General features: G+C 36.6%; 2 protein-coding genes and 1 long non-coding RNA gene across 3 annotated transcripts; 1 reads left to right on the plus strand and 2 right to left on the minus strand.

The window, feature by feature from the left end:
• Positions 1-20845: 20845 nt before the first annotated feature.
• Positions 20846-21612, minus strand: LOC122584459. The gene is made up of 2 exons (XR_006321496.1): positions 21470-21612; positions 20846-21127 (listed from the first exon to the last, which is right to left on the minus strand). It is a non-coding gene; the product is annotated as an uncharacterized LOC122584459 (long non-coding RNA).
• A 16655-nt stretch (positions 21613-38267) lies between these two features.
• Positions 38268-41553, plus strand: LOC122584455. Its single transcript, XM_043756617.1, has 5 exons — positions 38268-38436; positions 38936-39141; positions 39193-39981; positions 40314-40806; positions 41021-41553. Exons 1-5 carry the CDS (start codon positions 38268-38270, stop codon positions 41551-41553), a joined length of 2190 nt encoding a protein of 729 aa, XP_043612552.1.
• Positions 41554-54552: 12999 nt separating this feature from the next.
• On the minus strand, positions 54553-61646 carry LOC122584456. Its single transcript, XM_043756618.1, has 6 exons — positions 61230-61646; positions 60909-61133; positions 60138-60443; positions 59602-59927; positions 54763-54913; positions 54553-54708 (listed from the first exon to the last, which is right to left on the minus strand). The coding sequence occupies exons 1-6, from the start codon at positions 61644-61646 to the stop codon at positions 54553-54555; spliced, it is 1581 nt and encodes a 526-aa protein (XP_043612553.1).
• Between the last annotated feature and the right edge of the window lie 10443 nt (positions 61647-72089).

Here is a 72089-nt window from a genome sequence, read left to right on the forward strand (position 1 = left end):
AAAGAATCCACCACCAAGATTCATAAAGGTCAAGCCACCGGAATCAAAGATAAAGGAGACACTCCAACCTACCACTATGTTTGATAAAGGTCTAGCCACCACAAACACAGATAAAAGAATCGAAGATTTAGGATCTCACCACTATATTTGATAAAGGACGAACCACCACAAATTTAGATAAAGGGATCACTACAAACCACCAAGATCAAAGATCTCTAAAGGTAAATGAAGATTTTGGATAAGAAATAGAGGCTACTCTATTAATTTCATTCAACAACATAATCTGCCTTTACAAAGAAAAATACAACCCCTATTTATAGCCACATAAACTATTTCCTATGAGTTATCGAAATAATAATAAAATAATCTAAAAGATGTCATGTGCAAAGGACAACCACTAATTTATTAGCCAATGGAAAATGGACAGACAAAGCTTCTAGAAAGATTTCTTTTGTAAGAGGACCCACAAGCCATTAGAAATGACATGGCTACTCATTCTTCCTTGTCTTCTTCTTCGACAACTGTTATTCTTCCTTTATTTGGGTCCCACAATCATGCGACAAACACAAACTTTATTAGGCAACTGGAAAGTGACATCTGGACTTCCACTGGAGACTTTTAAATCTGGAGCAGTCATCAGTAGACTTGACTGGGGTTGGTCACTCGAGTGTTTCAGTGGAGAACGTTACTGGTGGACTTCTGGAAAGCTTTACTGGAGGATCACTACTGGTAACATCTGGAGCAATATGCCACTGGAGAAAGGGTCACTACTGGCGACTGGACTGATTCAAAAAATACTTGTCTAAAATGGGCGACAACTGGCAGAATCAACATTGCTTGTTCTTGTGGCATTATCTGGCCAGTTCTCCCCATTTCACTTAATTTCTTCAGTTTAGTTGGATTTCCCAGTTCACTTGTTTTCTCCAGTTCAGTGGACCTGGACATTTCTGCATCAACTACTATACTTTTCTGCAAACTACTTGACTCTTTTTGTAGACTACTTGACTCACTGTGGACTACTTTTGGCATACAAGACGACCAAATAAGACAAAACTTAGTTCTTAACAAATGTAGGGGACTCCAAGAGCTTTCCAGAAGTGTAAGGTTTTGACTCTTGAAGATCTCTAATTAACAAGGTATGACGTTTTCAAAACAGGCCTGCACAACTTGCCCGAAATCTGACTACTATTGAAAATCAACATTTTTCGCCCATCTCCGAGCAAAATCTGTTAGTGCATGTATCTCGGTGACAAAAGCATTTTAGATGTGTTACATATATTTTCATATATATCCAACTGATGCGTAAATCACGCAAAAACTCAAACACAACGGAAATTAAACAAAATGGAATTAGATAATTTTTTTTGGTATATTCTGGATTTTATGAAATAAACAACAAAACAAGACAATAAATAAAATGATAGATAAAAGAATCCACCACCAAGATTCGTAAAGGCCAAGCCACTGGAACCAAGGATAAAGGAAACACTCCAACCCACCACTATGTTTGATAAAGGTCTAGCCACCACAAACACAGATAAAGGAATCAAAGACTTTGGATCTCACCACTATAATTGATAAAGGACGAACCACCACAATTATAGATAAAGGGATCACTCCAAACCACCAAGATCAAAGATCTATAAAGGTAAATGAAGATTTTGGATAAGAAATTGAGGCTGCTCTATTAATTTTATTCAACAACATAATCTGTCTCTTACAAGGAAAATGAGCCCCTATTTATAGATAACTACCTGCCTAGGAATCATCGAAATTAAAGTAATAAGGAAATAAAATAAATAAAAGACTGGCACATGGTGGGGATATCCACTAACAAAATGGACCAATAGGAAGAACACATACAAAGCTTCTAGAAATATTCCATTTGTAAGAGGGCCCACAAAACGTTAGAAATAACATGGGCACTCATTCCTTTGTTGTCATCTTCTTCGGACAGCTGTCATCCTTCCTTTATTGGACCCCACAAGCACAGTCAGAACACTATATTAAGGTCACTGAAAAATCTAAAATCTCGACTTCCACTAGAGACGTATATCTGGAGCATCTATCTGGAGACTGGAACTGGTCACTGGAGAGCTTTAGTGGATTGGAGCACTTCAGTAGAGACTTTCTCTGATGGATTTCTGAGGGTGGTATTTGGAGTTCTTGCCACTGGAGAAGTGTTACAACTGGAGACTGAGCTTGTTAAGTGAACACTTGTCTGAAATGGGCTATCGCTGGCAGAATTAACATGGCTTGCTCGGATGGCATCAAGGCCTCAGAATTCTGTACCAGCTCATAAATGGACTTCAGTTCAGAATTTAACTTCATTTTAGAATCTTCTTTTTCCTCAGAAATTTTGGTCACTTCAGTTGTTTTGCTCCGCTCACTGACAAGGGCCACTTCAGCAAGTCTGGATATTTCTGCATCACCAAGTCTTGTAATTTATCTTGTAATTACCGTTTGTCAATAATCTTACCTTGGCATATATTGTTGATCATGTTGGGATCCGTTTATGTTTATGTGTTTGTTTATTATTTGTATTTTGCAGGTTCTAGACATAACATGTAAAGAGTCATTAAGTTAATATTGTTTTTGCGTTTTACAGCAGTTGAAAAATTAACTTAATGTACTTCCGAAGGGAAGGTAAAATAATTGTGTTTCTGCGTATTAATAGCAGGAGAAACATTATCTTAAATATATATACTTTCAATAGGTAATATTGACGACGTTGTTGCTGCGTACTTACAGCAGCTGGAAAACGTTATCATAGCTAATGTTGTTTCTGCGTATATTTATAGCAGTAGAAACATTGGCTGAGTTAATGTCGGTTCTGCGTCTTGACAGCAGTAAAGACATTAACTCAAAGTGTAATGTGGTTCTGCGTCTTGACAGCAGTAAAGACATTAACTCAAATATTCTTAAGTGTTATTTAAGTGTTCTCGGGAACTGGCAATTAGTTGCATGTGGAGAGAATACTCAAAAGATCATTTGACGGTTCTTGGGAACGAGCAAAAGTTTGCTTGTGGAAAGATCACTCAAATGGTCATTTGAGAGTTTATGAGGAACAAGTAAAAGTATGCTTGTTCATAAGAACTCTCAAATGGTTTGAGAGTTTCTGTGGAAACAAGCAAAAGTATGCTTGTACACAAGAATTCTCAAACTAGGCCAAAACCCTAATGGGCTTGAAATGAGAACACTCAAACCCAATGGATTTGAGAGTTTTTGTCACTTGCCTATAAATGGAGGGTGTGTGTATGCGTGTTTCAACTAGAGTGTAGAGAGACAAACGAGCAAAACTTAGAGAGAGAAAACCAAGAAACACACACGGTTTGATCTTGTGGGTTCTCGGCTCACGCACGAACCGCAAACACACACCCGATTTGGCCGGCTTGTAGACTTAGGTTGCCACGTTGGTTGGTAAAGTTTGTCCAGAGAGCCTTTTCACTATATAACCAAATACAGGTGTTTATATTCACACAATATATATATATATATATATATATATCATAAAAGGTAGATATAGTAACTGTGGGTTATCTCGAGGGATTCCGCACCTCGACATATCCTTAAGTTAATCTCGGTTCAGTAAGACCCGGGGGACTTACAACTGGTATCAGAGCCACAGGTTTATCAACAACCTAGGTTCGAGATTGATCACGGTTTGGATATCCCGCTTTTGCGTGTTCTTAGGTGGAGAAGAGTTGTTGGGCGCGTTTTGGAATAAAGTTTCAAACTTCCTTGGGAATTGGGAATTGGGTTGGGTTAAGTTGTTTGCTTGTTGTTTGTTTTTCATCTACTGTTTATGCTATTAATCATTAATGTATGATGAACACATTTCACATATTCATCATAAGGGGGAGAAATGATTATATGATTGATAGATAGAGTTCAAGGATATAGGTAGAATTTGATTGGTAGAATTTGTTCGAGGATGATTGTTGTGTTTGGATGTTCAAAGGATTGTTAGTTTAGGTGAAGAGAGTGATATTTATTGTGCTAAGTTGAGAGATTGTTTTGAGATTGTATAATGATTGATAAGAAAGGAAAAGTTTGAAATTGATTGGTTTGGATAGTTAAGATCGTTCATAGTTTGAGGGGGAGCATGAGTAAAGTCATAAATTGTTAAATATTCTCCGAAATGATTGTTTGTTCGAGAGGGAACAAGAAATTTGAAGATAATTTGTTTAGTTGATAAGTTGCTCCAAGATAGTTGATTGTTTGAGGGGGAGCAAGTGTTAATTGATCAAAGGATCAAATGCTACAAGATGATTGGTGATTCAGAGACAAGTTAGACCAAGAAATGAAGCTTCAAAGCCAAAACCAAGCTTCCGTCATGCCAAGATAATTCAATGATAACTTAGCTTCCGCATTCAAAATATTTCAAAGGATTCAAAATGAAAACCAAGCTTCCGCATGCTACTCACTTCTCCAAGCAACATTAAGTTGAAATCAACATTCGAAAGTTCAAGTTGTGAAAGCTCAAAAGCTACAAAGATTTCAAAGATACTTCCAAAGTATTTTAAGTTGCAAGAGAAAATCAAGATTTAGAGAGTCATCGTCAAATCAATATATTTGTTGAGAATATTCAAAGTCAAAGTTGATACAAGACGTTGAAGACAATGAGAAAGCTTCAAAGTCCAATCAACATTGAAGATTTTCAACATATGGGCTCATCATATTTATTTAAAGACCGAAGACGATGCAACATTTACAATTCAACACCAAGGGGGAGATTTTTAAAAATATAAATGTGGTGTTAAATTGTAAATTTCCATTAGTGGAAGGAGTATTAGTGATTATAGTGAGATTAGTATAAATACTCCTTCCTTAGTTATTTTGTAATAAGCTTAAGTCATAATCCCATAGTTCCTTCTCTCTAAGTTACTTTCTCTCTCTAACTTCTCCTTTAACCTCCCATCACCCACACACACTAAAACACACATTCCACCATTAAATCTACAATTAAGCTCAAGATTATTCTTTACAAAAAGAACTTTGGTTAGCATTAAAAAATCATTGTGAAAGGGATGTAACACTTAAAAAGAATCGTCGAGACCTTCTAAAGCATGAGTAAAATGTATTTAATGGGTTAAGAAGTAAAAACTTAGATCAACTAATTACAAGGTACTATCATTTGTTAGCAGAATTGCAAGCATTTGAAGTTACTTACTCCGAGGAAGAAAAACTTGAGAAATTTTTGAGTTCCTTGCTGGAAAAGTGGAGCAATTATATTACCACTTTGCTGGAAAAAGCAGATTTCTCTGATATGTCTTTGACTTGGATAGTTGCTAAGTTTAAGGGACAAGAAATGAAACTAAAAAGGAGGGAAGCAGGATATAATAATGCTCAGATTCCCGAGCTTTATTACGATAGACCTATGATCAATGTAAGTCCAGGTTCCCTTGAAGGAAGCACAAGGGCATTCCTGAGTGAAGATGTTGACTTACAAAAGGTCTCATTTGACTCCGAAGGGAACATATGTCTTGTTTCAAGTCAGAGCGACAATGTAGGCAATCTTGGATATCCTACCTCCACTGCTAGTTCCACCGTGCCTATAAGTGTCAAATATGCGGAAAGTCACTTATCCGTTCTTACGTCATTTGTGACATCATATGAACAGTTTATCCAAGGAAAGGTTCAAGATCCGAGTCTTATAGAGGAAGACTACGAGTAGATTGATCCTTTGGACTTAGAAGAGATGGATCTACAATGGCAAATGGCGATGCTAACTCTTCGAGCTAAACGGTTCTTATCAAGAACAGGGCGAAAGGTCGTGGGTTCCTAGTTTGGCTTCGATAAGTCAAAGGTAAAGTGTTTCAATTGTGAGGGATTTGGACACTTTTCTAGGGAATGCCAGAGACCTAGAAATGCTGATAAGGCTAGTGTCACTTATCAAGATTTCTCTAATGGTGGGATGGCACAGAAAGCTTCCAACACATGGCAATAAATTAACTATCAGACTATACACGATGAAGGTTCAAAAGGTTTGATGGTTCATCATCTAAGAGAAAACAATGATCGGACTCTTGTGTCTAATGCCTTTTTCGCTGAGACAAGTAGTGTGGGGTCTTTTGTTAATAGCACTGATAGTGAGGTTGCAGAGTGTGTCAACAAAGTCAAGGTAAAGACATCAAAGGTCTCAGAAGACATAGACATCGATGGTCTAGTTAACCTCATGGCAAAGATGAATATTCCTGATGAACAACAAGATCTATTAAAAAAGGCCGTAAGTATATGGTGTGTTGATAGTGGTTGTTCAAGACATATGACATGAGATAAATCATTACTGTCAAACTTTATTGAGATATTGGGAGCTTTTATGTAAGCTTTGCTGGTCCCAAAGGTGGCTCAGTTACAGGAGTGGGTGATGTCACCAATGGGAAAATTAAGCTTGAAAAGGTGAATTATGTTGAGCAGTTAAGTCACAACTTAATGAGTGTGTCTCAAATTTGTGATAAAGGGAATCCTGTTCACTTCACCAAAGAGGAAACACTTATCCTAAAACCTGGATATGTAGTTCCTGAAGAGTGGATTCTGTTGAGGGCTCCAAGGAAAAGAGATATATATGCAATGGCATTGGGTATCTAATCCTGAGATTGAGACTACATGTCTTTTGTCTCAAGCCTTAGAGTCAAACTCTTTGCTTTGACATAAAAAAATGGCACATCTTCATTTTTGAAAAATGAATTTCATCACCAAAAATGGTTTGGTGGAAGGTGTTCCATTGAAGAGATATGGCAATGAGGATAAGTGTGTTCCATGCAAAAAGGGCAAACAACACAAGATCAATCACAAGTCCAAGTCTCGAAATTCTACTGCCAGTTCTTTTGAACTTCTTCACATGGACTTATTTGGTCCAGTGAGTGTGAGGAGTATCAGAGGAATGTATTACTGTTTAGTTGTCACGGATGATTTCTTAAGATTCTCATGTGTGTTCTTTCTTACATCTAAGGATGAGACATATCAAATACTTAGTGCATTTTTTTTTGCAAAAGTGGAAAATGTCTACAACACCAGAATTAAGAAAATTCGTAGTGACAATGGGACAGAGTTTAAGAATAGGATGATGGAGTTTTATTGCCTCAGCAAGGGCATTGAACAACAATTTAGTGCTCTGTATTAACCTCAGCAAAATGGACTTGCGGAAAGGAAGAATAGAACAGTAATTGAAGCTGGAAGAACAATGTTTCCCACCTTATTCTGGGGTGAAGCTGTAAACACTGCTTCTTATGTACTCAATAGGGTTCTCACGATAACACGGTTTAACAAAACGTGTTATGAGCTGCTACACAATAGAAAACCAAACTTTAGTCACTTACAACCATTTGGTGTACCATGTACTTTTTTTTGAAGGTTCAGCCAAACTTAGCAAAGTTTGATGAAAAAGTATTTAAGGGGTATTTTCTTGGATATGTTCCAGGAACACCAAATCGCCGTGTTTATAACAAAATAAATGGTAAAGTTGACATTGAATACAATGATGAGATTACTAGTTGCTCACCCGGCATACATTCAGGTCCTGAGAAAATATTTAATTATGAAGACATTTTCAACTCTCTTAATCCATCTATGATAGAGTTGCATCATTTAGATGATATTGTAGTGGTCTGAGATGATGCTATCTTTGCATCACCATCTTATGGAGGACGTATATCTAATGCAATCTCTGAGGATAGAGAAGACAACAGGACTCTGAACAAGAAGTTATCTCAAGAAGATCAGATGAACCAATGGGTTCAGATACTGTGGTTGAGAATACTTCTGAACATGTTGTGACAGAAAAACATCCCCCAGATCGTATTGAGGAAGAGATTTCCACCAATTTGGACGGAAATCTTGATGTTGATTGTGTCACACAAAAACACAATACGAAGGCTCATTCCATAGCAGTCTTCAGGAAAGCACAAGTCTTTTTGCTAGCATCAAGTATACAGGTATACTGGAAAACATGTACGTACAGTTGCTTTATCTCTCAAGTGGAACCCAAAAATGTGCAAATGGCACTAAAAGAGCCATCTTGGGTGGATGCAATGCAAGAAGAATTGGATCAATTCAGAAAACTAAAGGTATGGGAATTGGTAGATGTGCATGCTGATATCAACCCTTTTGGAACAAGATGGGTGTTCAGATGTAAAAGGGATGATAAAGGGATTGTGACTAGGAACAAGGCTCAGCTAGTTGTTCAAGGATTTGCACAACAAGATGGATTGGAATACACCGAAGTATTTGCACCATTTGCTAGAATAGAAGCAATCAGGCTTTTTCTGGCATTTGCATCCTTTAAAGTTTTCAAAGTATACCAATTGGATGTAAAAAGTGAATTCCTTTACGATAAGGTACAGGAGTTGGTCTATGTGTCTCAGGCTCCTAGGTTTACTAATCCTGACTATCCTGATATAGCATATAAATTAGATAAGGCTCTATATGGTCTCCATCAAGCATCCAGAGCATGGTACAATACATTATCCACACATTTAGTGGAAAATGGATTCGTAAGAGGTCAGATTGATAGCACATTGTTCACAAAATGGAAAGATGTTGATTTCTTACTAGTACAAGTTTACGTAGATGACATTATTTTTGGTGCATCTAACGAAAACATGTGTGAAGAGTTTAAAGAAATCATGAAAAGCAAATTTGAAATGAGCACAATGGATGAAATGAAATTCTTTCTTGGTCTGCAAGTTGAGCAAAGAAAGGAAGGTATTTTTATTCATCAAACCAAACATGTCTATGACATACTTAATAAATTTGGTATGGATGATGCTTCACCCATAGGAACTCCAATACAAGTAAATCACTTGTTGGGAGTTGTAAACAGTTTAGATCAGGATGTTGATCTAACATTATACAGGTCAATGTTAGGATCTCTAATGTATCTTACTTCATCTAGACCAGATATTATATTTGCTGTTTGCTTATGTGCTCGATTTCAATCCTGTCCGAAAGAGTGACACTTGAAAGGAGTATAAAGGATTCTCCGTTATCTCGAAGGACAACCATCACTTGGTTTGTGGTATCCTAGTGGAGGAGAATTTGATCCGTACGCTTATACAGACTCTGATTATGGTGGATGTAATTTTGATAGAATATCAACTTCGGGAGGATGTCAATTTTTAGGAGATAGATTGGTGTCATGGCAATGCAAGAAGCAGACATCTGTAGCAACAACTGCGTGACTACGGTATGAATTTCTCTAATACTCCTATTAAAATTGATAATAAATCTGCTATTTCCATTACCAATAATCCTGTTACGCATAGTAAAACGAAGCATATCGATATTAGATATCATTTTATTCGTGACTCTGCTGAAAAGAAATTGATCCATCTTGAAAAGGTCTTGCCTGATGATAACCTAGCTGATTTTTACACTAAGGCTTTTGATCGTTCACGTTTTGAATTGCTAGTCCAGTTGACTGGAATGAGAAACCCTTAGGGTCCGTTTGGTTGTGGAAAACAACCCTTGTTTTCCATTTTTGTTTTCCAAAAAAACATGAAAAATAGAAAACGCGTTCTAATCATAGTTTTCTAAGAATATTTTTTCCTTGTTTTCTGTTTTCTATTTTCATTTCCCATTTCCCTCTCCCTTCCTCTCACATCCCTAACATATTTTCTAGTTTTCTAATTAGAACGCGTTTTCAAAATTTTCATTTGTTTTCTAGAAAATAAAAACCCGTCTCATTTTCTAGAAAATTAAAAATAGAAAACCAAAAGACATTTTCTACAACCAAACGGAGCCTTAGTCACTATCTCTCTAGAACCTTATTTTTAGTTTTGTTTATTTTATTTATTCAGAAAATGTAACAAAAAAAAGTATAATAAAATGGTTCTATTGCAAGAGAGACTGTGTTATTTAGGGTATTTGGTTTCCAGGGGGAGATAGCTGTGTTCTATGTGAACACTAAATAAATGTGTATCGTGATAAAGGTGTAGTGTAAGAAAAGACAAATTTGAGTGTGTTTAGTACAGCTCAAATTAGGTCTTGTAATTAGATTGCTCGAAAGATTAAGTGAAATACTTAAAGTTTCTGTCAAAATGGATCAAGCGGAGTCACTAAGTTGATGTACTTGACAGATATTTTGATTTGCAATTTACTTTAAATAATTGAGTCCAAGATACTTAATGTGTGAGATAACATGATAAAGGCTTTGATTCTAATCTTAATTGGGAGAATCAGTCACGAATTATCAGTTATATATCGGTTTAAGTATTTGCAAATTCAATTATTTACCAATGAGATGAATACATGTGTTGTATAAATCTCATGAGTTTGCTGATGTGGTCGCAGAATCACTTATCTTAAATGGATGTGTGTCAACCGTTAAGATTAAGGGTCTCAAAAGTGTAAGAAAATTGGGTCTATCTAGTCCGGAATGGAGAAAACTCAAGCTTAAAATGGAAGCAGCATATACTTGCACGTCAACAACTCAGCAAAATTCAAACGGAGACGAAGATATAGATGGAGAGATTGTTTATCGTGTTATTCAATCTTGTATCTTTATTTTTGTTGTATTTGAATTTATGAAACAACATTGATTGTGTTCAATGTTTGTTAATGTCAAAAACTTAACAATTTTTCTTTGTAATTCATTAGTTAGTGACATATTGGGTCTCAGTTTAATGATCGTACATTGTGAGTTGCTTAAGTTGTAACATTTATCGAGAATTTCTTTAATGAGAAAAGTACAATAAATTATAATGCAAAACGAAACGCCCGGAAAATTTTCTTTATTACTTGAAACGCCTGGAAATTTTTCTTTATTTATTTCTGAATTTGAAAAAAAATTATTTAAGCTTTTAACAATTTTCAAAAAGTTCAAACTATAATGACTATGTCACTGCTTGCGACATAATGCAACTTAAACTTGACAACCAACAAACTAGATTCAACCAAACTTTACAAGACTCGATTTGTTTCTATTTTCAAAAACGACAATATACACGTGACATTTATCTGAAACTTTATAACTTTCGTAAAAGGGCGAACATGGATATGAAAAAAGGATTCAAGAATGTCCATTACCCATCCATCGAGCCACACCGTTAGCTATATGAGATATTCTTTCCATGCTTCGTGTTAGAGCCACTTTATATACCTAAAAAGATAATATATAAAACGGTAAGCACAACTACTTAGTGAGTAAATGGGATCTATATCGTAAAATGAATTCATTTTCTAATATCTATTCTGGTACATAATCTGAAAGGCATTCAGATATGTATTGGGTGCTACTACTTACACACCGGCAACTATTCATTTACACACCGCTCATACGACCTGTTTTATGTAGTACTCCCCGTTTTAGTGATGAAAACGGCATGTATGAAGTAAAACGGGGTAAAAACAATGTGTAAATAACTCTGCATTTTTAAACTGACATAGAGAATGACACGTCATAATCAACAAAATGGTGCATACGATTTAAAACGGGGAGTTTTATATAAAAACAAGAGATAAATAATTTTTTATATATAAATGAGTCAAATATATAATGTTCCCCTCTATTTTCAAGAAATTATCACTTACTACCCCCTCTTTGTTAAAATTTTGTATTATCCATCCTTGATATACTAAAAGTATAACACAACCGTCACCCCTTTTAACTCCGTTTAATTCTCCATCAGTAGGTGTCTTGTATTACCCATATGTTGTAAAACGGGATATTTTAATTAGTTGAAAACCTTATAATAATTTTTTATAACAAAAGTTATAATAACATTGTATAAGCTAATAATACGGTGAAATCAAAATTTAGTTTTTCCCCTCTAATCGTCTTAATAATGTACGAAATCGTTGATATGAGCGTGTAGATGATACAAAGTTTATTATAAGTTTTTTCTAAAAAATTTTAATAATTGTAAAGTAATTGATATGTTAACATAAAAATCTCTTTGTATTAACTGATACGTTTATTATAAGTTTTTTTAAAAAATTTAATAATTGTAAAGTACTTGATAGGTTAACATAAAAAACTCTTTCTAATCTCACGGTATAAGGTATTCATCTTCTGATATGTTTTTTTTTGGGGGGGTAAAAAGTGAATTTTATTATAACCGAAAAACAATAAAGTACAAGTAATGCGATTGAAGTGTCGCACTAATTCACAACTTATGACAGGCCATAAGTGTGTCAAACAAGCCATATATGGCACATCTAATAACCGCTATCCTGCATAACAAACCATAGGACACACTCACAAATAATTACAACAACTAAACAATAATTGAAGCTGGAATTTGCCAATCAACGAGCAGATGCGCATCCTTAGCACTCCTTTTGAATCTGAGCGAAAGAAGTTTAAGTCGAATAGTATCCATAATAATAGCAACCAACTGGTTAACACTCCTCTTCCTGTCAGTGAATAACCTAGCATTCCTTTCCTGCCATATGAAGTAAGCAGTGGCTGCAAGTAATAATCTTCCAAGAACACTCTTGATAGAACTTGATTTAGAGAGACTGAGAGAGGTAAGAGCCAATCCACAATATCCCTCCATTTAGCACCAACCCCATGCATACCAGCAAGAGATTTAAACTGTGACCAGACCTGAAACGAAAAGAAACATTCGAAAAATAGATGATCATGGGAATCAGGCCCATGATTACATAACGAGCAACACATAAGATTCAAATTCGTGGCACCACCTACTTCCCATGGTCGCAATCTGTCCTGAGTCTTTAACTTTCCCTTAAGGATAAGCCACATATGAAACAAGTGTGGTGGAATACATTGGGAGTACCACACAAGTTTAACCCAAGGAACACAAGTTTCAGCAACACGGATAGTATCCCAAACAACTCTAGTCGAGAACACTTCTTCTTTCCCATTTCTATTCATCCAAACCAGTTCATCTTTTTTATCACCAATTAGATTAGGAGGCTGAACATTTATAAGTACGGGAAACAAGTCATACCAAGCAATCGGCCATCTCCAAACACCATTCGAAATAACATCTTTAATCGTGGACTGTAAAGAAAAACCATTTCGAGCTATCTCTCTAGTAGTGATAAGACGACTCAATGGACTTTTAGGATGCCACATATCATACCAAACCGAAGTCATTTCCCCCAAACCAATTTTAGATATAAAATGAGGGCGGACAATGTTTCTAAGTTGAAGCAATTTCCGCCAACCCCAACTCATAGCAGCTTGTGGTTTTACTTCCCAAAAACTTGTACCCTTTAGATTATAAGAATACACCTACTCAACCCAAAGTGTATTTTTCTTACATAAAATGCACCAAATATGAGAGGCCATTAGAGAGATATTAACATCAGAAATATTCCTAATTCCCAACCCACCCTCACACTTAGGAAGGCATACTTTCTGCCATGAAATACGAGCCCTTCCATCAACTAATCGCCCCTGATTCCATAAAAAACCCCGCAACTTCTTTTCAAGTTCACGTACAATTCGTGCAGGAAGAATAAACACAGACGCCAAATAAATATACATAGAAGATAACCTGACCGAATAAGTTGGATCCGACCCGCAATCGACAAAGTCTTATTTTTCCAATTATCGATACGTTTATCAAGTCTTTAAACCAAAATCATACAATCTCTATAGACAAGACGAGTTGAGATAAGAGGGATACCCAAATACTTGATAGGCAACTGACCTTCATCAAATGGCATAATACCCATAATGGCATTCCTTACATGAGTCGTCACGTTGCAAAAGAAGACAGTACTCTTAGCAATACTAGGTACAAGGCCAGAAACGTCTTTGAAGACAGACAAAGCTTCTAAAATAACCCGGGCTGAATCAACATCACCTCGAGAAAAAAGAAATAGATCATCAGCAAAACAAAGGTTCACAAGTCTTTGCTTTTCACATTTATTATGATATCGAAAGTTCAAAGAATTTTGAACAAGTTGTTGCAGCTTGAGCGTAAGAACTTCCATAACAAATGTGAACAAATAAGGAGAAATAGGGTCCTCCTGCTAACCTCCTGCTCACGTAAAAATACATTTGTAGGATCTTTATCAATGGCAGATTGTATATCATCAAGGTCCTGACGGCATACAATAACTTTAGTATGTAAATTACCTTGGTTAAACAGCAACTTACGGAATGGTTTTTTTAGAGACTGCAACCTTTTTACTAGACGAAACATATTATGTCCCATATTATTTGCAAACTTGAATGGTTTAGGCTGAGTACGAGTAATCGATGGTAGCTTCAAAACACATGGGGAGTGATCTGAAACTCGATAAGGAAGGAAAATAGCATGAGCAACCGGAAAGTCAGAAATAAATTGCACATTACCAAGCACCTGATTAATTTTCTTCAATATCCCCACACCCTTTTTAGGTTTCTGTGTCCATGTATAACGACAACCAGAGCAATTCACGTCGAACACTTCAATGGAATCCAAACATTCTTTAAATTCACGCATACTGATAGTAATAGAAGACGAGCCAAACACCTTATCTTCCAAAAACAATGTTGAATTAATGTCTCCAAGTAAAGCCCATGGCCTATCTCAAACAAACAGTTTATGTTTTTCAAGATCAGACCACAGCAACCTACGGTTTTTATAGTGATTATCTGCATATATAAATGAACAAAACAAGGATTTATTATCAGATTTGAACAAAACTTGAACGTGAACAACCTGATCAGATTGCGAAAGCAACATAACATCAACCACATCAGTGTTCCACCCAAGAATTATCCTTGCACCCTTTGAGCAAACATTCCCATTAGACAACCAATCCCACTTGTTACAAACTTTATTACACACATCAAAAACATTTGACATATCCACATGCGTCTCCATAATAGCACATATATTAAGCTGATATTCTTGAATAATGACACGAACCTCTTGTTGTTTCACGGGACGGTTCAAGCCCCTTATATTCCAAGAGGCTATGCTACCCATTTAAACCATCTACATCAGGAGTGCTTGCCCCTGTTTTAGAACCCAACGAATGTTTATCAAATGCCATAAAGTTTGAAGTTTCATTATATATCTCAATAACTTCATCACCCTTAGAATCAATTTCAACTTTATAATCATTATTTGCACTTGTTCCATTTGTTACTTAGTTCAGCAGTGTTATCCAATTCACTTAAAACATCAAACGGATTACTAGATGATATCGGGTCAGAAGTTGAATTAGCCTGCTCTTTACCTGGTACCTTCCCTTGGTTTCGACTTGTGGACGCCTCTGCATAGGTTGCATAAGTCTTCACTGTTGGCTTATTGACCGGCCTATATTCAAATTTCTTCTTTTGATTATTCAAGCTAACGCCACCTTTGTTAGTACCCTTGTTCCTAGTCTTTACTTCAGTAAACCCATCACTGTCCACCACCACTTTTACTTTATTTTGCCGAATACTTTTTGGACAATTATTAGATAAATGCCCAAATACACAACAATGGGCACACCTTGGTGGTTTCCACTCATACTCAATCCGCATAGTCTCCCTAGTATAACCATCACCGTCAACATTTGGAATCTCAATCAATAGTTCACTCCTAAAATCAGAATCAACGGATACTTCAATTAAAGCACGAGCATAACTACTTCTACCTCAAGAATCAGCACACATATCCGTCGTATAGCTATCAAGCATCTTTGGAGTTCCTAGTTTAGAAGCAATCATGCTAAGACCAACATCCGTATAAGCCGCAATAGGAACATTGTGAATCTTGATCCAAACTTTAATCTCCTTAATATCCTTCTTCTGAAGACTCACATTAGGTGACCATACATTCAGAAAAATTGGAACATTACGAATCATTCATGGTCCCCCCTCAAGAACATCAAGCATACCCTTTCTTTCCGAGAATATAAAGAAGAAAAAACCATTCGTATTCATCATTACTTTCTGCAATCCAAACTTTGACCAATTATTCTTCACAAAATACTCGACAACTGGATAGGCTAATCGATCTCCTAAGAAATATCCGAATAAAGTGTTTGCAAACCTATCCTGAACTATTCAAACAGATTCTTTGGGTAACACAATGTCAACACCTTTTTTCTCAATCATATCATCAATTTTCCTGAAATTAACAACCTTTTTCCCCGACCCTTGTTTTAATTTAGCAGCATATGATGGAACCTTACCTATCATATCGTCATTTACTAACATGTCACATCATTAGGAACGCCATGAGCAGGTTCTTTTCCATTGTTTTTAGCACAGCTAGTGACCGGAACCTCATCCTGTACTGTAGTATTTTGATCGATTGCATTGAACACATCACCCTCATTCATCATGCATGTATCATCAGGAAAAGTTTGAGCCGCTGTACTCGACTCCACAGTAGTCTCATTACGATCATTAGGGTCAACATTTGTATTACCAGAATTCAACCTCGAATCAATTTTACCATCATCTACAGCCGTATCACTAGCACCATTATTATCACCCGTAACAAAACCCTCAGGATTAGGGTTTCTGTTTGACACCGGCACATTATTAGGTGGTGAAGGAGGACTTGAACAGCTTTTCAAATCCCCTACATCATCAACCACTGGTACACCATCAGATTTTGCATTACTAGATTTTGGGCTATCAGCCTTTTTAGGGTTTCCACCCTTTTTCTTTTTTCCCGACATGGTGGAACCAAAATTTGCCTGCTGGTCACAGTTTCCAGCCTTTAAACGATTAATACGCTCAGCAATCTCTTGAAAATTACAAGAACTATCTCTCTTCATACATATAAAAAACCATGCAACCGAAAACCCTAAGAACTCCAACGATCAACAAAACGGAAAAACCAAAAGAACGTAAAACCATAATACTAGCAAAACCCTAACCCATAATGATTCATCAATCAGATAGAGTAATAGGTATATCTAGGTATATTCCCGCAGGACCGATTAACCCACAACTCTATCTAATCGAAAGAAACCAAAATGAGAAAAAGGCCGGCGAAAGAAAATGGAAAAAGGAAAACCCTACAATCTGATTAAAACCCGACTACACACAGAGAATAAAGAAGAACAAGGTGCTCTAATTCGCTTTAGCATGTAAGTTTAGATCGAATCAGAAAAGCGGGGAAGAAAGGGGAGCAAATCGCCATTACTAGAGAGAGAGAATTAGGGTTTCTTTTTCTTACTGCTACTAGTTAAGCACCACCTCCTGATATGTTTGATATTATGAATGTATACCTTAAATGAATTTTGTCGCATTTCGCATTTTCACCTATGGGAAATAACTTGTTAACACAATTATTTTCCAAACAAAAAAACAAAACCATAAATAATAAACTAAACACAGATTAAACTGGCCATTAAAACATAATTTATTACATAATACACACATCATTATAGTTTCTAGCCATTAATACATAAAATATTACATAATACACACATCGTCATAGTTCCTAGCCATTAAAACATAAAATATTATATAATACACACATCGTCATAGTTCCTAAAAGGTACGCATAACACATCATAATATATCACAATAATAGTCCTAAAAAGTACGCATAACATCAAATACATCGAAGTCCATCATCAGGACTCTTTGGTGGGTAGTAAAATAGGGACTCAGTGGAGTAGTAGGCTCAAAACCCGCAGGGGAAACAACGGGCTCAAAACCTGGTGGAGCATAGGGATTCGGTCGATCACACAAGTAGAAGACTGAGGTGGAACAATATGACTAGGACTCGGAGGTGGAGCATCATAAGCAGGCTCAAAACCTGGTAGAGCATAGGGAGTTGGTGGATCACTATGAGTGGGACTACTCACACAAATATAAGACTGAGGTAGAACAATATGACCAGGACTCGGAGGTGGAGCAATAACAGTCGCAGGTGGAGCATCATAAGCAAAATAAAAGATTAAATGGAGTACTAGGAGTAGGAGTAAAACTCGATGGCGGAGGAGTAATACCTGATGGTGGAGCAACAGAAGCAGGCATATCTGGGGGAGGAGTGGGACCAGCAGTATGTGATGGAAGAGTAGTAGCAATTCTTACCGTATTAATTAATACAGGTAGTAAATATGTAAATATTTAAGGGAAATGATAAATCCTCCTAACCAAATAGCCTAATAATTCTACTAATACATTAAGAATGTGTTTTCACACACCCAACTTGGGTGAAAAACCCACACTCACTTTACGTATATACGTATGAAAATAATAGATAAGTAGTAAATACGTATTTAGTATGCAACTTGCCTGGTTGACATCTGGTGGATACGGTTGTTCGTCGCCAAAGAGATTGTCATACAACCACATTTTTAGGTGTGAGAAAATACAAGTACTTAATAGATGTGTATGAAACCAGAAGGTGATATATATAAGCTTAATTTGTATGATTCTCTCATCATTCACTAATAGTCCAACATGATAATGGTGGAAATAAAAAAATGCTCAACATTACATAAAAAAAACTGTTTTGTACGTTTTTAAGTGTGAGAAAAAATCCAAGTATCGAATAGATGTGTATGATAGCAAAAGTTGAGTTATATAGAAATTTGTGTGATTCTCTCTCATTACCAGCTTTATTGTCAATCATTATTATAATGATTGAAATTAAAAATGTTATCAAATGTGTGAAGGCCCACTAACTTATTTACATACAACATCCCTTTTTATGTAAGACGAGCACATACAACCTATTTGGCCCATCAAATATTAATCGATGTGGATCTTTTGAATTTACATACAAATATCCATATATACATACACACGACTCACTAGCTTTATTGCCAATCATTATAACGATTGAAATTAAAAATGTTATCAACTGTGTGAAGGCACACTAACTTATGTACATAAAACACCTCGTTTTATGTAAGGCGAGCACATACAACCCATTTGGCTCATGAGATATCAAACAATGTGGATCTTTTGAATTTACATACATATATCCATATATACATACACACGACTCACTAGCTTTATTGTCAATCATTATAATAATTGAAATTAAAAATGCTATCAAATGTGTGAAGGCCCACTAACTTATGTACATAAAACACCCTGTTTTATGTAAGACGAGCACATACAATCCATTTTGCGCATGAGATATCAAATGATATGAATCTTTTAAAATTACATACATATATCCATATATACACATACGACTCACATGAGATATGAAACGAGTATGTAGGACCAATAGGCTCATTCGATTGAAAGACGAGCACATATAATCCATTTGACCTGTTTATACAATTGATGAACATAATTTGGTCCACTAGGCCCATTCCATTAAAATACAAGCACATATAATACATTTGACCCGTTTATACAATTGATGAACATAATTTGGCCCACTAGGCCTATTCGATTAAAATACGAGGACATATAATCCATTTGACCCGTTTATAAAATTGATGAACATAATTTGGCCCACTAGGCCCATTCGATTAAAATACGAGCACATATAATCCATTTGATCCGTTTATACAATTGATGAACATAATTTGGCCCACTAGGCCCTATCGAGTGAAAAACGAGCACATACAACCCATTTGGCCCATGAGATATCAAACGATATGGATGTTTTGAATTTAAATACATATATCCATATATACATACACACGACTCACATGAGATATGAAACGAGTATGTAGGCCCAATAGACCCATTCGATTGAAAAACGAGCACATACAATCCATTTGACCCGTTTATACAAATGATGAACATAATTTGGCCCACTAGGCTCATTCGAGTGAAAGACGAGCACATACAACCCATTTAACCCATGAGATATCAAACGAGTGTGAATGCCCAATAGGTCCATTCGAGTAAAAGACGTGCATATACAACCTATTTGACCCATTTATATAAATGTTGAACATAATTTGACCCATAAGGCCCAATAGGCCCTTTTGAGAAGCATATTGACCCGTGGCATATCAAACTTATATGATTTTATTTTATTAAGAAATGTTACTTTTTATGTCGTTTTATATAATATGGACTAGCAGCCATCAATACCCCCGTTTTTAAATATACGGATAATTATGGGACACCTATTGATTTGCTTTTTATGTCATTTATCTAACACAGACCGTATTATATTAGCCGGGTAAAATACTCTCCGTTTTATAGTATATGGATAATTATGGGACACATATTGATGGAGTTAACATTGATAAGTAATTGATATTATAAAATATTAAGAAAAAGTGATCATAAGTGATAAATTGTTAAAACACATGGACACTTTTTGTTTTCTACTCTTTTTTATAAAAAAAATATAAAATATCCACCGTTTTAAATATGTGATGGTTAATATATTTAATATATTTGAAACTGGGGTGTCATATGTCAGTGCAAAAATGCAGAGTTATTTACACAACGTTTTTTTCCCCTTTTTACATTATACGGGGCGTTCAACACTAAAACGGGGAGTTCTCTATGAAACGGGCGTTTAAACAGTGTGTAGATGAACAGTAGACGATGTGTAAATATATCTTCCCTATGTATTCTGAGCATAGTCTTGTTCAGACACATATTCCAAGATATAAGGAATTCCTTTTCTAATAATTCTATAAAGGGATTAGTTTCCTGGAATGTTAGTTATCTTTGACCGAATATTTATAGTTGGAAAAAACTAAAGTTGTGTGTATTGTATGTAAGCAACTTGAAAAAATGTTTATTATATGTAAGAAAACATATGTGGCTACCATATACATGTGCTACTTGTCAGATTTTAATTAGTTGAAACGAAATTCTTACATACAATAAACATTATTTCGAGTTGTTTACATACAATATACATAACTTTAGTTATTTCCTACTATAGACATTCGTTCAAAGTTTCTTACATTCCAAGAAACTAATCCCTTCTATAAATGTACTCTAACGTACATATATCATATATCATGTGGCCTACCCCATATGAGAGATATCTAGATCGATCCCATTGGGATTACCTTCTATATATAATAGATACGTACCCTCATACATGTCTATATGCATTCTGAGTACTATCCATTATTCTATTCTATAATTTCTTGTAATTTTATGCATTCAAATATAAACAACATATGGCATACCCATACGAGAGATATCTAGATCGATCCCGTATTAAGTAACCTATTATTCTATTCTATCCGTTCCTCACCTTTTTGAAAACCGTTAACAGAATTGTGGAAATCTTGGTCTATTCTTCTTAATCCATCCTTTTGTCACCTATACAATATACAAACACATATAATACAATATACACAGACATACAATAAGAGTATATGTTTACTTAAAGATTGTTTAACATCTCATTTAAAGCATCTCCTTCCATAAAGCTCGTAATCATGTTCCAAGTATCTATATGTCCATGGTATTTAACTATAATTTATTTAAAATACTTGTTGTCTTTCTAACATGAATGTTTACCCAATTTCTAATATATAATTTTGTTATCATCTAACATAACTACATAAGATAGTAATTAACGTTTTAACTAAAACTTAGTTTCAATGTAAAAGGGGTTTTTATATCAATCCTAATTAAAATAATTAAAAAAAGAGATTTTACCTCATCAAATCTTGAACTAGGAATTAATTATTACTTGATAACACCTTAAAAATCACATCGCAAGCTTCAATTTTTCCCTTCCCCTGGTTTTCATCCTCACGTATACGAGACACACACACAGAGGACACCTCACACACTGATGATGCGTGTGATACGGAGGATTAATCTCAATCCATATACTTATCTTCTAGATATAATGAAGTTGCTTTCCACACCCTTAGCTTTCTATATAGCCACAATTAGTCCATAATAAATGTCATAGTTACACTTCATATACTGATTTATTAGATGAAGTTATATATGCATTCTAATAACTTAACTACATCATTCTATATCTATTATATATTTGATTTATTAAATAAGACTTCCATATAGTTTAATAATCCATTTCTTTTGTTTTAGTATATACAATTTAGTGTTTTATTTATCTTTTAAAAGTCGGGGTGTTACACAAAAGGTGTTTGTATCTGGCTTTATCGTGTTCTCTAAAGAATTCTTTTCGTTAATCATATCAGGTTCAAGAAAATTCTGTGTGAATCTTCAAGGTGTTAAATCAAGTTCGTGAAAGTTGACTTGTGCTAAGTCAAGGTTAACATGAATCGATAAATAAGTTTAACTTTATATGCAAATTGTACCAAGTGAACTTGTATGCATAATTATAAAAAATGGGTTAAGTATTCATATTATTGTTAAGTGGGTATAATTTACATGTTTTACTTTGGACTTAATATGCGCATTTTTCCAATAGGGATGAATTTGTGTGTTCTAGTCAAGTAAAAGTGCATTTGTGAGTTTAACTTATTAAAGTCTCGTATGCGTGTTTAGCCAAGTAGACATCATATGCGTGTTGTGCAAAGAGGGCTAGATATGCGCATCTGTCAAGTGGACTTAAATTTGCGTGTTCTGACAAATTGGGCCACATATGCGTGTTTCTTTGATAGCATAGGGTTTGCGTGTTTGTGTGAGTAAAGAAAGAAGGAAAATACGCATTTAATGATACATTTTTTTTTTATCATTTACGTGTTCTTCACAAACTCTCCACATTTGCGCATTTCCAATCCGAGCACTGTTCACACATTTTCGATTCATAAGACTTGATCTTTACGTGTTTTAGATACAAGAAACACTATCCTTAACACTTATTGAACATAAAACCACTAAATGGGACTATTAACATGAAATGGATGAAGAAATGGAACCAATAAATATTTAAATCGGACTAATAGGAACCTAATCGTACCAGATTTTGAAGTTTTGGGGTTCAAATCGTCTGGATTGTGTTTTGAGAAGATGAACAGCCATATGCGTGTTCATCACCATATGTGTGTTCATCACCATATGCGTGTTCTTGTGAACCCAGAAAGTCATCTTCAAACACTTCCAGAATTTGCGCGTTTCTGAGTAAAATACACTATTTGCGTGTTTTGTCACCATTTGCGTGTTGTTACTCCATATGCGTGTTTCATGACTTGTAAAATTTTTAAATTGGAAAAATTTTAAAATAAGTAAAATATGAAACAACACATGTACTATCCAGTCAAACTCGACACCATATGCGTGTGTATAAGGAATTCGCTTGTTCTAGGACTTGGGAAACTTTTCAAAATGGGAAATTTTCAAATGAGTCAAATTAGAAAGTATGAATTGCCTTATAATATTGAACTTATAAATTTAAGTAAAACAAATGGTTTTTTGTTAAATTGTAATAAAGTTCAAAGTGTCGTTTATTAAAATTAAATGTTTTGGAAGGTTATGAAACAAATGGTTTCGCGACTTTGGAAAACTATAAAAGTTTTAATTTCGACCTGTTGATTCGATAAAATTTAGTGACGTTTTCGGAGAAATTATGAAACAAATGGTTTCGATATCGTAGAAAATGTTAAGAATTTTATTGTTCAATTTATTTGTCGATAAATTGAAGTTGATAACATTCTCTGAACCGACGAAACTATGAGTTTCAAGGGCTTTTGAAAATGTTAAAAGCTTTAAAGTTCGACCATATTTGTTGTTGCTAACCGTTTGTTTGGTTGTTGTTTGTATCTTTGTGCAGATGGCCGAAAGACATTTTCACAACAATCATAACTATTTGATTGATTTGGATGTGAATCAAGCTAATGCTTGGAGATTTTTTAGGATTCTTGAATTTCTGCAGCAATCAAGAATCAGACACGTTCTCGCGGCTGACCCAGTTATCTATCTGACTTTCTTAAGTCAATTCTGGGCATCTGCAAGATTGTTACCCGGTTCTATCCCAAGTATTGAAGAAAGGGTGAACAATCAGACCTTCCAGTTCACTGCCTCTGACTTGATTGGTATTCTTGACTTGGGAATTGAAAACCAAGAGGGAGGAGTGAATGGTCCAACCACATATCCCCAATCACTTAGATTAGGAGCATTCAAAAGAATGGGGTATGTCGGTCTTGCAAACCGGAACACATTTCAGAAGAACTATTTGACGGGCAGGTGGAAATTCTTCTTACATGTGATTTTTGTTGCTTTGAGCAATAAGAAGTCGGGTTATGACTCATTGAATGTCGAAACCCAATCACAAGTGATATCTTTGGTAACAAGCCTTATAGTTTCTCTCGTTATATCTTTAATTAGATGAGCAGGCAGATAAGGGCAAGGGATGATGAGAGATTTCTGATGTATCCAAGGTTTGTGATGCTGATCATTAATGCTCGACTACCCAATCTTGTTCCGGAGGGTCCCACGGAATCGGTGATGACGATGCCTAATCGTATCTTTAACGATAGTTTTAGATATCGTGGAAATCTTCCACCACTGGCACGACCGAGGGACAAAAACCTCTTTGGTGCGCTTGTTAATCCCGCTTATGTTGCTCCAGAACATAATGGATTTGCGCATGAGGACTCTGATGTTGAAGGTGATTTTGCTGTTGCTCCATAGCCAATCCCTCCACAACCTCCTATTGCACCAGCGATGCAACCACAACCACAACAACAACAACAACCGAAACAACCACCTCCAGCTGCAGCAACGGCTCTTCAAGTGTTGTTGGTCCAGGAAGAAGCTGCTGAAGCAAATCCTGAGATCGTTGCTGAACAACTTCTTGCACAAAACCAAGAAGTCAACATAGATGTTGACGATAGGGGTTTGGGTGCAGAGCACGTCGATAATATGGTTATAGATAACCAAGACGACGTTGCTGATGACATTGGAGGAGATGTTAACCAAGGAGAAGGAGGTAATGGGGATGATGATGGAGATGATAACAGGGATGACGGTCAAGATAATGTTGTTGGTAGGGTACCCTTAGGTCAAGGTGCTGGAAGTACGTCTGCAGCAATTGATCTCCCCATGGCGGAAGTTGATTCCCGGCCAGTTGTGGAAGAAGAAGATCCCTCTCTGTCAGGGCGAAGTCTCAGCAAAAAGAGACAACGTCAGGACACTGATATGTCTAATGTAAATGAGTCTCTTGGGCTCATTGCGGAGACATATTTTTCTGAAGTGGAAGAGACAAGACGAGACTTGGATGAGCCAGCACAGAGTGTTTAAGAGCCTGCACAGGACTTGACGGAACCTAATACTGGAGGACCTCTTGATGCGGAAATGGCAAGGCTCAATTAACTGGTAGACACCAGTGAACTGGAGAATAGAAATGAATTGAAGGAAAGTGAACTGGTGATGCCATCTGAAAAAGCCATGTTGATTCTACCAACAGTGGCTCATTTTAGACAAGTCTTCACTGAACCAGTCTAGTCGCCAGTGATAACACTTCTCCAGTGGAAGGGAGTTCCAGTGATAACACGTGTCTGGTGGACCCAATAAGAGAAGGTGGATGACAGTTGTGATAAAGACAAAAAGAGGGGCATGTGACAACATTATTCCTAACGGTTTGTGGGCCCGGCTGCAAAAGGAATATTTCTAGAAGCTTTATGTGTGCTCTTTCTATTGGTCCATTTTGTTAGTGGTTGTCCCCACCATGTGCCAGTCTTTTATTTATTTTATTTCCTTATTATTTTTATTATAATTTCGATGATTCCTAGGCAGGTATTTATCTATAAATAGGGGCTCATTTTCTTTGCAAGAACTAAAGCTATGTTGAATTGAATGAAATTAATAGAGCAGCCTCTATTTCTTACAAAATCTTCGTTTACCTTTATGGATTTTTGATCTTGGTGGTTTGGAGTGACCTCTTTATCTATATTTGTGGTGACTTGTTCTTTATCAAATATAGTGGTGAGGTCTTAAATCTTTGATTCCTTTATCTGTGTTTGTGGTGGCTAGACCTTTATCAAATATAGTGGTGAGTTGGAGTGTTTCCTTTATCCTTGATTCCAGTGGCTTAGCCTTTACGATTCTTGGTGGTGGATTCTTTATCTATCATTTTTACTTTTATTGTCTTGCTTGTTGGTTATTTTCATATAAAATCAGAAAATACAAAAAATAGTCGTTTTAAATTCCGCTGTGCTTAGTTTTCCGCGTGATTTACGCATCAAATTGGTATCAGAGCCAGGTTTGAAAAAAGGTTTCTTAATCTTTTTTTCCTGTGGGTTTTGTTGTTTGGTTGTCTGTTGTTTAGATCTATTATTGTTGAGTTTGATTATTAAGTATTAATGGCTTATAGAAGAAATATGACATTAGAAAAAGTTCATAATTTTGGGAGAGATAGGCAGATTGAAGATCTACAAGAAACACTTGGTAGGGTTGTTAATCTGTTAGAAGATGGTGGTTTAAGGTTCAATAAGGAACGTGTTGTAGGTGAAAGGGATGATGAATCTCTAGATCCTAGTGATAGATCTGATAGTATTCATAGATCCTCTAGTGATTCTAATGATGGGTCTAATCAGTCTAGAAAAAGGCATAGGAGACATAAGGATGATACTAAAGATATTAAAATAGATCCACCAAATTTTATTGGTTCTTCAAATCCTGAAGATTATTTTGAATGGGTTCAGGTGATGGATAGAATAATGGAGATTAAAGGGTATGATGATAAGAAAAGTTTTAAGGTTGCCATTATTAGGTTGAAAAAGTATGCTTCATCCTGGTATGATAATATGAAAGATGAAAGAAATTATAAAAGGAAAAGCAGAATCAAGACCTGGTTCAAACTGAAGGAAGTTATACAGAAGATATTTGTTCCTCAGTCATATAAGCAAGATCAATATCTTCAGATGAACAATCTGAAGCAAGGCTCAAAAGAAGTTGTGGAGTATATCAGGGAATTCGAGCAATTGAAGACTCGAACTGGTGTGAAAAAAGCTTAAGAACATACTATTGCCAGATTCCTTGGTGGGTTGAATGCGTCTATTACTGAGAAGATAGAATTGCAGCCCATCTGGACATATGAAGGTGCTTGCAAATTGGCTCTCCAGATTGAGAAGCAACTGAAGAAGAAGGTCCAGTACAAGCCTTTTACTAAGACTTCTTCCAGTTCTAGTCAACCAGTTAGTCAACCAGTTCTGAAGCCCAGTAGAACTGGTCAATAGTCCTTCAGAGGCAAAGAAAAGGAAACTGGAGGATTCAAGGAGCCAGTTGGAAAAAAATGTTTTAAGTGTCATGGTTTTGGTCACTTCCAGGCACAGTGTCCTAACCAGCTAGCACTCACTGCTAAAGAGATTGAAAGCTTACCAGATGTTGGCACTGAAGAAGACGAACCAGTGTATAATGAAGATGAAACTGAAGGGACATGCATAGGTGCAGATGTTGGAGAGATGCTAGTGGTAAGAAGGGTAATGAATACTAATGAAGTTGTAGCTGACACTACCCAGAGAGAAAATATTTTCTATTCCAGATGTACTGTTAAAGGCTAGGTGTGTAGTTTGATCATTGACGGTCGGAGTTGTGCTAATGCTGCTTCAACTTATATGGGGGAAAAACTGGAATTGCCTACAGTTAAGCATCCCCATCCTTACAAGTTGCAATGGCTTAGTGAAGGATCTGAGGTAAAAGTTAATCGACAAGTTACCATTCCTTTTTCCATTGGATCTATTTATCAAGATAAAGTTGTTTGTGATGTTTTTCCTATGGATGTTTGTCATATTTTGTTGGGTAGACCATGGTTGTTTGATAATTATGTGTTTCATAATGGTCGCATTAATTCTTATTCATTATTTGTAAGTGGTAAGAAAATCACTTTGACTTCTCTGAAACCCAATGAGTTATTAAAAGTTAATAAGAAGGACCAGCCCAGTAAGTCTTTATTTATGTCACAAACTAAAGTTGAAAAGGAACTCACTGGAGGTACTTCAGTCATGATGTTACTGGTGCTTGAGCGTACTGAAGACAAGGAGTTCACCAGAGTCCCCAGTCTCCTGAAGTCTCTACTGAAAGAGTTCACTGATGTCTTTCCTGAAGACCTACCTGAAGGTTTACCGCCAGTAAGAGGTATTGAACACCAGATTGACCTGGTTCCTGGTTCAGTCCTTCCAAATAAAGCTGCTTACAGATGTTCACCAACTGAAGCAAAGGAATTGCAAAGGCAGGTGGATGAGTTGGTTGTTAAAGGTTATGTGAGAGCAAGTATGAGTCCTTGTTTAGTCCCATCTTTTTTGGTTCCCAAGAAAGATGGTTCAATGAGAATGTGTGTCGATAGCAGGGCCATAAATAATATAACAATTAAGTATAGATATCCCATTCCCAGATTGGATGATATGCTTGATGAATTACATGGTTCCAGTGTATTTTCTAAAGTTGATCTCAGAAGTGGCGATCACCAGATTCGAATGAGAGATGGAGATGAATGGAAGAATGCTTTCAAAATTAAAGGAGGCCTTTATGAATGGTTAGTAATGCCTTTTGGTTTACCTAATGCTCCCAGTACTTTTATGAGGTTAATGAATGAAGTTCTCAGGCCACTTATTGGAAAATTTGTTGTTTATTTTGATGACATTCTGGTATATTCAAAATTTGAAGCTGAACATGTTGATCATTTAAGAAGTGTGTTTGAATTGCTGAGAAAACACCAGTTATATGGCAAATTAGAAAAATGTGATTTTTTGGTGGAAAGTGTAATATTTCTTAGTTATGTGGTATCAAAAGAAGGTATTTCAATGGATCCTTCTAAAGTGGAAGCCATCAGATCATGGCCAGTTCCTACTACTATCACTAAAGTAAGAAGTTTTCATGGACTGGCATCATTTTATAGAAGGTTTATTAAGAATTTCTCTACAATTGTGGCTCCTATTACTGATTGTCTGAAGAGAAACATATTTTGGCTGGTCTAAGGCAGCCCAACTAGCATTCGAATCACTGAAGGAGAAGCTCAGTTCAGCTCCAGTTCTATCTTTGCCAGATTTTGATCAGTTGTTCGAGTTAGAATGTGACGCGAGTGGAGTAGGTGTTGGTGCAGTTTTCGTGCAGGCAGGGCGTCCAGTTGCTTATTTTAGTGAAAAGCTTAATGGCTCCAAACTAAAATATAGCACCTATGACAAAGAGTTTTATGCAATTATTCGTGCTATCAATCACTGGTCACATTAAAAGAGTTTTATGCAATTATTCGTCTAGAAAACAACCCAGTTTTGCTCTAGGTGATCTTGTTTGGGTGCATCTGAGAAAAGAAAGATTTCCATCAAGACGGAAAAACAAGTTGATGCCAAGAGCTGAAGGACCCTTCAAAATTTTGGAGAAATTTGGCGAAAATGCTTATAAAGTTGAGTTACCTGGAGATATAGCAGTTTCAAGTACTTTTAATGTGGGTGATCTGATACCATACCTGAAGGATGAGTAGCTCGAGGACTCGAGGACAAGTCCTTTTTCAGAGGAGGAGATTGATGCGGAAATGGCAAGGCTCAATGAACTGGTAGGCACCAGTGAACTGGAGAATAGAAATGAACTGAAGGAAAGTGAACTGGTGATGCCATCTGAACAAGCCATGTTGATTCTACCCGCAGTGGCCAAATTTATTCAAGTCTTCACTGAACCAGTCCAGTGTCCAGTGATAACACTTCTCCAGTGGAAGGGAGTTTTAGTGACAATAAGCCGTGACGCACCAGTAAAGTCCACTGAAGCACTCCAGTGGTATTGAAGCACTCCAGATGAATGCGCTAGATTTATATTCCAGTTTCCAAATAATAGAATGGTTTTGAAGTCACGTGACTGGTGGACCCAATAAGAGAAGGTGGATGACAATTGTGATAAAGACAAAAAGAGGGGCGTGTGACAACGTTATTCATAACGGTTTGTGGGCCCGGCTGCAAAAGGAATATTTCTAGAAGTTTTATGTGTGCTCTTTCTGTTGGTCCATTTTGTTAGTGGTTGTCCCCACCATGTGACAGCCTTTTATTTATTTTATTTCCTTATTAATTTTATTATAATTTCGATGATTCCTAGGCAGGTAGTTATCTATAAACAGGGGCTCATTTTCCTTATAAGAACTAAAGTTATGTTGAATTGAATGAAATTAATAGAGCAGCCTCTATTTCTTACAAAATCTTCATTTGCCTTTATGGATTTTTGATCTTGGTGGTTTGGAGTGGCCCCTTTATCTATATTTGTGGTGACTTGTTCTTTATCAAATATAGTGGTGAGGTCTTAAATCTTCGATTCCTTTATCTGTGTTTGTGGTGGCTAGACCTTTATCAAACATAGTGGTGGGTTGCAGTGTTTCCTTTATCCTTGATTCCGTTGGCTTAGCCTTTACGAGTCTTGGTGGTGGATTCTTTATCTATAATTTTTACTTTTATTATCTTGCTTGTTGTTTATTTTCATATAAAATCAGAAAATACCAAAAATAGTCGTTTTAGATTCCGATGTGCTTAGTTTTCCGCGTGATTTACGCATCACCTCTCCATTCGGACGGTAGAGGTAAAGGATTGATAGGTGCATCTTCCTCGAGTTCAGCAGCACTATCAACTCCTCGAGTTCATGTCAATCTGCCTGTCATCAAACCAGCTGTGGTATCACTGGTTAGTGCAGATGATGACGAGTCACCTCCCAAGGTACTTAGACTTTTGGGAATCAAGATTGGAGATAGACCAGTCTTGATGACTTCAAGACCTAGCAGCTCTACAATAACACCAATCTTGTCTTTGTCGACGACTCCACCGTCTACAACAAGACCATCGGTGACTTCTTCACAGCAAGGTGTTTCTCAAACTAGCAAAGAACGTGCATCCAAGTTAGTTGCTGATATTCAGCATATGAGGGCTCTAGTTGCAGGCTTGTTTAACAAGCTAAAAGGTAAAGAAGAGTCACACCGAATAGATGCTGACCTCATAAGACAAAGTCACCTAGAGGTGGAGAATAGCCAGTATGACCTACAAGAAGCCCAGGAAGTAACAATCAAATCTATTAATGGGATTGTTGATTCCGTTGGGATGCACCACAAATTGCTGAAAGATCAGGCTAAGCATCTCGAGAGCTTAGGTAAGAGGTCTGCTGAGCTGCACAACAAGATCAAAAATCTTGAATCTTAGGGGGAGAAGTATGGATGCAAGGAGGGCACTCTCAAACATCATCGAAGGAATGATGAGGATGAGGATCCAAGCGGTTCCAGACAATAGAAGGAGATTCAGATATTTCCGACCTTAAACGTCAATGCAGCTCAGGGGGAGCAAGATCAGCAAGGTCAATCCGGCTAAGCTGGTGCTCCTTCATCTAATCCACCAACCGTAGAGGAAGTGGCTGGTATCCAGGAACATCTGACTGAAGGAGTAGGAGTCGGCATTCGGGTCAGACCAACAAAGAGGAAGAAGTTGGAAGTGAACTCCTGGACGACATTGTTGCGTACTTCAATTTTGATGAGTATGGAAGCATGCTTGAAAATCCATCAGTCTCTTCAGCTCAAGATAAGTATGCATACTTTGATGCATTACTTGATCTACTTGATCCAAAGAGAAGGGATTAGATGAGCTATTTCTACAAACAACCAATGCAAAGGGCAAGGTTGAGGTAGACAATCAATCAGGGTTAGACTCCAATCGAGAGTCGGGAATGGCTGAGTTGATTGAAAAGAAGAGTAGAATTCCAGTGGAAGCAACACCTGAAGTTCCTAAAGACAGGGTTTTTGGCCAACACTTAGGATGACAAACGAAGACTTGAAGGTCACATCTAGATGCTAATGTCAAGGGGGAGACTGTTAGTGCATCTTTCTCGGTGACAAAAGCAATCTAGATGTGTTACACTTATTTTCATATATATCCAAGTCTTGTAATTTAGCTTGTAATTACCGTTTGTCAATAATATTACCTTGGCATATATTGTTGATCATATTGGGATCCATTTATGTTTATGTGTTTGTTTATTATTTGTATTTTGCAGGTTCTAGACATCACATGTAAAGAGTCATTAAGTTAATATTGTTTCTGTGTTTTACAGCAGTTGAAATATTAACTTAATGTACTTCTAAAGGGAAGTTAAGATAATTGTGTTTCTGCGTATTAACAACAGGAGAAACATTATCTTAAATATATATACTTCCAATAGGTAATATTGACGACGTTGTTGCTGCGTACTTACAGCAGCAGAAAACGTTGTCACAACTAATGTTGTTTCTGTGTATATTTACAGCAGTAGAAACATTGATTGAGTTTATGTCGGTTTTTGCGTCTTGACAACAGTAAAGACATTAACTCAGAGTGTAATGTCGGTTTTGCATCTTGACAGCGGTAAAGACATTAACTCAAATATTCCTAAGTGTTATTTGAGTGTTCTCAAGAACTAGCAATTAGTTGCATGTGGAGAGAATACTCAAATGGTCATTTGAGGATTCTTGGGAACGAGCAAAACTTTGCTTGTGGAAAGAACACTCAAATGGTCATTTGAGACTTTCTAAAGAACAAGCAAAAGTATGCTTATTCATAAGAACTCTCAAATGGTTTGATAGTTTCTGTGGAAACAAGTAAAAGTATGCCTGTACACAAGAACTCTCAAACTAGGCCAAAACCCTAATGGGATTGACATGAGAACACTCAAACCCAATGGATTTGAGAGTTTTTGTCACTTGCCTATAAATAGAGGGTGTGTGTATGCGTGTTTCAACAAGAGTAAAGAGAGAGAAATGAGAAAAACCTAGAGAGACAAAACCAAGAAACACACACGGTTTGATCTTGTGGGTTCTCGACTGACGCACGAACCGTAAACACACACCTGGTTTGGACAACTTGTAGACTTAGGTTGCCACGTTAGTTGGTAAAGATTGTCCGGAGAGCCGTTTCACTATATAACCAAATACGGGTGTTTATATTAACGCAAAAAGATATATATATATAGTGATATATATATATCATAAAAGGTAGATATAGTAACCGTGGGTTATCTTGAGGGATTCCGCATCTCGACATATCCTTAAGTCAATCTCGGTTCCGTAAGACCTGGGGGACTTACAAAATCAAAAAGAACTTTGTTCAAATCAAATTTATAGGACACAAAGCTTTTCAAAAATGTAAGATTCATCTGCTAACTCATTATTATAAAGGAGATACTTTTTTGCAATATGACTGAAAGTTTAGACCTTATAAACACTTTGTTTTACAAAAGATCTCGACCATCAAACATCCATGGAAATTAACGATGACACCTACAGTTCATATACACCCAAAATATGATTCAATTTACACTATGGAAATCATATATTGATTCATGGATTCATTACACAGATTGATTTGTACACCACTAGATTTTGACCGTACACCACCAAACATGCTATATAGTATTGTACTGTACAATACTCCAAAGCACATTTGGTGGAGTACAGTAAAAAATAGGTGGTGTACAGATCGCCTCCCTTTACAATTGTTTTGACACCCGAAATGACCTAACTAGACCATCAAATGCATTTGAATCTTAATTAAACCTCAATACAAGATATGAGGTGATATAAATGATCAATTGAACATTAAATCATGAAAGGAATACCTCAAATACCTGTAGATGGCGAAAGGAACACAATGTATGAACCAAATCTCACTCAAAACACCAAAGGAACGTATGAATCGGTCAAGAATTGCTCATTAGACAAAAGGGGGCATCTAGGGTTTGATAAAAAGGATGAAGAAACTGATTTGTGATGGTATTAGGGTCTAATTAACCCCATATCCCGTTTTTAAGTTTGCACCTATGTCAAAACTCACCCCTATCATATTATGCTAAAATCACCTATTGGGAATAATTACAACACATTAAACTCATCTTAAGCATATTAAACACATTAACATATACATCATTAAGGCATTAAAGCCTCACACATATAACACATTAAATACATAGTCATTAAATCTCTTAGAGACTTAACGGACATGAAGTGTTGACTTAACATCTTAAGTCAACCGTTAATTAAAAATTTGGGATGTTACAGAATTAAACTTTTTCCCAGGTCTACAAGTCAAACAATTGTCAAATGGCATTTTCATTCGTCAAAGTAAGTACATTATTGACATGTTGAAAAAGTTTGATATGATGAATTGTCAACCAATTGGTACACCCATGGAAGCTCGAATAAAGATTAATGCCGATCTTAATGGAAAACTGATGCAGAAATGACCCCGAGCCATTTTCGCATAACTACTCGGCTCGTGTTTTTATTAAATGAAGTTCAGCAAGCAACAAATTACACTTGGATATCCTTTATTGGAATTAAGCTAATGATGTATATTGATCTTAATGCAAAGTCAAGAACTGAAACTATCCAACCAAATCAAGTGTTGTTGGTCTTAAAGCTCATCGGTGATAAGACAAGTTCTGATCAGCAACAACTCTCGTTGAAGCAACCTCAACTGATCACGGCCAATAAACTGGTCAGCGCCAGATGCAACCAGCAAGTGTCCAGATCAGCAAGCAAAACACTTCAGCGACAAGTCTTCAGTCACTTCATTTTAGTAATGCTACTCGCCATTGACCAGTTGCAAGCTACCAATTCTCAGTCATTGACTTCAGTGGACGATTTCGGTTTGCGCTTAAGCAATAGCTTTTATCAGCAAGTATCTGGAACATCAACTAATCATTCAACGAGCATCCTTCAGTTACACTTCAGAGAGCATCGACCAGTGAACTTAACAACTATGTTTCAGTTGCACTCCAGTAAGTTACTCCAGTCAAATGGCTCAAGATGGAATACTCTAGTGAAGATCCTCCAGATGCATTTCTCCAATGAAGATCCTCAAGATGTATCCTCCAGTGAAGATTCTCCAGATCACTTCTCCAGTGAAGTTTCTCCAAATCACTTCTCCAGCTAGATCCTCCTGCTCCAGGCTCTAGTGACGATCCTCTAGATCCAGGCTCCAGTAACATTCCTCCAGAGCCATTCTCTAGTTAAGACCCTTCAGTAAAGCTTACCAGTAAGTGACTCTGGTCCAGATGCACCAAAATACTGTCACCAATTTCAGTTCATCATATTTGTCATCAGTTCACTAGATTCTGGTCTAGTGAAAAGGATTCCTCATACGTAGCCTTCATGAGTATATTCAAGTATATTTCAAAGGGTTGTGGATAAAGATGGACAGCTGGATGTGACACCTTCCCTAACGGTTTGCATGTGCCAATTGTGGGGACAATTTCTAAGGGAATAATTCCAGAAGCTGCACATGCCCTTTTTCTATTGGTTGTCTAAAGTAGTGGTGGTCCTTGTTTGTTACGGCTTTTATTTCTTTTATTAATGTATTTCTTTAATTCAAGAAAATAGCATTAGTGGTTATAAATAGAGGCTCATTCCTCATTGTAAGACAGATTATGTTGTTGAATGAAATTAATAGAGCAACCTCTATTTCTTATCAAAAATCCTCATTTAGCTTTAGAGATCTTTGATCTTGGTGGTTTGGAGTGACCCCTTTATCTATATTTGTGGTGGTTCGTCCTTTATCAAATATAGTGGTGAGAACTTAAATCTTCGATTCCTTTATCTGTGTTTGTGGTGGCTAGGCCTTTAGCAAACATAGTGGTGGGTTGGAGTGTTTCCTTTATCCTTGATTTCGGTGGCTTGGCCTTTACGAATCTTGTTGGTGGATTCTTTTATCTATCCCTTTTATTTATTGTCTTGTTTTGTTGTTTATTTCATAAAATCCAAAAAATACCAAAATAGTAGTTTGAGTTGTTGTAAAATTCCGTTGTGCTTGGTTTTTGTGTGATTTACGCATCAAAAACCTTTTAATTAGAAGCAATACCGCAGTATGTTAGGGCCTCTCATGTATTTGACTGCTAGTCGCCCGGATATTTTGTTCACTACATGCATGTGTGCCAGGTAGCAAGCCAATCGAATGGAAAGTCATTTCCAGACAGCCAAACGAACTTTCTGTTACCTGAAATGCACTGTGAACCATGGTCTCCAGTATCCAAGGGATAGCGGGTTTCAGTTAACGACATATTCGGATGCTGATAATGCACTTTGTAAGCTTGATCGATCGAGTACTTCTGGGAGTGTACAGTTCTTAGGGGATAGATTGGTTAGTTGGTATTCAAAGAAGCAAAACTGTGTGTCCACATCTACTGCAGAAGCATAATATGTTGCTGCAGCTAGCTGCTGTTCACAAGTTCTTTGGATGAAGACTCAGTTGACTGATTATGGATTCAGTTCAACAAGATTCCCATTTATTGTGATTCTAAGAGTGCTATAGCTATCTCCTGTAATCCAGATCAGCATACCAAGACAAAACATATAGATGTTCGGTACCATTTTCTTAAGGATCATGTCGAAAAAGGTAACATCGAACTCTATTTTGTCCCAACTGACTACCAACTTGCAGATCTTTTCACGAATCGCTTTGGACAAACAGAGGTTTAATTTCTTGAAAACCAAGTTGGATATGCTTGATTTACAAACGTGAATGCTTTATTGACATATATTCTATGTTCATTTTCTTTTTCAAACATTGATGTGTTTTACTTGATCTTACATGCAATGTTTGAGGGGGAAAAAAATGGTAGAATGCATGATTTTAGGTGGAGTTTGTAAAATTTGCTTGATATTTGCATGCTTATGTTGAGGGAGAACTTGTAAATATTTGTGTGATTTTATATCTTTTTTTTTTTATTTTCTCATGTGATTTTTATGTGTGTTATTTCATGTTTGTTAAAATTGGAAAAACCAAATACAAAATTTGAAAAATATAGGACAAAAAGATTCTATTTTCCTTAATTTTACTTCTTTTTTTTTATAACTAGTTTTATTTTTATTTTATATATTTTTTATCTTTCTTTTTTTATTATTATTAATTTTTTTTAATTCATTTTAACCCATTTGATAAAACTCCAAAAAATTTCAGCCCAAAATGAGTTTAGCCAAAACTATTGAGTCGTCCATGAGACACGCGGGGTATACTCGGACCCGCGACCCATATTTGATTTATAAAAAGAAAAATCGGCGGGTTGATTTCATTTACTTCCATATTCAAATATCAATCATTTTCTATCAAAGCGTAATCGCTTACAATCATATTCATCAATCAATCCTTTCAAGTCAACATTCGTAGTAATAAAACGGTTGGATGTGTTTAATTCTTGGTCGTGATTCCTAATCTAACACATTCTGTCTTTCAGATAATCAGTTTCTAAGGTAATCTCTTGATTTCGGTATTGTATTCAAAGTGTTTGATGAAATGCCTATGTAAACTGATCATGATTTATATGGGTAAAGGGTTACCCCGCTTAAACTTTTATACCAACAACATCAATAGCAGTACTGATGCGGAAATGACCAGATTCGCTGAACTGACTGTTTCCAGTGAGCTGAGCAGATCAACTGAAGTGACCATAATTTCTGAGGGAAAAGAAGATTCTGAAATGAAGTCCATTTATGTGTTGGTGCATAATTCTGAGCCCTTGATGCCATCTGAGTAAGCTATGCTAATTCTGCCAGCGATAGCTCATTTCAGACAAGTGTTCATTGAACAAGCTCAGCCTCCAGTTGTAACACTTCTCTAGTGGCAAGAAGCTCCAGATACCACCCTCAGAAGACCATCAGAGAAAGTCTCTACTGAAGTGCTCCAGTCCACTGAAGCTCTCCAATGACCAGTTCTAGTCTCTAGATGGATACTCCAGATGTACGTCTCCAGTGGAAGTTCGGATTTCAGTTTTTCCAGTTACCTTAATAAAGTATTCTGGCGCGTGCTTGTTGGGTCCAATAAAGGAAGGATGACAGCTGTCCAAAAAAGATGACAACAAAGGAATGAGTGCCCACATTATTTCTAACGGTTTGTGGGCCCTCTAGCAAAAGGAATCTTTATAGAAGCTTTTTCTGTCCATTTCTCATTGGCTAATAAATTAGTGGTTGTCCTTTGCACATGACGACTTTTAGATTATTTTATTATTATTTCGATAACTCATAGGAAATAGTTTATGTGGCTATAAATAGGGGTTGTATTTCTCTTTGTAAAGGCAGATTATGTTGTTGAATGAAATTGATAGAGCAACCTCTATTTCTTATCCAAAATCTTCATCTACCTTTGGAGATCTTTGATCTTGGTGGTTTGGAGGGATCCCTTTATCTATATTTGTAGTGGTTCGTCCTTTATCAAATATAGTGGTGAGATCTTAAATCTTCGATTCCTTTATCTGTGTTTGTGGTGGCTAGACCTTTATCAAACATAGTGGTGGGTTGGAGTGTTTCATTTATCCTTGATTCCGGTGGCTTGGCCTTTACGAATCTTGGTGGTGGATTCTTTTATCTATTCCTTTTATATATCGTCTTGTTTTGTTGTTTATTTTATAAAATCCAGAAAATACCAAAATAGTAATTTGAGTTGCTGTAAAATTTCGTTGTGCTTGGTTTTTGCGTGATTTACGCATCAAATTTGGTATCAGATCCAGGTTTTCAAAAAGGTTTCTTAATCTTTTAGTCCTTGGTTGTTGTTTGGTTTGTTGGGTCAGATTAGATCTGTTGGTGTTATTTTGTTGAATATTAATGGCTTTTAGAAGAAATATGACATTAGAAGAAGCTCATAATGCTAGAAGAGATAGACAGATTGAAGATCTACAAGTAACACTTGGTAAAGTTATTAATCTATTAGAAGATGGTGGTTTAAGATTAAATAGAGAACGTGTTGTAGATGAAAGAGATGATGGGTCTCAAGGTTCTAGTGAGAGATCTGATGATACACCCAGATCTTCTAGTGATTCTGATGAGACATAAGGTTCATGACACGAAAGATATCTAAATAGATACACCAGATTTCATTAGTTCTTCTAACCCAGAAGAATTCTTTGAATGGGTTCAGGTTATGGATAGAATAATGGAAAAAAAGGGTTATGATGATAAAAAGAGTTTTAAAGTTGCCATTGGTTGAAAAGTATGCTTCATCCTGGTATGACAATATGAAATCTGAAAGAGAATATAAGGGTAAAAGCAAATTTAAGACCTGGTCCAAGCTGAAAGAAGTTATGCAGAAGAGATTTGTTCCCTAGTCGTACAAGCAAGATCAGTATCTTCTGATGAATAATCTGAAGCAAGGTACAAAAGAGGTTGTGGAGTATATCAGAGAATTCGAGCATATGAAGACTCGAACTGGTGTGAAGGAAACTGAAGAGCATACTACGCCAGATTCATTGGTGGGTTGAATACTACCATTTCAGAAAAGATAGAGTTGCAGCCCATCTGGACGTACGAAGAAGCTTGCAAGTTGGCTCTCCAGATTGAGAAGCAACCGAAGAAGAAAGTCCAGTACAAACCTTTCACTAAGGTTTCATCCAGTTCCAATGAACCAGTTCTGAAGCCCAGTGCAACAGGTCCACAGTCCTTCAGAGGCAAGGAGGAAGAAACTGGAGGATCAAAAGAGCTAGTTGGAAGAAAATGCTTTAAGTGTCATGGTTTTGGTCACTTCCAAGCATAGTGCCCCAACCAGCGAGCACTCACTGCTAAGGAGATTGAAAGCTTACCAGATGTTGACACTGAAGAAGGTGAACCAGTGTACGATGATGATGAAAGTGAAGAAACATATGTTGGAGAAATGCCGGTAGTCAGAAGAGTGATGCATGCTAATGAAGTTCTAACTGATACTGCCCAGAGAGAAAATATCTTCCATTCTAGATGTACTGTTAAATACAAGGTATGTGATCTGATCATTGATGGTGGAAGTTGTGCTAATGCTGCTTTAACTTACATGGTAGAAAAACTGGAGTTACCTACTACAAAACACCCTCGTCCATGCAAGTTGCAATGGCTCAGTGAAGGATCTGAGGTAAATGTCAATCGACAAGTTACTATTCCTTTTTCCATTGGATCTGTTTATGAAGATAAAATTATTTGTGATGTTGTTCCAATGGATGCTTGTCATATTTTGTTGGGTAGACCATGGTTATTTGACAATTATGTATTTCATAATGGTCGTGCAAATTCTTATTCATTGTTTGTAAGTGGTAAGAAGGTCACTCTGACTTCTCTGAAACCCAACGAGTCACTGAAAGTTAATAAGATAGACCAACCCAGCAAGTCTTTATTTATGTCCCAAACTAAAGTTGAGGAAGAGTTAACTGGAGGATCTCCAGTTATGATGTTACTTGTGCTTGAACGTACTGAAGACAAGGAGTTCACTGGAGTCCCCAGTGTCCTGAAGTCTCTACTGGAGGAATTCACTGATGTTTTCCCAGAAACTTACCTGAAGGTTTGCCGCCAGTTAGAGGTATAGAACACCAGATTGACCTGGTTCCAGGTTAAGTTCTTCCTAACAAAGCTGCTTATCGATGTTCACCAACTGAAGCAAAAGAATTGCAAAGGCAGGTTGATGAATTGGTTGTTAAGGGTTATGTGAGAGCAAGTATGAGTCCTTGGTCAGTCCCAGCTCTCCTGGTCCCAAAGAAAGATGGTTCGATGAGAATGTGTGTTGACAGTAGAGCCATAGATATTATAACTATTAAGTATAGATATCTCATTCCCAGATTGGATGATATGCTTGATGAGTTACATGGCTCTAGTGTGTTTTAAAAATTTGATCTCGGAAGTGGTTATCACCAGATTCGAATGAAAGATGGAGATGAGTGGAAGACTGCTTTTAAAATTAAAGGAGGCCTTTATGAATGGTTAGTAATGTCTTTTGGTTTATCTAATGTTCCCAGTACTTTTATGAGGTTAATGAATGAAGTTCTCAGACCACTTATTGGTCAGTTTATTGTTGTCGTTTACTTTGATGATATTCTTGTATATTCGAAATCTGAAGCTGAACATGTTAATCATTTAAGAAGTGTATTTGAATTACTGAGAAAATACCAGTTGTATGGCAAACTGGAGAAATGTGATTTTATGGTTGAAAGTGTAATTTTCCTTGGTTATGGGGTGTCAAAAAAAGGTATTTCCATGGATCCTTCCAAGGTAGAAGCCATCAGATCATGGCCAGTTCATACTACCATCACTGAAGTACAAATTTTTCATGGACTGACATCTTTTTATAGAAGATTTATCAAGAATTTTTCGACAGTTGTGGCTCCAATTACTGATTGTCTGAAGAAAGGTGTGTTTGACTCGCCAAGTTCAGCCCAGTTAGCCTTCTAGTCATTGAAGGAAAAGCTCAGTTCAGCTCCAGTTCTATCTTTGCCAGATTTTGATCGGTTGTTTGAGTTAGAGTGTGACGCCCGTGGTGTGGGTATTGGTGCAGTTCTGGTACAAGCAGGGCACCCAGTGGCATATTTTAGTGAAAAACTTAATGGCTCAAAACTGATGTGTAGCATTAGACAAAGAATTTTATGCCATGATTTGTGCTATCACTCACTGGTCACATTATCTGAAGCCTAAACAGTTTTTCTTATTTTCTGATCATGAAGCACTAAAGTTTATTAATGGTCAACACAAGCTTAATGCCGGACATGCAAAATGGGTGGAATTTTTGCAGTCTTATTCGTTTGTTTCTAAACATAAAGCTGGAGTAGCAAATGTTGTTGCTGATGCACTTTCTAGAAGATACTCGTTGCTATCAATTCTGGAAGCAAGAGTTCTTGGATTTTCTTTCATTAAGGAGTTGTATGCTGCTGATCCATACTTTTCTGATTGTCTCATTGAAGCTCACCAGAAAGGACCATATGTTGTTCAGGATGATTTCTTGTTTAAAAATGGTAAGTTGTGTATTCCAAGAGGTTCCATCAGAGATTTACTAATAAGGGAGGCACATGGAGGAGGTTTGGCTGGCCATTTTGGCATTAACAAGACTAGAGAGATCCTCACTGAACACTTCTACTGGTCGAGTTTACTGAAGGATGTTTAGAATATCATCAGTCGTTGTCCAACTTATTACCAGGCGAACGCAACTTTTCACAAGGGTTTGTATACTCCTCTTCCAGTTCTAAGTCAACTATGGGAAGATCTTAGCATGGATTTTATTGTTGCACTGCCCAGAACTCAAGGGGGAAAAGATTCAATAATGGTGGTTGTTGATCGTTTTTCAAAGATGGCTCATTTTATTCCTTGCAATTCTACAAATGATGCTTCAGCAGTGGCTAACTTATTTTTCAAAGAAATTGTTCGTCTACATGGAAATCCAAAGACCATTGTGTCAGATAGAGATGTGAAACTTCTAAGTTATTTTTGGAAGTCATTATGGAGATTGATGGGTACCAGATTAATGTTCAGTACGTCTCATCATCCTTAGACTGATGGACAGACTAAAGTCACAAATAGAACAATTGGTATGCTGTTGAGAATACTGGTGAAGAAGACGTTAAAAGATTGGGATCTGAAGCTAGCGCATGCTGAGTTTGCCTTCAACAGAGCTCCTAATTATTCCACCAGTAAATCCCCATTTGAAGTTTGTTATGGTGTCAATCCACTGACTCCTATCGATTTGATTCCATTTTCAGTTGAACCAAAAGCAAGTATTGAAGCTGAGACCAGAGCAAGAGAGATCAAGAAAATTCATCAACAAGATATGGTGATAATGCTTACACAGTTGAGCTACCTAGAGATATGGCAGTTTCCAGTACTTTTAATATTGGTGATCTGATGCCTTATCTGGAGGATGAGTACCTAGAGGACTTGAGGACAAGTCCTTTTTCAAAACGGGAGAATGATGCAGAAATGACCAGATTCGCTGAACTGACCGTTGCCTGTGAGCTGAGCAGATCAACTGAAGTGACCTTGATGCTGAAAGATTGCTAGAAGATTGGGAAGTCCCGAAAGTTATGCTTGCGGATTCTGATTACTTGCCTATAGCGACGTGATCTGCTATTTTATCTTACGACGTACTGTTCTGTTTCTTGCTAGAGTGGGCAAGTTGTCTTTTATTTATTTTCATTGTATTGCTAAGTTTAGCTAGAAAAACCTATACGACATGTCGTATATGAAACTAATATGGCATTTAGCCATATTACTTGGTTTGTACTTGATGCGTGAACTAACCGTTGCCAGTGAGATGAGCAGATCAACTGAAGTGACCATAATTTCTGAGGGAAAGAAGATTATGAAATGAAGTCCATTTATGAGCTGCTGCAGAATTCTGAGCCCTTGATGCCATCTGAGCAAGCCATGCTAATTCTGCCAGCTATAGCCCATTTCAGACAAGTGTTCACTGAACAAGCTCAGCCTCCAGCTGTAACACTTCTCCAGTGGCAAGAAGCTCCAGATACCACCCTTAGAAGACCATCTGAGAAAGTCTCCACTGAAGCTCTCCACTGACCAGTTTTAGTCTCTAGATGGATACTCCAGATGTACGTCTCTTCAGTGGAAGTCCAGATTTCAGTTTTTCCAGTTACCTTAATAAAGTGTTATAACAGCTGTCCAAAGAAGATGACAACAAAGGAATGAGTGACAACAAAGGAAGCTTTTTCTGTCGATTTCCCATTGGCTAATAAATTAGTGGTTGTCCTTTGCAAATGACAGCTTTTAGATTATTTTATTATTATTTCGATAACTCTAAGGAAATAGTTTATGTGGCTATAAATAGGGGTTGTATTTCTCTTTGTAAAGACAAATTATTTTGTTGAATGAAATTGATAGAGCAACCTCTATTTCTTATACAAAATCTTCATCTACCTTTAGAGATCTTTGATCTTGGTGGTTTGGAGTGATCCCTTTATCTATATTTGTGGTGGTTCGTCCTTTATCAAATATAGTGGTGAGATCTTAAATCTTCGATTCCTTTATCTGTGTTTGTGGTGGCTAGATCTTTATCAAACATAGTGGTGAGTTGGAGTGTTTCCTTTATCCTTGATTCTGGTGGCCTGGCCTTTACGAATCTTGGTGGTAGTTTACATCTTGTTTTATCTTCTTTGCTATTTATGCTTGATAACATACGCTTGGCATGTCAAGCTATGAACGGATGTGACATTCAGTCACATTACTTGTACGTTATTTTTTGTGTTGTTATATGAAATCATCAGGGGTGACAGCCTTATCAAAAAAAAGAGTTGGGAATGTTGAACCCTTAATCTGGAACCTTGTTATGAACGCCTTTGTGACACTGGCAGGGTTCTTTGATTACCAGATTTATAAATCTATGTCAGCTTAGCTATCGAACGCCTATGTGATACTATCTTTGTATTAATAGATTTATGGATCACCATTTCAGGGGCAAGACTCAGATCATATATTTTTGTCTTTAAAATGTTTTTAATTTCAAGGGGAATTTATTAATTTATTTTCTCACAGGACAAATTTTCTGAAAATATCACTGGTAGGAACCTTGTAAATGTGTCCCTCTCACTAGTACTTGGATAGGTTGATGTGCACGTTTGAGATAACTTCGGTTATCTTGAAAATGTGTCCCTCTCATTTGTCTGTATTAGTTGATGTGCATGTTTGAGGCTGCCTTTTTGTTGGTACATTACTGGAGTATCCCTCCAGTGTACCATCAATGCATATCTTCACTGGCCTTATCCTCCAGATGCACTGACATGAGTCATGGTATGTCTGTCATAATACTATGAATACTTGATATTAGTGCGTGCCATGTAAGCAAACCTTTTATTTGGATATTTATCTTTTATCCTACGTGGCATGACCTTTCAAACTAAATGATGGTTTTGTTACCTTGGGAAGATAAAAAGTGTGAGTGGGTAGTTTTTGTGGGTTGTCAACCATCATGCATTTATGTGTGATGAGGTGAATTTAATACGGTTGTCAAATGCGATCAAAATTACTTTGAATAATTTTAAAATAAACCATCATTTGTTTTGGAAGTGCATCTAAATAAGTGATTATAGATGTTAAGTGAAGATCACCAGATTCATATCCTACTCTTTGATTTGCAAAAGTGTTTTTAATAGCAGTATCTGGGTTTGGTGATTTCATCCAAGATTTAATTATTTTTTGTTCCTTTTCTAGAATGATTCTCAGTTCTTCTTTTTCCAATTCAAGTTTAGCAACCATAGATTGATAACTTTTCAAAGCCAACTGAACATCTATCAATTCCTTAATTGACTGGCATTCAGTTCAGAAGTATTATTTTCAAACATTTTAAAACTTTCTGAACACAGTTTCGACATAAGAAATGTCAGCCTCTAAAAGAACTAAAAGGTCTAGTTTGTGTTCCTCATTACTTTCAAAACCAAAATCACTAACCTTTTTCATTATTATGTCCACCCATCGACCAGATTCAATATCATATTTGACCAAATGACCTTGGTCTTCTCTATCCATGAAACACATGTCCCTTATCGAGACTTCATCATTAGATGATTCATCAGAATCTTCCCACTTTTCAGAATCAGCAACCATGCAGCTATCGTTGTTGGAATTTTCTTGAGCCATGAGAGCTATATGGGCTTTCAGTTTCTTGTACTTAGCCTTATCATTCTCATCAGATTTCTGAAAAATAGAATGGTTAGGACCAGATTGTGATGAGGAGAGTTGACTAGATCTGCATTCCTTCATAAAATATCCTTTCTTTCCACACTTAAAGCATTCAAGATTAGACTTACCAACAGAATCGCTGGAAGCAAATGGTTTGCTAGACCGATTATATTTGGCATTAAAATGATTGAACATTTTAGCCAGCATGGCAACCAGATCATCATTGTCATCCTCATCATATTCATGTGTTACATAATAAGTAATACCAATTTTCATTAAATCGGCTACTATCTTATTCACTGACTCAGTGTTGTCACTCTCAGAAGATAGCAAAGCGTTCCATGTGGCTCGGAATACTAAACCCCACCAGAACTTGTTGAAGCATGATTTTTGACATCTTGCTCAGCCACAACTCTCTCAGCTTTGTTTTCTTCAGTGTATCTAAAGGCTCCATATAGGGAGGCAAGAGTATGGATGTGCAAGGTTTTGCCTTGTCTCAAAACTAAAATTAAGTTTTTCCATTTTGAAGGTAAAATATCTTTGTTAATACCCAAAGCTTTTAGTTGATTAACCAAATTTGTAAATCTGATATAAGTCTGAGTTAAAGTTTCATTTGGTAATGCATAGAAAGCTTCATATTTCTTGTTTAAAAAAACTTTTCTTGTGACAATTGTCTCATTTGTGCCTTCAAACTGAGCCATCAGTTCCTCCCACATTAATTTAGAGTTTTCAAGGAAAATGAGTCTGGGCATAAGAGTTTCAGGAACTGCATATAAGATCATATTCTAAAGCATAGTATCAAGATCTACCAGCCTATAATCTTCTTCAGACCAATGATCCTTCTCCTTGGGTGACATCCTAGGAGTTCCATCGGGGTTTCTAACTATAGTGGAGGCATTCATGGGAACATGGGGTCCTTCTTTTAAAATGGTGGTCAAATGTCTTTCTACACTAGCAATATACTTAAGCATACATGTCTTCCATGTAATGAAGTTTTCACTATTCCCATCAAATTTGGGAACATGATTGTTTGGAAAGTGTACAGGGACATTATGCAAAGTTATATTGTTGTTGATAACAAGGGGTGGATTATTAGCATTAGCATTAGTGTTAGGATTAGGGCCTTCATTGTTAACTTGGCCAGCCATCACAACAGATCTAGGTTTGATAATTCAAACCTTCTGCTCTGATACCAAATGTGAGTCCCAATTAGATGACTAACCCGACTGGCAAGCAACTCTAACCTGTAATAAGACTAGTTCAGAGTGCGATACAGATATGGATATTAACAATAAAGTAAATAACTGAAAGTAAATTGCGAGAAACTAAAAGAGCTGAAACTATATAAATAATATATATAATCAAGTATGTGACATTAAGACACGATGTACTTTTCAATGTATTTTATTTATTGATATAAACAAATACAGAGGTTGTTGCGGAACAAAGATAATCACAAGTGTGAAAATATCTTAACAACCTTGAAATATAAGTGATCTAATTAACTTGGAAATACTCGTAAGAATTACTTAGAGTACATGTATATCTCACAAGTTGCAATGTCAAAAGTTCTAATATTTTGCAAGTTGTGAGAAGCCTTGTATTTATAGACAAAGTCCATGCTGATGTGGACTTGGCCGTACAATACTTGGTTGGGACACATTTTAAGGATTTCAAATTAATTCCTTAAAAGTGTGTGTTAAGGTTAAGTGTGAAAGTCATTTGATGTGACGTTTCACACTTTATTCCCAACATTTTACTTAATCTATCACTTTACCAGGTGTTATGTTAATAACTGGATAAAGAGAGATAAAGTAAAAAAGCTTCCTCGTAATCAGTGTAAAGTGTTGTACGTACTTTACACTGAGATGATTCCGTCTTAGATCAGGTAGAATCTTCTATGGGCTTTGCTTATGAGACGATTCTCTTTCTTCAGACTTCAGTCTTCAACTTCAGAATGAATGCTTTCCATTTGTGCTGATCTGAACTGAAGTGAAGCTTCAGTGAACTTATTCAGAATGACTTCAGAATTCTATACATGTATTTTTTACTGAACTTCAACTATTTCTGAACAAATCATACCTGGTCAATTTTTGACCCAACAAGAAATATGGATGGATTGCTTCAATAAGAGAGTTAGTACTACTATAACTAGTGTAAAAAGATATGGTGAAATGGGATCACCTTGGTGCAGTCCACTCTTACCTTTGAAGTAGTCATACAAATTACCATTGATCACAAAAGAGAGAGAAGTTATATAAACACAAGTGATTATACATTCAACCATCCTGTTACGAAAACCAAATTCGTAGAGTATAGCATTTAAAAACTACTAATCAATTGTATTGTAGGCTTTCTGAATGTCCACCTTGAAGCACAACATGGTGGACCATTATCTCGGTGATAACCATGCATCAACTCTTGAGTAAGTAAAATATTATCAGATATTCGTCCACCTGATGTAAAAGCAGATTGATTAATACTTACAATATCATGAAGACCTTCCTTGATTGTATTAGTAAGGATCTTACTAATACATATATAGACAACATTATTATTGGTCTATAGTCATTAACTATGGAGGAAGTAGGAAACTTCGGAATTAAAGCAAGTATCGTATAGTTGAGTTATGTCAAAAGACACCCATTCTGAAAGAAATATTTGACAGCGTAACACACATCCCTGGCCACAATTGCCTAAGTATTCTTAGGAAACACTGATGAGAACCCATAAGGTCCCGAAACCATATTTCAACAATAGAAACATTTCTTCTTTTATTTCATTATCCGTTACATGTTTGACCATATGTAAATCTTTTTGAGGACTACCCTCCATCGCAAACAACCCTGGAGTAGGCAGTTCACTCGTATTACATGTAGTTCCCAAAAACCCTGAATCGCTTCACCCTTTACTCATGAAATTTCTTGAAATGTCTTTCTTATGTCTCGAACTCGAGACCTCCAGCATGTAAAGCTGATGCTCAACCACTGAGTTATAAGTTATGCACAACTCATTTGCATCTTTAATCATCTCTATTCGGTTTCGATGGTTTTGCCTTTTATCATGTGCCTCATTTCAGTGAACAATAATCTGCTCCTAGTATTTACAAAATTAACATGAACAATTCCATCTAATAAAACATTCAAATGTCACTCTTGAACATTGTAGTACAACGTGTGTAGCAATGGCGGGGTAGTAACTAGAACTGGGTAGCAACAACTAGTATACTATTTTTTTATTAGTTATTACTTTCTTTATGTCATGAATCATGCCCTTCAACTACGAACATGGATATTTACCTAGTTAGGAGATGAATATTATATTTTTGAAAAGGTCTATGTGTCCCCTTGAATCGATATGAACAAAGTTTCTGGTGATTTTGTCCATAGATGGCCGAAAAGTGTCGATTTCCAAAAGTGGTCGAATTTCGGACGAAATCTGCAGACCTAACGTCATAAATCATTCATTAGAGGCATTGGATGTCACTTCATGATACAACATGTTATTGAAAGGAAAATTGTGGAGCCAAAGATCATGAAGATAATAGTTCATAAAGTTGGAATCGTTAAAGAAGTGTTCTCATTAGCTCAAAAATTGACTGAAGGTTTTATGGTGAGCAAAGAAAGCTTATTACGAACAAAGTGGGTATTATGGTCTAACCATAAGACTCTATGGAGGAATATGTCATGCATCGAAAGTTATGGTGAGTCTGAAACATGTGAGTCATAGTAGCAAGTTAATAAGGATATGTGTCGGAAGGTCTTATCCGCCGAAAGAATAGTATTCGCTGAATGTAATGTGTGTACTACTTATGAAGGTTGGTGATGTGAATTTTAGGCGAAATAGACTGGGTCAACTCACAAAACACAAGCACAACGGAATTAAAAACTATTTTTGTTGGAATTTTCTGGATTTTATAACAAAACAAGCCCAAGCTGACTATAAGAACAAATAATACAACGATGGGAGGATATTTTGGCGATCTTGCTTCCTCTTTCTAAAAGCAATTCAGCTACTAGTGTGATTGGTAGACTTGCATTGGCTGCTACCGTCTACTTTGTTTGGCAAAAGAGATATAACCGCATGTTCACTAACAATCAGCGTCCTCCAGAGCAATTAATCAAAGCTATTGTTGATACAGTTCGGTTACGGTTAGTGACTATAAAGTTTAAAGGTGGAGAAAAGTTGAAAAAGCTGCTAGCAAGCTTGGCGAACTCTTCTCAACGATGGGAGGATATTTTGGCGATCTTGCTTCCTCTTTCTAAAAGCAATTCAGCTACTAGTGTGATTGCTAGACTTGCATTGGCTGCTACCGTCTACTTTGTTTGGCAAGAGAGAAATAACCGCATGTTCACTAACAATCAGCGTCCTCCAGAGCAATTAATCAAAGCTATTGTTGATACAGTTCGGTTACGGTTAGTGACTATAAAGTTTAAAGGTGGAGAAAAGTTGAAAAAACTGCTAGAAGATTGGAAAGTGCCAAGATCACTCTTATTGGACATTGGCGCATAGGATGGCTTAGTATAGTTATATTTTTGCACTAGTATTGCTGGTTGTATTTGGTTCTTATTCTTTTGCTACTTTAGCTTGATAAACCCTCCACAGCCTGTTCTGGAAGGAAACTAATGTGGTACTATGCCACATTACCTGGTTTGTATTGTTTATATTGTTGTTGGTATAAAAGCTTAAACAAGGTAATCCCTTTTACCCAAGAACAAATAATACAGCAGTAATAAAACAATGGAAATAATCTGAAACAAGAACCTAAACAAGGATAGATAAGAGTCTAATACTTGACTCGTAAAGGACTGAACCACCAGAATCAAATACAAGAAACACTCCAAAATCACCACTATATTTGATAAAGGCTGAGCCACCACAAATATAGATAAAAGTAATGAAGATCTTAAGATCTCACCACAATAATCTATAAAGGCAAAGCCACCAAGATTATTGATAAAGGGATTACTTCAAACCACCAAGATCAAAGATCCATAAAGGTAAAGAAGATTTTCAAATGAATAGAATTCAGCTCTATCAAACTTTCATAAATACACTCTGATTTTTTTACAATGAAAGACAACCTCTATTTATAGAAGAAATACAAGAGACAAGGAATATTCTACCCTAGACAACTAGTACAACGTTGTTATTAATCAACCAATAGGAATGGAGAGCACAATTTGAAGCTGTAGGGTAGTGGAGGTTCTCTCTCTGGTCCCCACTTGTATTCTTCTTCTCCCACGATCAGGTGTCACCACCACAATACAAAAACATGAAACTGAATTCTTATCCTTATTCAGAACCATCTAGAACAGCCACACACACGTGTTAATCGCATGACTTGACCTGATTATTGGAAGCATCAAAACAGATAAGTGTTTTAAAATCCCAAGCTCATTCTGCTCCAAGCTGACTCTGCCCAAGCTGACCCAGACTGGGCGTTCCAAGCTAACTCTTCTTCCAAGCTGACCCAGATTGGACGAATTTGCGAGCTGATCTTAAAACTTCCCCCAACATTTCAGTCTTCCCACTTAAGTAAGGTGAATCCTAGGGGGCAGATAGGATCACCAATCGTCTTCCCAAAGTGGGCCATCGAAGAAAACATCATCATGGCCTGAGCTGAGTCCAGGCTGACTCGGTCTGAGCTGAGATCAGGACAACTCAGGGGCAATTTCGTATCATCCCCCCCCCTCTAAATTTGGACTTGTCGTCAAGTCCTCAAGATAATCATCCCCTAGGTATGGCATCAGATCACCAACATTAAATGTACTTGAGACTGTGGTATCTCCAGGCAGCTCCACTTTGTAGGCACTTTCTCCACATCTTTCCAACACCTTGAATGGAACTTCAGCTCTAGGAACCAACTTGCTCTTTCTCTTTGAAGGGAATCTTTCCTTTCTGAGGTGTATCCAAACCAGATATCCTGGTGTAAAAGTAGGTTGTCTTCTCTTTTTGTTTGCCTTAGCCTTGTAATCAGCAGTTACCTTCTCAATTCTGGCTTTGACTTGTTCATGTAGTTTCTTTATCTCCTTAGCCCTACTTTCAGCTTCGACACAAACTTTTAGCTCAATAGAAAAAGGAATCATGTCTATGGGTGTTAGAGGATTCGCACCATAACAGATTTCCAAAGGAGATTTTCCAGTAGAATAATTAGGAGCTCGATTGAAAGCAAACTCAGCTTGAGAAAGTTTCAAATCCCAATCCTTCAAAGACTTCTTCACTAGTGTTCTCAGCAGCATCCCAATGGTTCCGTTTGTTACTTCAGTCTGACCATCAGTTTGGGGATGATGTGAAGTGCTAAATAACATCTTAGTACCCATCAGCTTCCACAATATCTTCCAAAAATAACTCAAAAACTTTACATCTCTATCTGAGACAATAGTTTTTGGAATTCCATGAAGTCGCACTATCTCTTGAAAGAATAAAGTTGCTACTTTGGTGGCATCATTAGTAGTGTGTCAAGGAATGAAATGAGCCATCTTTGAGAATCTATCAACCACCACCATAATAGAATCTTTGCCACGCTGAGTCCTAGGTAGAGCAACAATAAAATCCATACTCAGATCTTCCCAAGGCTGATTAGGAACTGGAAGAGGGGTATACAAACCCTTGTGAAAAGTAGACTTAGCTTGCTGACAAGTAGAACATCTCTTGACTATATCTTGTACGTCTTTTACCATAGAAGGCCAATGAAAATGGTCACCCAGAATTTCCATAGTTTTAGTAATGCCAAAATGACCAGCCAAGCCCCCTCCATGTGTTTAATCTCTAATAGAGCCCTTTGGAATACACAGCTTACCATTCTTGAACAGAAATCCATCTTAAATAACATAAGGCCCTTTAGCTTCATTTGGAGATGAACAAATAACAGAGCCAAAATCTGGACCAGTTTCATATAATTCTTTGATAAATGAGAATCCAAGAACCCTGGACTCCAAAATAGATAGCATAGAATGTCTTCTTGAAAGAGCATCAACAACAACATTAGAAGAACCAGTCTTATGTTTGGAGGCAAAAGAATACATATGTAGAAATTCAACCCATTTAGCATGCCTCTGATTCAGTTTGTGCTGCCCATTAATGTACTTGAGAGCTTCATGATCAGAATACAAAACAAACTGCCTTGGTTTTAAGTAGTGAGACCAATGATCAACAGCTCGAATAATGGCATAAAACTCCTTGTCATAAGTACTATAATTCAGCTTGGATCCATTCAGCTTTTCACTAAAGTAAGCAACTGGTTTTCAATCTTGTATTAACACAGCTCCAATGCCAACACCACTAGCATCACATTCAAGTTCAAAGAGTGAACCAAAATTAGGCAAAGAAAGGACAAGAGCTAAACTCAGCTTTTCCTTTAAAGATTCAAAAGCAGCCTGAGATGACTTAGGCCAACTGAACACCCCTTTCTTTAGACAGTCAGTTATAGGAGCAACAACTGTAGAGAAATCTCTAATAAACCTTCTATAAAATGAGCCTAAGCCATGAAATTTTCTGACTTCAGTAATAGAAGAAGGAATGGGCCAGGATCTGATTGCTTCAACCTTGGATGGATCCATAGAAATGCCCTCCTTAGAAACTACATAGCCCAAAAATACAGCACTACTAACCATAAAATTACATTTTTCTAACTTGCCATAGAGTTGGTTTTTTCTTAACAGCTCAAACACAGCTTTCAAATGTTCCAGGTGTTCCTTCTTAGATTGACAATAAACCAGGATATCATCAAAGTATACAACCACAAACTTGCCAATAAAAGGCCTCAACACTTCATTCATTAATCTCATGAAAGTGCTGGGTGCATTAGATAGTCCAAATGGCATGACAAGCCATTCAAACAGCCCACCTTTAATCTTAAAGGTTGTTTCCCAGTCATCTCCTTCCTTCATTCTGATCTGATGGTAGCCACTTCTCAAATCTATCTTTGAAAATACACTAGACCCATGTAACTCATCAAGCATATCATCCAATCTAGGAATGGGATATCTATACTTGATAGTGACGTTATTGATGGCCCTACTATCAACACACATACGCATAGAACAATCTTTCTTTAACACCAATTAAGCTAGAGCAGAACAAGGACTCATGCTAGCTCAGACATATCCTTTAGCAATCAGCTCATCTACTTGCTTTTGTAACTCATTAGCCTCATTAGGGGAGCATATATAAGCAGCTTTATTAGGAAGAATTGACCCTGGGATCAAGTCAATCTGATGCTCAATCCCTCTAATAGGTGGCAAACCAGCAGGTAATTCCCCTGGAAATACATCAGCAAATTCAGCAAGTAAAGGTCTAACTACACTAGGGACTTCTTCACATTCCTTATCTTCACCATTTTCAAGCATAAGTAACAGTAAAACAAAAGTACCACTTTCTAATTCCTTTTCAGTATCAGCTTGACTCATAAATAAAGAACTGTCAGCCTTAGTGCTTGATTCAACTTTAATAGTTTCATTGGGTCTTAGAGAAGTCAGTGTGACTTTCTTCCCATTAATAAACAAAGAGTAAGTATTTAAGTGACCATTGTGGTACACATACTTATCATATAACCAAGGCCTACCAAACAGTAAATGACAAGCATCCATAGGAACAACATCACAGTAACTTCATCTTGATAAACAACACCAATAGAAAAAGGAATAACTACTTGGCGATTAACTTTTACCTCATTGCCTGGGCTGAGCCATTGTAGTTTGTATGGGTGTAGGTGCTTGGTAGTTGAAAGACCCAGCTTGTCCACCATATAGGTAGATGCAGCATTAGCACAACTTCCTCCATCAATAATCAGACTGCACACATTTTCTTTGATAATGCACCTTGAATGGAAAATGTTTTCCCTTTGAGCTTTATAATCAGAAGCTTCATTTGCATGCATTGCTCTTCTAATTACCAACATGTCACCAACATCAGCTTCAGCAAACTCCTATTCATTAGGATCTTCATCATAAGTACACTTGTCTTCATACTCAGCTTCAGCCTTCAGTTCTTCAACTTCTTTTAGAGTGAGAGCCCTCAGATTGTGACACTCAGCTTGGAAATGTCCATACCCATGACACTTGAAACATCTCTTCTTAGGCTCCTTAGACCCTTCTCCAACCTTTTCTTTTCCAGCATTAACTTCTTTAAAAATAGGATTATTAGCAGCTACAACAGGTTTAGGAATGGACTTGTAGGCTGACTTCTTCTTTATTTGCTTCTCAAGCTGAATGGCCAGCTTGCAAGCACCTTCGAATGTCCACACAGGCTGCCACTCCATCTTCTCAACAATTAAGGAATTCAGACCACCCATGAATCGTGCAATAGTATGCTCTTCAGCTTCCTTCACCCTTGTTCTGATCTTAAGCTGTTCAAACTCCCTTATATACTCCACAACCTCTTTACTACCTTGTTTCAAGTTGTTCATAAGAATATACAGCTCTTGCTTATAAGCTTGGGGAACAAACTGCTTTTTCATAACCTCCTTCAAGTTGGACTAGGTCTTGACTTTGCTTTTACCATTATACTCTCTTTCACCCTTCATGTTTTCATACCAAGCTGATGCATACTTACTCAGCTTCATAACAGCAACCTTGAAACCGTTTCTATCGTCATACCCCTTAATTTCCATAATTCTTTCCATAATCTGAACCTATTCAAAGTAATCTTCTGGGTTAGAAGAACCAACAAAATCTGGTGAGTCTACCTTAATATCTTTAACATCAACCTTATGCCTCCTATGCCTCCTCCTAGGCTGACTGGAAGCATCAGACTCGCTAGAAGATCTAGGAGTACTATCAGATCCAAGACTAAGGTCTTGGGAACCAGAACCCCTTTCACTAACAACAACATCTTCTCTATTTCACCTCACACCACCTTCTTCTAGCAGATTAACAACCCTTCCAAGCTGTTCTTGGAGAGCTTCGATCTGTCTATCCCTTCTAAGATTATGAGCTTCTTCCTAAGTCATATTTCTTTTAAAAGCCATTCTTCTACCAAGAAAACTCAGAACAACTCACAAACAACAAAACCCCAAGGACAAAAAGATTAAGAAACCTTTTTAAACCTGGCTCTAATACCAATCTGATGTGAATTTTAGGCGAAATACTCAAAGTCAGACTGAGTCAACTCACAAAACACAAGCACAGCGGAACTAAATACTATTTTCGTAGGAATTTTCTGGACTTTATAACAAAACACGCCCAAGCTAGCTATAAGAACAAATAATACAGCAGTAATGAAACAGTGGAAATAAACTGAAACAAGAACAAACAAACAAGGATAGATAAGACTATAATACTTGACTCGTAAAGGACTGAACCACCAGAATCAAATACAAGAAACACTCCAAAACCACCACTATATTTGATAAAGGCTGAGCCACCACTACTATAAATAAAAGTAATGAAGATTTTAAGATCTCACCACAATAATCTATAAAGGCAAAGCCACCAAGATTACTGATAAAGTGATCACTTCAAAGCACCAAGATCAAAGATCCATAAATGTAAAGAAGATTTTCAAATGAATAGAATTCAGCTCTATCAAACTTTCATAAACACACTCTGATTTTTTTACAATGAAAGACAACCTTTATTTATAGAGGAAATACAAGAGATAGAGAATATTCTACCCTAGACAACTAGTACAAGGTTGTTATTAATCAACCAATAGGAATGGAGAGCACAATCTGCAGCTGTAGGGTAGTGGAGGCTCTCTCTCTGGTCCCCACTTGTATTCTTCTTCTCCCACGATCAGGTGTCACCACAACAATACAAAAACATGAAACTGAATTCTTATCCTTATTCAGAACCATCTAGAACAGCCACACACACGTGTTAATCACATGACTTGACCTGATTATTGAAAGCATCAAAACAAACAAGTGTTTGAAAATCCCAAGTTGATTCTGCTCCAAGCTGACTCTGCCCAAGCTGACCTAGACTGGGCATCCCAAGCTGACTCTTCTTCCAAGCTGACCCAGATTGGACGAATTTGTGAGCTGGTCTTCGAACTTCCGCCAACATTTCAGTCTTCCCACTCAAGTAAGGTGAATCCTAGGGGGCAGATAGGATCACCAATCATCTTCCCAAAGTGGACCATCAAGGGAAACATAATCATGGCCTGAGCTGAGTCCAGGCTGACTCGATCTGAGCTGAGTTCAGGACAACTCAGGGGCACTTTCGTATCAGTTGGAGAAATGAGGTGATTAGTTGTTTTGATTTAAAGATGGAACTAAAGAAATGACAAAACAGTTGAAATGTAAAGTTAAAGTAGAAAAGACTATGTAAGAAGCTAAATGAGTTTGGCTATGCTAAGTCAAAGAACGACCCAGGGGAATTTTGAAATGAAATGATAAAGTTAAGGATATGGATAAGTTAATTATATAGGAGTGGCGAAATGATTCTGAGGACAAAATCCTTTTAAGGGGGAGGTAATTATAACATCCTAAACTTTTCTATCATTGCTTTGACTTTGACCGTTAGTTGACTTTGACACCGTTGGTTGACTTTGACACCGTTAGTTGACTTTGACACTGCTAGTTGCTTAAATTCTTAAGTAATTAACTATTGATGTTTGAATGATAAATGTAATACTTGAACTAGTTACTAATTGTCATAAGATGTTATTATAGTTGTCGGATACTAATTAAGGTGCTCTATCGGTCGTTTGAGTTCCCGGTTCGTTAGTTTGAGCCTTTACGGTCGTTAGATTTAAGGGCACTTTGGTAACTGTGAAAGGGAGTGGACAGTTTTGAGTGGGATTAGGCAGCCCTAATCCCTAAATGTTTCCAGAATTAAGTGTGTGTAATTGAAGGTGTGCTTCCCTTTGTCTTCCTTGCTCAATTCCTTTGATTTCGGGTTAAATCGGAGTGATTAAACGCTTGTAGATCGAATTTCTAATCATCTTTAAGGTAAGGATGGTAATCCCTACTGGTTTTTGGTTAGATTCATCTATTCAATTCATTCATATATGGTCTTGATCAATTGAATATATTTTATTGATAGAATCGGTGATTTCAGGTCGTTTATTGATTTCCTACAGGTATAAACGTGATGTTGATGATATTTTGATGAAATTATGTATTTCATATGAGTGTCACATCAGGTCTTGAAGTTTGATTTGGATTCGATTGCGTTTGTGAGTCGATTTAGGTCATTCGGGTGTCAAATCGATTGTAAAATGAGTATAATGGTTTCATGAATCAATTTATGATTTCATAAGGATAACTAAGTCATAACTTGGTGTATATGAACTGTAGAGGTCATGGTATATGTGTGATGGTAGAAATTGCTTACAAAACTAAGGGTTTACTAGATTTAAAAATTTACTAATATTGCAAAAATAATATTTCTTTCAATTAAAGGAGTTGGGATTTAAATCTTATATTTTTGAAAAGGTCTATATGTCCCCTTGAATCGATATGAACAAAGTTTTTGGTGATTTTGTCCGTAGATGGCCGAAAAGTGTCAATTTCCAAAAGTGTTCAAATTTCAGATGATTTCTATAGACCTATCTTATAAACGTCATAAATCATTCATTAGACAACTTCAAGATTCAAATGGTCGTCTAGAGGTCGAAAAGTCAAAAAGTCTAGAGGTCGAAAAGTCGCCTGCAAGTGAAGGGTGTAATTCTGGAACCTGAACTCGACACACTAGTGGGCTTAACAAGATCGTGGTCAGGTCTCACCTTTGATACATTCTGGAGGTTGAACTCCACGAGACCACCCCTTGGCTCGACGAGATCAGCCTGAAGAAAGTTTCTAAGCGCGTTTAAGTGTCTAGTTTACTTATATTTCCATCCTTCTTTTATCATAGGTTTTCGGGAACACTTGTCAAACACGGTAAACACATTTGTGATTGTTGAATACTCTATTGATAAGATAACATGTTTTTATCACATGAGGGACAACAAAACATAGTTTTCATAAGTTAACTTCCCCCAAATGAAGGTTTGTATATTTATATGTATTCGGGAATGATTGGGAGGTTACTATGGGATTGATTATGGTTACCATTGATGATGAATGGTAATCAAGCATGCTATGATGAAATGAAATATGTATGATGATATGATGGAATGAAGTATGTGATAATATGAAATGTTTATGAATGCAAGGATAAGGTGATATGATACGATAAGATGTTGTGTTACTATAAAGATATGATGCTAATATAACATGATGATATTATGTTACTGTGATATCACGATATGATGTTATTTTGAAATAATGATATGATGTTATGAATGATACGTTGATATGAATATAAAAATGTGATGACGATATGATGATGTATGTATGTCATATGCTTTCTTGCATGGCTTGAACACCTAGTCACTAAACTTTTATAGGTTTGCCATGACACGTGCACGATTAAGGACCCTAAAGTAAAGAAAGATGTATGTGATTAGTTTAGGTGAAAGTGTAGTCTAAGCTAATATAAAGTAAAGAAAGATATATATGATTAGTTTAGGTGAAAGTGTAGCCTAAGCTAATATAATAAAGAAGTCTCGAGCATAAGTAAAGTTGTGTTAAGCTTAACCCATGCTAGTTCTTCAGAGCTATTGTGTACGTGGTCACGTGGTGTGGGAATCTAGATACCTCCCTGTGGCATAATTATGGTTGAGTGTATCCGGGTGGAGTAACTAACCACTACATGCTCAAAGTTCAAACGGTATACTCAGTTGGATTGACTTTGTCTTTCCTCAACGACGACGATGGACCACCGTAAGGTCTACCCATCAAGTCGGGTGTGAGGATCTCATGTAAGGTCTTATAGCCGCCTACATACACCCCCACATCCATAAGTATGTGTGGCTTATGTCACATAGCCTACGTCTAGACAAAAGAAAAGTAAAGAAATAAAGAAAGTAAAAGAATGAAAGCAAAAGAAAGACGAAAAGTAAAGCTTTATGAGGTTAGGCACAATTAGGACTATGATGGATCCTAATGTGATAATTTATGCATGTTACTATAATGATGATGATATGCTATTGCTAAAGTATTTTGTGAAAGACACCATAGTAATGTGGTGATCTTAAAGTGTTGTAATGGTTATGTGATATTAACAACTATGAAATGTTTTTGTTAATATAAAATGAATTGGCAATGTTTTTATAACTCATGTTATCTTACTTAGCTTTTAAAGCTAACACATGCTCTTTTGAAAAACGTTGTTCCCTCAGGTTAAGCAGGTTGTGCTTGTGAAAGACTTAGCTTGGTGAGGCGGGTAGTTGCTATGAAGACATTTAGTTTCCCCGCCTAGTCAATTATGTTAGCCTTAATGATGATTGACTACTTTTAATATGACTTATGTATTGTTTATGTTGGCATTTATGTTGGTGCCAAACCTGGATTATCTTATACTATTTTATTGATATGTATGTTGTAACACCACTTTTATAAATGAACTATCCGTTAAGGGTTAGTTATGTTTTAACGATTCTGTTTTCCGCATTTCTAAACGCCGTTAGGCAAAACTTTTTGAAAATCCAGATTTTAAAATGACGGGAGTTACACTATTACGACACAGAAATTACACACTGATCGGTATTCGTCAGCAATGGAAGATCCCAAGCAATCCTTAAGTCTTCCACTCTTGCTGTCTTCTTGAACCGAATTGTGAGCAGCTTCATTCTTACATTGGAAATAATCACGTCAATTAGTTCAACAGCAGATCGTTTTCTATTTGAGAAGATTCTTGCATTGCGTTCTTGCCAAATAAAATACACCGAAGCCGCTAATAAGAATTTCAAAGCAACTGAATACGTCATTCTTTGATGAGCTACCAATAATACATCAGCCACAATCTCGTTCCATAAAGAAGAAGAACATTGAACTTGAGCTTTGATGCGAACAGAATCCCAAACCTGTTTAGAATATAAGCATTCAAAAAATAAATGCTCATGAGAATCTGGCTGACTTTCACATAGAGGACAGCAAAGAGCAGATATATTCGAAGGTAAATTCCATTGCTAAATCACGTCTTGCGTCTTCAATTTTCTAAGAACAGCCAACTAGAAAATAAATGAATGTTTCGGCTTACATTGATTGAACCAAACGATATTGAACCAAGGAACCCTATTCGCTCTAGGACGAAGGTCTTGCCAAGCTATTGAAACCGAGAAATCACAAATATTACCACTTCTGTCCTTCCATTTAACAGCATCAAGTTTTAGTGGATCCAAAACAGGTGGGCTAATGTACGAAAATCTAGTCCACCATTCAATCGGCCAACTCCAATCACCATTAACAATAATATCCGAAACTTTAGAATTAAGAGTAAAACCTACATTAGCAATCAATCTGGGCGAGAGTTTGTCATATATAGGTCCATGCCTACTCCAATTATCAAACCACGTAAAACAATTGTTGCCATTACCAATCTGATGCCAAAAATGCTTACGAATTATAGGTCTAACATGCAACAATTTCTTCCAGCTCCATAAGGCAACACCCCGAAGTTGAACCTCCCAAAAACTCTTACCTTTCAACTTATACGAATGCACCCATTTAACCCAAAGTGAATCCTTTAAAGCCAAAATTCTCCAAATGTGAGTGCATAAGCGCAATATTAAAAGTTTCCAGCTTACGAACTCCTAATCCACCCTCCGCTTTAGGTAAACAAACGACCGCCCAAGCCACTTTAGTTTTGCCTTTTTCAAACGCGCCTTGATTCCAAAGAAACCCTCGAAGAATCTGTTCTATATCAGGAATAACTCGATTAGAGAGAATAAAAACAGAAGACCAATAGACATGCATAGATGAGAGCATTGAATTAATCAGCCTGCAAAAGAAAGAAATTTATTTTTCCAGTCATTAACCCTTTGCTTCACTTTTTCAATAAGCACCTTACAATCTCGTAGCATAAGTCTTGAGGAGATCAAAGGAACACCAAGGTATTTCACCGGAAGTCTACCCTCTTTAAATGGCAGAATGCTAAGGATAGATAGCTTCACGTGATTAAGAACATTGCGAAAGAAAGCTGTGCTTTTAGGCAAGCTAGGAGCTAACCTAGATATCGATTTATAATCATCCAAAGACTCCATAACAGTCTTCACAGAAGCAATATCAGCCTAGAGAAAGATAAAAAGATCGTCAGCGAAGCATAAGTTAATAATCTGCTGATCTTCACATTTCGGATGAAAACCAAAATCACCAGCCACCCTCACTCTACGCTTTAAGATCAGAGTTAAAATCTCCATATCAAGAGTAAAAAGATAAGGAGATAAAGGATCCCCTTGTCTTAAACCTCTTCTACCACGAAAGAAACCATGAGTGATACCATTAATACAAATCGAGTAAGATGGAGTCAAAACACACTCCATAATCCAATGGATCATACGATCATGGAAGCCAAAACCCTTGAGAATACACCTGAGAAAATTCCAATCAACAGTATCATAGGCCTTTTGAATATCTACCTTAAAAGCAGCTCGAGGAAGGCCTCTATCAAGGTGGTAATTGTGCATTAGCTCCTGCGTCAGAAGAATATTATCTGAAATTTGCCTTCCAGGAACAAAAGCAGACTGATTGATGCTTATAAGATCCGCTAGACACCCCTTGAGCCTATTAGCTAGAATCTTCATGATACATTTAAAAATGACATTACACAGAGCAATAGGTCTATAATCATTAATACAAGAAGGAGATGAAAACATTGGAATCAGAGAGATAACTGATGCGTAAAACACGCAATAACTAAAGCACATCGGAAATTAAACAAAAATGGAATTAAATATTTTTGGTATTTTCTGGATTCTATAAAATAACAAGAAACAATACAATAAACAAAAGGATAGATAAAAAAATCCACCACTAAGATTCGTAAAGGCCAAGCCACCGGAACCTAGGATAAAGGAAACACTTCAACCCACCACTATGTTTGATAAAAGTCTAGCCACCACAAACACAGATAAAGGAATCAAAGATTTAAGATCTCACCACTATATTTGATAAAGGACGAACCACCACAAATATAGATAAAGGGATCACTCCAAACCACCAAGATCAAAGATCTCTAAAGGTAAATAAAGATTTTGGATAAGAAATAGAGGTTGCTCTATTAGTTTCATTCAACAACATAATCTGCCTTATAATGAGAAATACAACCCCTATTTATAGCTACATAAACTATTTTCTAAAATTAAGAAATACAATAATAAAAGAAATAAAAAGCTGTCACAAATAACAAGGACCACCACTACTTTAGACAACCAATAGAAAAAGGGCATGTGCATCTTCTAGAATTATTCCCTTAGAAATGTTCCCCACAATTGGCACATGCAAACCGTTAGGAAAGGTGTCACATCCACATGTCCATTCTTATCAATAAGCTTCTAGAATATTATGATGTGTCCGCTTCTTATTGGATGAAAGTAACTAGGTGACAACATACTGAAGTGAACCTGGTGGAATACTACTGGAGCAACTTGACTGGAGGCGCTCACTGGCAATCTTCACTGAATGGTCTTGACTGGAGAATGGATCTGGAGAAACTTCACTAGATAATGGATCTAGAGGACCTTTACTGGAGAATGGATCTGGAGGACCTTTACTGGAGCCTAGACTGGATCGTAATCTGGAGCATGAAGACTGGAGCATCTAACTGGTGTGCAACTGAAACTTAATTGGTAAGTTCACTGGTAGATGCTCATTGGAGTGTAATTGAAGGATGCACGCTGAAGTGTCACTGACATGGTTTACTGAAATGACTGTTGAAGCTTCACTTACTAGTTTCACTGGCAAGTAGTTGCTGAAACAAAGTTGAACTTCATTAGTGGACATTTGCTGCCACTTGCTCCTAAAGAATTAGTTGTTCGAGGTACTTGCTGATAAAAGTTATTGCAGATACACAAACGGAAATCGGCCACTGAAGTGAATGACTGAGAACTGGTCACTGGTCAGTAGCACTTATGAAATGAAGTTACTGAAGACTTGTTGCTGAAGTGTTTTGCTTGCTGATCTGGACACTCGCTGGTTGCATCTGGTGCTGACTAGTTCACTGGTCATGATCAACTGAAGTTGTTTCAGCGAGGCTTGTTGCTGATCAAAACTAGTTCCATCACTGACGAACTTTAAGACCAGCAACACTTGATTTTGTTGCATAACTTCAGTGCTCGACTTATTATCAAGATCAGCATACACCAGTTCAGTAAGTATAATAGTTTTGGACTGGTTTCCTCTTAACTCATCAGCACATAACAAGGAGTACTTGGTGCTGATGTCATCAGCGAGTATATTTGAATAACAAGAAATCAGAGGGAATTTAGATTGCTGAGCTTCAATTAATAAAAACACGAACCAACCTTTTATGTGGAAATGGGTCAGGGTCATTTATGCCTGCATCAATAACTGTATGATTAATTTCTCTAAGAAGCTTGCCTCGCAAAAAGAAATCCTTGAAAGCATTTATCACATCTGGACCCGCAATATCCCAAGCTCCTTTAAACAAGCCAGCAGAAAAAAACCATCAGGTCCAGGTGATTTATCATCACCCATCGAAAACATGGCATCCTTTACTTCTGAATTCGAAATATCAACAGCCATATCAATTGCTTGATTCGAATTTAAACGAGAAGAAAATAAGCCATCCAGATTTAACGAAGAAACAACACCTGGCTGTCCAATAAAATTAATGTAATGTGCCACAAAAGCAGATACAATACCATCGCCGTCAATTGTATTCCCACTAGAATCAATCAACAAGTCAATTCTACTTCTTGCCACTCGATTTTTAACAACCTTATGGAAGTAAGCAAAATTAGAGTCACCAACATGAAGCCAATCTACTTTCGCCTTTTGTTTCAAAAACCTCTCTTCATCTAGAACAACGTCTTGATATGCTTGCAAATAGGATGCCTCTTCTTCTCATAGCACTTGATTTAAAGGATCTTTATCAAGAGCTGATTGTATTTCATCAACTTCAGCCCACAACAAGACAACCTTTTTATGGATATCCTTTTTCAAATAAAAGCTTTCTGAGCGGTTTTTTTGAGAGTTTCAACTTCTGAACAAGACAATACATAGGATAACCTGTGAACTCAGCCTTCCAAACATCAGCAATAACTTCCTTGAACTTACTATTTTGAAGTAACAGATTCAAAAACTTGAAAGACTTAGGTATAAACTTTGACTTCAAAGTTAGACGAAGTACCGTAGGAGCAAGATCCGAAATTATATATGGTTGGAAAAAAGTGGTGGCCCCAATGAAACAATCAAGAAAAGCTGAATTTGCCATGATAAGATCAATCTTTTTAAGAGTCCCAGTAAAACCTTTTGGTTTTTGATTCCAAGTAAAATGTAAACCAAGCATGTTAACATCAAAGACCTTAAGCTCCTCAACACACTCTTGAAACTCCCTCATAGCAATATCAACAACAGATGATCCCACTGTAGAGTCTTCCAAATTAAGTGCTACATTAGAATCTCCAAGAAGACACCATAGAGCATTTTTAACAAAGGCTTTATTGTGTGCATAAATTCTTCCATAGAAGGCGCCTATCAATATACCTGGTATGAGAATATACAAAAGAACACATAAACAATTTCTGATTAGCCTTTATAATAATCTGCGAGTGAATAACTTGATTAGATTGAGCAAGTATCATCACATCAACAAAATCGGGATTCCAGCCCAAAAGGATTTGAGAACCCTTATTACACAAGAGAACATTAGACGTCCAGCTCCAATTCCAAAATATTTTAGAGCACATATGTGAAACCGATGCGTAAATCACACAAAAACCAAGCACAACGGAATTTTACAACAACTCAAATTACTATTTTGGTATTTTCTGGATTTTATGAAATAAACAACAAAACAAGACGATAAACAAAAGGGATAGATAAAAGAATCCACCACCAAGATTCGTAAAGGCCAAGCTACCGGAATCAAGGATAAAGGAAACACTCCAACCCACCACTATGTTTGATAAAGGTCTAGCCACCACAAACACAAATAAAGGAATCGAAGATTTAAGATCTCACCACTATATTTGATAAAGGACTGACCACCACAAATATAGATAAAGGGATCACCCAAAACCACCAAGATCAAAGATCTCTAAAGGTAAATAAAGATTTTGGATAGAAATAGAGGCTACTCTATTAATTTCATTCAACAACATAATCTGTCTTACAATGAGGAAGGAGCCTCTATTTATAACCACTAATGTTATTTTCTAGAATTAAAGAAATACAATGATAAAAGAAATAAAAGCTGTCACAAACAACAAGGACCACCATTACTTTAGACAACCAATACAAAAAGGGCATGTGCAGCTTCTAAAACTATTCCCTTAGAAATTGTCCCCACAATTGGCACATGAAAACCGTTAGGGAAGGTGTCACATCCAGCTGTCCATCTTTATCCACAACCCTTTGAAATATTCTTGAATATACTCATGAAGGCTACGTATGAGGAATCTTTTTCATTGGACCAGAATCTAGTGAACTGATGACAAATACGCTACACTGAAACTGGTGACATTATTTTGGTGCATCTGGACAGGAGTCGCTCACCGGTAAGCTTTACTGAAGGGTCTTGACTGGAGAATGGCTCTGGAGGAATGTTACTGGATCCTGGATCTGGAGGATCGTCATTGGAGCTGGAGGATCTTTACTGGAGAACTGATTTGGAGAAACTTCACTGGAGAAGTGATCTGGAGAATCTTCACTGGAGGATACATCCGGAGGATCTTCATTGGAGAAATGCATCTGGAGGATCTTCACTGGAGTATTCCATCTGGAGCATTTTGACTGAAGTAACTTATTGGAGTGCAACTGAAACATAGTTGTTAAGTTCACTGGTGGATGCTCGCTGAAGTGTAACTGAAGGATGCTCGCTGAAGGATTAGTTGATGTTCCATATACTTGCTGATAAAAGCTATTGCTTAAGCGCAAACCGAAATCGTCCACTGAAGTCAATGATTGAGAATTGGTAGCTTGCAACTGGTCACTGGCGAGTAGCATTACTGAAATGAAGTGACTGAAGACTTGTCGCTGAAGTGTTTTGCTTGCTTATTTGGACACTTGCTGGTTGAATCTGGCACTGACCAGTTCACTGGCCGTGATCAGTTGAGGTTGCTTCAGCGAGAGTTGTTGCTGATCAGAACTTGTCTTATCATCGATGAACTTTAAGACCAGCAACACTTGGATTGGTTGGATAGTTTCAGTGCTCGACTTTGCATTAAGATCAATATACATCAGTAGCTTAATTCCAATAAAGGATATCCAAGTGTAATTTGTTGCTTGCTGAACTTCATTTAATAAAAACACGAGCCGAGTAGTTATGCGGAAATGACTCAGGGTCATTTCTGCATCAGCACCCTTTGCAGGAGAGATATGAGATTCAAGAATAGCACAGACACATAACTGGTTATCAGAAATGACTTGCCGAACCTCATTTTGTTTAGGGGTTTGGTTCAAACCCCTAATATTCCAAGAGGCTATATTATACATTTGACACATTGATACCGGGAGTGCTTGCCCCTTACTCTCTTTCGACCCAATATCATCTCCAGTTTCATCATAGACATTTTCCAAATTATCAAAGTCACAATCAGAATTAGCATTTTTAGCTTACTCTCTTTCGACCCAATATCATCTCCAGTTTCATCATATACATTTTCCACATCATCAAAGTCACAATCAGAATCAACATTTTTAGTTTTTAAGTCACGCCTAGTGTCTTGATTCCCATCAGTTTTCGCTTCTTCCAAATTCCATCATGTACATCTCTAACATCAGTTCCATGCTTCAAACACGAAACATCATCAACACCAAGGGCTGAATATTTATTACTAGTTTCCACACGAGCATTATCCAAATTGTGCTCCTCACTTTCAGAAGCCGAAGCTGGTGGCTTTTGACTGCCACCATGAGCGGTAGAAGTTGAAGCCTCATTTACATTCTGTTTTGGACGGTAATAAAATGACGGTTTAGGCTTGTTTAATCGAAGACCAATAACAACATTGCCCCTTTTTTCAACCTGTATCCCCTTCCCTTTTTTACGCACAACAGTAGTGAATCCCTCATCCTTAATTATCTCCTTTTGAGGTTTAGGCCTTATCGGACAAACAGTTTCTGCGTGCCCAGAAATTTTGGAATGAGAGCAATGTGGCGGCTTCCATTCGTATTCTATAGAAATGGTTTCTTTAGAGAACCCATCACCATTAACATTCGGAATTGCAATAACCAGCTTATCTCACATCATAAATTCAGCATCGAGTTTAATTAACGCCCTTGCATAACTATGTCTTCCCCAAGAGGCAAAACACATCTGGCTTGTGTATGAATCTTGTAGAATCGGTTTGCCCAGCTTTGAAGAAGTCATACTCAATCCATCCTCCGTATATGCAACCAAAGGAACATCGTACAACTTAACGCAAATCGGAACTGAAGTAATCTCTTGTTTTGACAATGAGGTATTCGGTTTCCATTCATTAAGAAAAATAGGAGTTGAACGAATCATCCAAGGACCCCTTTCTAATACCTGATCCATACCATACTTCGAGCGAAATTGATAAAAGAAAAATCCAGCATCATTCATCATAACACGTTTTAACCCAAATTTGGCCCAAGTGTTTTTAACATAATTTTCAACAATCGGAAAGGCAAGTCTATATCACCCAAAAAATATCCATACAATGAGTTAGCAAATCTAGACGTAACTTCTCTGATTGAATCAATTGGTAACACTACATCTGCCCCTTCAATATCAGAATCAACATTCATTAAACGAAATTAGCTTTCTTACCTGCCATTGGTTTAATAGAGGCATCACTAGCCATAGCTGCAGCATACGAACCTGGTTTCTTTAAGCCAACATCTCCCTTAGTCGTAACCTTCATTGCAGGATCTTGATCAGGTTCTTTTAATGGTGATTTAGGGTTTAAGTCCCCATCTCCACCACCTAAAATTTCTGATCGTTTGAGAATTCTGACCGGAGGAATAGTAGAACCACCTCCTCCTTTCTTCTCCATTCGTTTAACAGAATTGAAAGTATCACTAATACTAAAATTAATGGATCCATCTCTTATTCAACAGAGACAGAAAAACGAAACAGAAAGCATACACTACCCCCATGAAACACCATGCAAAAATAAAGATCAGATTTGTGAAAGAAAACTAAAAGGAAACCCTAACCCTAAACGATGATCAAATAATACATAAACCTAATTAACCCATAATCAGAGGAAAGATCAATGTTAAAACAAGATCAGATCATCACGAATTAAAGGCAAATCAAATTTTAGAGTCGCATGAAAAATCACCACAAGGCCTTTTTTGTCTCAACACCGTCACATTGCTGATCTGCTTTTGGATCCTTTGAAGTGTTATCAATGTCTGATGGTTCTCCACCATGTGATATCACTTCATATCGCAAGATCGTTGGTTCAATTCAGTATCTTGCTTTTACTCGTCCGAACATCTCCTTTGCTGAAATCGATTGTCACAATTCATGCATTCACCCTCTCAAAAGCATCTTCAATCTCTCAAAAGAGTTTTACACTACCTTAAGGGTACCATTTATCATGGTCTATTTCTCAACCGTGGATCGTCTTTGTCACTCTCTACTTTTGCTGACTCGGACTGGGGTGGCACCAATGATGGTGGGTGTTTCAACTTACTTAGTTTATCTGGGCTCCAATATTATCTCTTGGTGGTCTTCTCGTTAGAAGTCTGTCTCAAGGTCCTCCACGGAAGCGGAATATAAAGCTCTTGCATATGTCGCTGCTGAAGTCATTTGGATTTGACACTTACTTACAAAACTTGCTATGCCACTTTCTTCTACTCCAACGCTCTTCTGTGACAATACTAAAGCTACTTACTTGTGTGCTAATCCTGTCTACCACTCAAGGATGAAACATGTATCACTTGACTATCACTTTGTACGTGAGCCCGTAACCGCGGGAAAACTGAAAGTTCTTCACATTCATTAAGTTGATCAACCAGCATATGCGTTAACCAAACCACTCTTTAAAGGTCCATTTCTCAAGTTTAGATCCAAGTTGGGCGTTACTGATGGGACCGCCATCTTGAGGAGGTATTAAGGAAGTTACCTAATATAAATTATTAGAGTGTATCTTTTATTTATTTTCGTATATCATAGTTTCCTAATGGTTATTTCTTTTTTAGTGAACAAGTTGTAATTGGCTATTTAAAGCCCTTTTTTGATCAATAATAATTATCAAATCATATCATAATACTTAGGAGGGTTTTGTTTTTAATATATAAAGAAACCTCAGGCCTTAACAACTAAACAAGGTTAGTTTTTGTTGTAGGTTTTTTTTTTTTTTAATATAAAAAAAAGTTCAATCCCTTATGTTCTTGAGGTATATGTTAAATGCAAGAAGAAAAGAAGCGATGAGATAAGAATAGAATAAATTGAATCATTCTAAATCATCTAAGTATGGGAGAAATAATTTTCGACTAAAACCATTAAGAAAAATTATATCAATTCATTTTCTATCTTTTTCTCTTTTATAAAAAAACTTACGTGAAATATGCTACAAAATTACAACACACATTGATAAATTTATATGCGCTTATTAAAAGTACATGGAAAAGTTATGTTGAAATTGTTAATCCCTTGTAACCCCAAAGGACTTCAAGTATTAAAACCCAAAAGGATTAAATTGTCTTAATGCGAAAGTATATAAGCTCGTGTATGCATTTTATTTCTAAGAATAAAAATCACCAAAATCATTATATCCCTATGAATAGTGCATTTCAGTTAACCTGCAATACTTAAAAGAGGGAAGGAAAAGGTATATATTTACCTTTCGATGAATATTACGTCAAATCCATACTCAATATTCTCAAATCTAGAAGACTATAAATTGGCATAACTTTTGTTAGATTAGATATTTTTTTCATTAGGCTTTTATGGTTTTATGACTTTATCGGCCATGAAAATTTATAAATCTTTCGTCAATTAAAAAGGCTTTCAAGTGGATAAATCGTATTGCCAACAACGTAAGAATACATTGTTATCTTTGAGAAACATTATTTAATCTTGGTTTTATATACTTCTAACCAAATAGGTAATGCTACCTTTAAATCCTAACTCCCCATGCAGTACAATTGCTTTAATGTAGCAACAATATTCGAAGTTGTATATGCTGTGAGTAGTTGAGTACCAGATATGTGAACTCATATTGGCATCTATCCAATCAATCAATGTATTTTATAACAATGGAATTTATTCCCACACTAAACATTCGATGTATACCTCAATATCTATCATGGGAATGGTATTATTCTTCAGGTGCGTAATTCGAAAGCCTTTATCTTATCGTTCTCTTTAATCACTTTACCGACTATCTTCAGATGTTTGTAACACTTGTAGTTTTGACTCGTTAGACTTTTGTTAATTTTGTAATTGAACAATTATTATATTTAATATATCGAGTTAACGTTAGGTGTTCCTTAGCGTAAATTGTAATGGTAGACATTTGCGTATTTAATTATGGTACGGTAAGGTTGTGACTAGCTAGCTAGTGGATAGTGAATAATGTGCAATTGTGTGTGCTAGTGTGCCTAATGGTCCCACCCACTCATGCTAGTAAATTGTGTTATAATAATAATCATCACCAAAAGTGCAAGAATTTTCTTTGGCTTAAAGTGTTCATCATCCATTTTAGATTTTTTTTTCTTTCAAATCTTTGGATTGGTTGATGTTTAGTTTGGTTTATTGTTTTCAAAAGGATCTAACGATTTTGAAAGTGGCTTTGTTAAAAGAGTTGTTTTTGATGTATGGTTATGCTTGATTTCAGTTGTGGTAAAATTTGGAGACTCGATTTGGCTTATAGGTTGGTTGATTTTCGTGTAAAAACCTGTTTTGGATGATGAACAGCCTAGAATGCGTTGCACAGATTTCAAGCACCCCATTTTCAAGTTTCTACCTAAATAATATCGACCTTAAACTCATTTGTGCGCCGCATAGATTTCATGTGCGACACATCGCGTGTTGTAACACTTTTCTCTTAAATTTATGGATTTCAAATACTTGTTCGCGAAACAGCGTCATAAGTAGTAGAGGCAATTAAACTTTTGTAAAATTCGGTGTTAATTATCAAATATCATTACAACAATAAATGAAATCCAAAATAACAGTCATTACAATGCATAAATCCGAAATCAAAATTAAGTTTTAAACAAATCTATTTCTGTTTAGTTATGGTAAATATGTTTTATTACTATATTGTGATAGACTATTTTAACTATGAGCTACATGGATTTCTTGTTGAACTATTATGGTTACTCTTATATTGGACACATGAATACTTGTAACGGATATCCAAGCAGCAAAAGGGTTGTCGTATATGCAACGAACACAGGTTAACAAACAACAAATGAACATAGCATCGGGTATGCAAGAACGATCAGAATACCCATCATCAACAAAAACAGAAACCCTAACCCTAGGAATACCCTAATCTGCAAAAAATCAGCCCCCCTTAATCAGCTAACAGAATCGAAAAAGATCTAGCTCCACTAAACACGTTAGCCGCGATCACAATTCTTGTATGCAATCAAAAAATCAAGAGACGAAGATACGAAAAACCTAATTTACATGCAACCTAAACAAAAAACACTAAAAGAAACGCAATCAGAAGATCAAGAAGATTCAATAATTACGAACACTCACCATCTTCAGCTAGGAAAACATGAAATAAGGGAGAACGATTTAGAAGCATAGAATTGCCATACCCAGAGAGAGAGAAGTCCTCTTGGTTTGCAAGTTGACCAGAGAAAGAACATTGGAGATATTTGATATTAACAGCCTTAAAAGGAAAAAAAAAAAAAAACACTCTTAAATATTGTACGCATAGGTTTGTATATGTCTGATTTATCAGTTTTTAGGTTACATTTCTTCATCCAACCCATATTCACAATCCTATTTAGTGATTTTGTCTCGAAAATAAAACCCCTAAAAAATTGACCATAAATCGTGAGATATGCATCTAGAAATCATGTTAATCATATACCTATGTCAGAATAGAGTTAGGGGAAGTGTTTCTTGT

Source organism: Erigeron canadensis, unplaced genomic scaffold (genome assembly GCF_010389155.1).
Source record: "Erigeron canadensis isolate Cc75 unplaced genomic scaffold, C_canadensis_v1 Conyza_canadensis_unscaffolded:282, whole genome shotgun sequence".
Lineage (NCBI taxonomy): Eukaryota > Viridiplantae > Streptophyta > Magnoliopsida > Asterales > Asteraceae > Erigeron > Erigeron canadensis.

What these genes read in the sequence shown, in the direction of transcription:
- LOC122584455 (XM_043756617.1), top strand. Translation starts at nt 38,268, where the DNA reads ATGGCTTTTAGAAGAAATATGACATTAGAAGAAGCTCATAATGCTAGA. An exon ending in CTGGAGGATCAAAAGAGCTA is followed by an intron (nt 39,142 to 39,192) that starts GTTGGAAGAAAA and finishes TTCCAAGCATAG; the next exon opens with TGCCCCAACCAGCGAGCACT. An exon ending in AGGTTTGCCGCCAGTTAGAG is followed by an intron (nt 39,982 to 40,313) that starts GTATAGAACACC and finishes GGTTATCACCAG; the next exon opens with ATTCGAATGAAAGATGGAGA.
- LOC122584456 (XM_043756618.1), bottom strand. Translation starts at nt 61,646, where the DNA reads ATGAAGATTCTAGCTAATAGGCTCAAGGGGTGTCTAGCGGATCTTATA. An exon ending in CTCTGATCTTAAAGCGTAGA is followed by an intron (nt 61,134 to 61,229) that starts GTGAGGGTGGCT and finishes ATCTTTCTCTAG; the next exon opens with GCTGATATTGCTTCTGTGAA. An exon ending in TTGATGTTAAAGATATTAAG is followed by an intron (nt 54,709 to 54,762) that starts GTAGACTCACCA and finishes TACTTTGAATAG; the next exon opens with GTTCAGATTATGGAAAGAAT.